Raw genomic sequence first — 60,948 nt, 5'->3', positions numbered from 1 at the left:
TTTGCATATACACATATTTTCACATTCTCTGTCAGGCGTATTATGTCTCATTCCGCAACTCGATTCATCCATTTTGACCCTTTACTTGTGAGTGACATCACACCCTTACCTTGTAAGTTGTAATCACCAATAGAGACTTGAAATTAAAATTCTTACGGAGTTACAGTTCTCAGTAATGACTTCCAGTTTAAATTTCTTGCTGAGCTGCAGTCACCAATACTGCCTTCCAATTCAAATTGTTTATTGAGTTGCAGTCGACAATAATGATTTGCTATTTACTGAGTTGTAGCCTAAAATAATGACTTCTAATTCAGTCTTCTATAGTATTAACAGAGTTTTATGGAAAAGATGGGAACGTCATAATTAAACACAGTAATAAAGTAAATCAAGAAACATTTTAATATATATATATTTGTTTACCAAAACAAGTAGGTAAGAAATAATATATATATCTTAAATATGTACACAACATGATGTAAATTTCACAACTTGTTCATTTGTTACAACAATAGATTTTTGTAAAAATATATATGTATATGTATGTTATCTATCTACAGATACTTTCTATTATAAGAAGCTAAAGCTAAACACATTACTACACGATTCCATTTTCTTTAAGTCTAACGTTAACAACGAAGATTCGTGAAGCAATTAATCAATGAATTTAAATATTTAAATCTCTGAAAATTGCGTTTTTCCATTCTTTCTTCTTATTATAATACTGGACTCTAGAGGAAGACATACTGGCAGAGGTGTAGCCAGCCAGTTTCCGTTAGGAGTCCACGATATCTCAGTAGAGGTAACATTTCTCATCTAATAATGACGTTTCTTATTTCTGGGGGGAAGAAATTGCCAATTACTATAATCAAGTGCTTTTGCAGCCTGATTCTTCTGGTAAATAAAGTTAATATTTCAGCTGATTTAAGATAACATCACTTACTTAAATGCTTATATTCTCTTAAAGCTGGTATCATTGTGTGTTCACCCCAATACATCTTTATGAAATTACCAATATATATCCACAGCTTCATATAAAGCTTTTCCATATTATAACTAACAAGGCTACAACAAAGCTTGGTTCATTTTTTTTTTCTAAAATACTGATTATACAGTATACTCCCGAGTATCCGGCCTTGTTTTCTTTTATCATAATGAAATGAGGAAGGCACAGCGTTGCATTAGCAACTTTGCCAAGGCATTGGAAGCGGGCGTTTGCTACGATCCTCCTACGTGTCCTGTACAAAATACGAGTTGTGACAGGAAAAGAGCAGCGTTCTGCTACTTGTTCATTGTTTCGTCAGTGTGTAAAGGATCTCAATACAGTACGCATGCCGCTGTTCCTGATTATAACTATACAGTGCGTACAGTACTGTATTCGTTAAAAAATGAGTTCATAGTACTCCGTTTTTTTTTTTTTTTTTTTTTTTTTTTTTTTTTTTTTTTTTTTTTTTTTTTTTAATCCAGCCTGCTCTTCCGTCACATTAGGCCAGATACTCGGGAGTCGACTGTGCTCACAATTATTACTAGATAAAACTTGTTTAAATGATTACAAGAGTTTAGTTCGCGAACATGTTTGGGGGACAGCTTTCCAAATGCCCCCATGGCTACACCCCTCCACATTAGTCAAAGAACACAAAGTATCTGAAATACAGTAGAACCTGTTAAGTTAGCCACCTAATTGTACAATTTGGCCATTTTGTCGAAGTAAGGGTGGCCACCTAAATACATATAGAGTTCACTGTAGTTTGTACATATTAATGATAGCATTTACGACATAATTATTTGCTTAGGAAGATTTTAAATTCTTTCCTTAATTTTCAAGAATATACCCACGGTAAATGGTCAAACTATATCTAAAACGTGCTATTTATTATTATTATTATTATAAATATTTATATGTATTACATTTTTCGATTAATTAAGTGTATGGCTAAGGAAAGTCGAAGGCCCAACGCCACAGAAGAAAGGTCAATTTCATTCTATGTCAATCGAATTCAATCAAGATTGTTCATATTTATATTGTTCTAGCATTTCCTAGTCTATTCAAATATTATGGTTTTGTACATTTTTCACTTTTAATTTTTTTCAATAACAATCGCGGCAGTACAACGTTTTATAAAGAGTAATAAACACGACTTTCCCGCAAGTATGCTTTTTTAAATCATTAACCTCTATTTTACGCCTAGCTATTAACATCTACTTATCTCCTCCATATTATTACCGTAATAAAATATTTGTATTGAGTAAGTAATATTAAATTTATGTATAATGCAAATTCAGTTTGAAAAAGTCTGAAACATTTAGCAAGCCTTGAAAAAGAAACCAGTAAAATATCATTCATTTCAAATGGGTCAGAAAAATAATTCCCCACAAATCAATGGGCTAAAAATCCAATATAGCGTGCGTACGTACTCAACACAGTTAAGTCAGTTTTTCTTACGAGCTTGATCTCACATGAATCAATGGGTTAAAAATCAAAGCTGGCGTACGTACTCAACTTTCTTACGAACTTGATCCCACACAAATAAATGGACTACAAATCAAAGACGGCGTACGTACTTAACACTGTTAAGTCAATTTTTTCTTATGAACATGACGCCACATGAATCAATGAGCCATCAATAAAAATCAAGGGTGGCGTAAGAACTTGACACTGTTAAGTCAGTTTTTCTTACGAAGTTGACCTCACATGAATCAATAGGCTAAAAATCAAAGATGGCGCACGTATTCAACTGTTAAGTCAGTTTTTCTTATGAACTTGACCCCACATGAATCAATGAGCTAAAAATCAAAGATGGCGTACGTACTCAACACTATTAAGTCATTTTTTCTTACGAACTTGTCCTCACATAAATAAATAGGCTAAAAATCAAAGATGGCGCTCGTATTCAACACTGTTAGTTGAGTTTTCTTTTACGAACGAGTTTTTTCTTACGAACTTGACACCATAAATTAACAACTTTTTTGTCGCTATATTTTGTAGTTTATTCTAAGTTCTACGCTCCCCCCCATGATCCGTTATATCCAAATTAAATTCGGATTTTTATTATAGTGTGCGTAATGTATTGCTAAAACCTTCTTAATTGTGAATAGTTACGTTTGACCACTTACTACTGGTATTATATATATACACAAAATAGTTAAGATCTTAAAAACACAAAATCATAGTAGTCCAAAACAATCTAGCTAATATGAATCAGTTTGACCCAATTAATTTTTTTAAGGGAAGGAGAAATGGTTCTATACACCTTTTCAATATTAAAAAAAAAGAAAAAAAAGGGGGTAATCTTATCGGTTATAGGATACAATTGTAACAATGAAAGGCATTTATAAGTACGTTTGTCTTTTCTTTTTCATGTCTTTCTTGGAAGCTAAAATATCTAAACTGCCCAGGAAAAGAGTATAGAGAGCTGTTTTTTTTTTTTAAAAAAAAAAATCAAGATATAAAGATGATTCCTTTCAATGTTTTTGTACATTTTCAAGATTTAGAATAAGAAGAAGTTTACCTCGCACTTTATAATAACCATGAAAATTTGACAATATTATGGAATACTTATTTTCTATACAATTTACGTTCTCATGCCAAAGTTTCTTCTTCTAAAAGCATTGTTAAGTCAATACAAAAGGTATTAACGATAGAACACAAATAAATAGGGATATCTTCTTCATTTCAATGTCCATATTTCTCCCTGTTACTATATAGTTTGAGCCCGTAAACACACGTCGTACAACTTACGTACTTTTCTCCAAAAGTGATGAAGGTAGTCAATTATGCTCATATATAAAATTAATTTTGCTTTCTTCGTTACAATAATAAAGGTAGGTTTGTAAAATACATTTTTAATTTTCGATTGACTGTGAGTATACTGTCGTTATAGAGCAAAATTAGGTAGACTGCGCACGCAAAATCAGTAACACACTGAGAGTAAAATTGGGGAAGACCAATGTTGAAAATAGTTAAAAGAAATGAAAACTGATTAGGATATTATTTCAGACGAGATTGTCTTATTACAGATGTGATAAAGTATTTTAGAAAAGAATAATTGTAATTGATACATGATAACTGAGACCAGGGAAGCACCCACGGGGGAGGGTCCACTGGCTCCAACCCCCTGCCCCCAAAACTTACGTTTGAAAACATTCTCAATAAAATTATACTTGCTTAACAGAAAAATGATTGATGTAGCATGAAAATTATCTTACACTTCATCTGTACTCTTTCTCTTATAAAAACAATCTAGTTTTATCATTTTTTCCCTGAAAATATAGGTGGAAGTATTTTATAATTAACTCATCGTCTTTTTGACAGCAGAATAATGCTCGTTCAATACTGCATAGTTGTAATGGCTTGTATTGGACATCCTCCCAACAAAAATTTCTGGGTGCGCGCCTGACTGAGGCAAAGAGGCAAGGGCGCCCATATTGTGGTTTCCAAGGGGGTGGGGGGCAAGTATAAGCAACGTTTCAAATAGTTTCAAATTTTGCTGTAACTAATGTAAAAATTCTATTGGGTTTTCGATATTTCCAAGTACAATTTCCTCTTAGGGGGGCGAGCGCCCCACCTTGCCCCCCTGATGGACACCCTTGCAAAGAGGGTAAGTTTTATGCCGAAATTAGCAGAAGACCGTACCGCATGCAAGTTTCTAAATCTAGCAAGTGACTTCAAATGACGATGAAATGCCGTATTTGCCAGCACATAACATGAAATACGAAGAAAGCTTCAGAAAACTGTACAAAGATTTAGTGCATTAAGTAAACTTTCTTCCCTCAGCTTGTTCTTACCGATGTAACTACCCTCCACGAACCGCCACTACATTTTTTTATGCATTTGAGATTAAGAAAAAACTTCAGCAAGTAGAATGAGACTGGGCTGGAAACTAAATTTAAAACTTCAATTAGAGTAATGCTTCCATCAAAGTTACTATAGTGATAATCAAAATCTCCAACAATTAACACTAGGATAGGAAGTTTTTTACACTGACTTATCTCTATTAGGATACTTTTACTTCTACATCCAACATTACATAGTCAACTTTTGTAATTAACTCTCAATGGATGGTGAAAAAATTTTCAATTTCTGTCAGATGTCTCATAGCAATTACATTCACCAGTTAATGTGATACCAAATTTGTAGCCATGCATTTGCCGTATACTCTATTAGTTTATGGGCAATTCAACATCATGCATATAATTCCCCACTATACACTACTTTTTTTTTTTATTATTCCCTACTTTCCCATATTTGCTTCACTCACTGGAAATAATGAGCCTATACTTTTACTGTTACCGATTCTGTTCTATTTTCCTGCATATTGAAAATTAAGTAACTTCTCACATGATGGTACCAAGTGATGCCACATGATTGGCTGGAAATATTTACTGGATCTTGAATAAAAAAATGTCTAACCTCCTTACGCATGATGACATTAAGTTGAGCCAGGTAACAAACTAGAAATATTTATTTCCCCTTAAATGAAAAAGATTCTGTTCTAGTATAAACACAAGGTTAACTCTTAATACTACTGGAAGGTCACAGTGCTTTCGTTTCTGTACTGCACGCCGAATATGACCTCTTTAGGTACGTCGACATCAAGTAATGCTAGATTAATTGGCTGGAAATATTTACAGCTATTTCAATTAAAAAGGGCCCGTTCTAACATGAAAACAGTATTAGGTGCCAAGGTTAACCCTTAGCACTCCCAGTCACAGTGCTTTGTTTCTTTTCTACTTTCTTGGAGGCTGCATGCTTTATATTAGATTATGCAGTCCACTCAGAAATTCAGGTAAGAAGATACTCACATACACAAACAGAAATACCATTAAAACACCCCTAATTTCTTTCGGTATCAAACACTAGGAATTACACACCTTCGTGTCTATTTTCTCCAGTTATTGAACAATTTATTATGCGCTTATTAACAAAACTGTCCTGATTGAAATCAATATGTGTTCTTAGGGAGAAAGTTTCACTGATTTTCAAAGCAGGACTCATGCAAGTGACGCATGTAAGCTAGTTAAGAATGCAATAAAGATATATAACATTTTAAGCTAGTTATACTAGCAATATAGATAACAGGTACTTTACAAAGGATATATCATTACAAGGCATAAAGTATAATTTTTAAGTCTTTAACAATTTTTAGATAGTAAATCTACACGTAATATTTATAGTTTTATATTACAATCTTTTACGAGATAAATATGTTAAATACATGATGCTAGTTTTTGTTCGTTCCCTCATTAATCGGAATATTCATTGATACAAAATACACACCTACACTTCCCATTAATAATATGTGCACTTTTTTTTCTTTTTTTTTTAACTTTACCACAAAGTGGATATTTTTAAAAGTTTCAATGTAGACATTCATTTATATAAGCTCGACACAAAGGCCGTAAAGATTTTTCTATGCATTCAACAGAGAGCAAATTGAAAATTTCAATTTTACACAATTCAATGATTCGTATAGTTTTGTACGAACGGCATTCACATTGAAAACTGTAATTCTTATCTATTTTTCGAAACAGTTCAGTGTAGCTTGTACGTAAAATAATAAAGATACATGTTGATTAGGGGAAAGTAATTATCTGAACTACAAAAATTGAAATCACAAAAGCACAAAAGCAACTTTAAGATATGATTTTACAGAGCTACTACAAATGAAATGAAATCTAAGTTTTACGTCTTACGGTTATGCCGGCTAGGCTAAAGGAAATGGTGATGATGAGAAATGACTGAAATGATGGAAGAAAGTGGGCGGAAACGGAAGAACACCGAGAAAACCCACGCACACGGTGTTTGTTCACCACAAAGTTCAATTGGTGCGAGCTGCGATCGAACCAAGGCTCTCATGCACCAGAGATGAATGAGCTACCGCGGCTACTACAAATGACAGTAACTGTTTTTTTTAATGATGTAAAAGTGAAACTTGAAGGAATGTACAGGAACCGAGCTCTCGTAAACGACTATTACAAAAAAGGATTTAAAATTTTAGTGCTAAATGCGCGAAGTAAGTAAATCTAATATAGATATCACCAAAAACAACTAAACATTTCGATATCAGTCTGGTTTATATACTACATTGGAAGTGTTTATTTCATTTGTGGAGAACTAACTGATTTTGCTAAGCCAAACCATTACCTTTTTTTTTCTCTCTCTCTCTCCTTTTTCTTTGCATGTTCAGCAACTCTTGCAAATACATTTTTATTTCTGAAGTACAAAAATATTGTTTTAGAAAAACAAAACGTACACGAAGTAACTACTGTCATATTAACCGGGCAGATTGTTTTATCCTCATTCTCGCAAAACAGCTTAATTTACATACATAATATAATCAGTTCATTTGTATTTCACTTATTTGCCATTAAAAAAATTCTATTTTGCAATACTCAAGTAGTCAATATATACACAAGAATTAACCATAGTTCTTTGATTAGTTATATTTCTTTCTTTTACTTGATTTAATCAGAATAGTAGAAACTATCATCTACCAGAAATTTTACAATTTCTCTTTGAAAAACTTTATACAATTATATATGCAGCTGAAAATCAGCAAGAATTTTAATAACAATATAAAATTTCACTATATTTATTTATTGTAGGCATTGAAAAATGTGTATTATAATTTGATAATACCATGAGAGAGTAATGATTTCTAATGTACAAAGGAATTTAAGAAATATTGGCATTAATTTATTTTTATCAGTTTAATATATGACTAGAACCCGGATTTCTAAGCAAAATGCTTATTTCTTTCCACACTTTTAAAAGTATGCAGAAATGTTGTACTTCATCGTACATAAGAAATTTTAACCACGGTTGATAATGTTTAAAATGTTTACAATAATAATAAAAAATGCTTCTGCTTAGTCATTTTACGATTTTCAATTAAAATTGCACATTTTACTCCAAAAAATCACATTAAAAGTACATATTGCACTTCTAAGTAGTGCCATTATTACCACTAATGCCATATTTTCTACAGTACATCCATAACCATTTCTCCAAATTACCCAATTTTATAAAAAAGTTGGAAGTTCGAAATAATTTCCTACAACAGTCACTTTCTCTGATAGAATTTTCAGTAACACTGTTTCCTGACACTCATGGTGTTGCTAAAATTGCATTCGACAAGTTTAGTCAGGTTGGCTAAAAAACACTATAACGTTTTTGAAAAGTTTTCTGATGAAGAAACAGATACTGAAGAGGAATACACCAAAGAAAAACTGTTTTACTTTTCACATGTCCCAGTGACACCATGCAACGTGGAAAGATTTTCACTGTACAAACCATTTTTCAGTAACAGACGCAGGAACTCTAATTAAAATCTCAGGATGACCATCATTGTATACTAAAACACCCTCGAATAAGGTAGAATTTCTGAAAAACATACATTTCATTTGTTTTCCGTGTTTTTGTTTGATTGTGCTTATAGATCCGGGCTCTATATGTGTCTAAGTAGAAAGATTAATTTCTATTTATAGAGTTACAAATGTGGACTCTTACCAGAATATTTTTGCAGTATCATACTACTGTACTTCTTCTCTACGTATTAATAATATTGCTTATATTTTCATATATTAAGAAAAAAAAAGAAACAGTGCAAAATACAACTAATATAACGTTAAACAGATAACAACAAATCTGACATATATTTTCCCTTACACATAATAATACTATTTAAAAATACAAGAAAGCATGTTAGCTGCCACCTTAATTGGATCACATACTGACAGAACAACGTAGATATAACAAGTTTATGGTAGTTATTATTTGAAACAATAACTAAATTAAGCTGACATATAATTACAACTATGAAATTAAATTCTGAAATGCGGGTAAATAATTATTAATGCCAAAATTTTCAATGGGAACCCCTTTCACCTTCGAAAGCCGCTTTTATTTACAAAAGAAACACAGTTTTAATCATATTTCACAGCGTCTACTATATAATGAATCAACTTTGCCGATACAGTTTAGCTTAACAGTAACATTACAAAAAAACAGAATACACAAATCATATCACATGTATAGTTTGTAAACAAATATTATAGCTTCAAATACAATAACGTTCCTTTTTTCAATCACCTACCATTGGCGCCAATTTTATTGTAAAACAATCTTTACCGATATAGTTATGCTTGCCGGTAACAATCTAAAGAAAAGTTAATACTACAGAACACAACCTCAGCGGATAGCTTATAATAACTATAGAAACTTTAAATATGCCAAATTTGATACACTTTCACTGGTAGTTAGAAGTAACAGATGTATTCTACTTAAAACTTCCAGATCAGATATGATTCTTTTAGTAGTGGATTTCTTGATATGGTTAGGCATTTATACTTCTAATCATAAATGAAAATTTTCTCGGGAAGGCGCATCGGCTTCCACCAAAGAAACTTACTGATAGGCTAGTTGTTATGCCTACACACCAGTACCATCCCTTAAATCTTGCATAAATAACTCAAAACTGGGGGATCATTTCCACAAATCCTAGATTTATTTCTCTGATATCTGAGCTCAGCGCCCACATATGAACTAGGGCCCAACACTTCTTAACAAACATTAAAACCACAAAACAGAAATGAAATGAAATGAAATCTTTGAGTTTTACGTCCCACGATTATGCCGGTTAGGCTAAAGGAGACGGTGATGATGAGTAATGAATGAAATGGTGGAATGAAGAAAGTGGGAGGAAACGGGGGAACCCCCAGAAAACCTACGTACACGGTGTTTGTCTACCACAAAGTTCACTTGGCGGGGGCTGGAATCGAACCCGGGACCTCTAGCACCAGAGGTGATCGCTCTACCACTGAGCCAACGCGGCCCCAAAACCACAAAACAGTAGTTCTGTCTGATCTAGTACTTTTCATAAACTATATTTAACTTCATTTCACTTCAATCTAATGAACAACCGAATAACAAATTCCTCTTATAACACTAAAACCAAAGCACTTGACGTGCCAGCTCATTTTGTGAGCCTAAGCCTACTCCAGCGCCATCCGTTAGCGATCGGCCGAACTACGTCGAGCGTAGCGGGGAGCACATGGTCAGCACGCTGCAACGCCCTGTCCCTAACAGGCGTATCAGGAAAATTTCTAGACCTTTTCACATGACTGCCCAGTTTGCCTCACGACGCTGGGTGGACGCCGAAAATTGGGGAGCACCAGTCGGAAATTGAACCCGGGACCATGCAAACATGAGTCTAACGCTCTAACAACTACACTACATGTCCCTTCTTTCAGAACCTATATCTAATTACTTCCCCAACATCCTCTCGGGGCGACCACAATTAATATCCACTACTACTCTCCTTTCTTTCTTTTACTTTGCAGTCACCAGATTGAACACTATTCCTTTAATTCAATAATTTCCTCCAGTAACATTTCTGTTTTTTTCGCCTCTAGACCTGAACTCTTCTCTAATTACTCCTATTAATTGACTGCTCTCCAAATTACTTTTCTCCTTCTGTTCTTTTTTATCTTGAACTCCATACAATTCTTTCTTTCGTTCTTCTTGGCATCTCTTTTACCTTATTCCTCATCTCCATCTCTTCCTACCAAATCCTATGTCAGGATCTAGATTTCCTCTCATCTGATCCTCTGATTCACTACCATCGGGAAATGCTAGCTCCTGATAATCTTTCGAAGCTTCAACTATCTTCTTGGTTTTTACTTTTTTCACTTATGTCATCCTCTCGCTTCTCTGAATCTTTGGATATTCCTAACAGCTTCATCTCAGACGCATTGCCGAATTCTTTCTCTTCTTCGGAAGACCCATCTAACACATCCAATTAAAATGTCTGCGAACTCTCGCGAGTCTGTTTGTTCTACTTTGTCGACTGGCCCTCCTTGCTGTTTTATTTTAGCAACATTGACTTCCTTCCTTTCGTTCACCTCCTTCGGTCTCTTATCAGTTTGACACATATTTGCAAAATGATGCCAGTTCATACACTTAAAGCATTGCTTCCTCCAAGCAGGACACTGATCTTTGGAATGCACTCTATTGACGACTCGGAACTTACTGATCTAGAAAACAATTTTTATTGCACTTCCGTTGCTTTTCCCATTTCATTTAACTCACTTCCTTCGTTGCCTATTGTTTATAACAAAAAAAAAAAGTGCCGTTTTTCTTCCGTTTGTTCTACGAGCTGGCCATATCCACGGTTCGCTGGAATGTTAACTTCTTTGCTGGTAACAGCTGTCTAATGGCTAATTCATTTTTAATCTCTGATCTCTAAAAGCATGGTACAAATAAGCTTCTCATTCACAATATGAAACTTTTTTTTGCAACAACGAAAGTACAAACTGTGCAACCCTCTGATATTCTTGTTTAATGTTATGAAATTTGAACCTTTCTGGTATTCCATTCGTTGTAACCTCATAATGTGCGAATATCGTATCTTTCAACTGCTCAAAAAATTTCTCAAATGGCATATCCGGCGAACATAGATGACTTAGTTCTTCATACATATTAGGACCTATCACGCTCCCAAAAAGCTGTTTTTTTTTTTTTTCCTCCTCTGGCAATGCATTAGATATACAGATTAGCTGAAATTCCACCTACTGGAGTGACAGTCCTTCGCGGGCTTGAGAAGGTCTTAGCATCAGCACATCGCATCGTCCTGTCTTAACAGGCGTATTACAAGCTTTCTGGATCTAGTGGCTGTCAAGTTATTCACACGACTCCCCAGTTTGCCTCACGACGTTCGATGGATGTCAAAAATTGGGGTGAGAATCAAATTTGGAACCACACGGATGTGTGTCCAACACTTACTAGTAGACTACGGAGTCAACTTTTACTGAAATCTCTGTATGTAATTTTATATTCTGTTGTAATTTACCTCAAAATGTTCCAAAGTTGCAAATGATGCCACGTTTATAATCAGCTGCAGCGTATTTTCGTCTGAACTGCACCAAAAATCTATTAGACGATCTAAATCTCTCAGTTATACTTCTATCAACAAACGAAAATATTCTTGGGAAGTTACATAGGCGTTCACCAAACAAATTTATTGATAGGCTAATTGCTATGCCTATATTCATATAACATGTACCTCTTAAATCTTGCTTAAATACGATTACTTCCACAATATGCTACATTTATTTTTCTGACATCTGAATTAGAGTCCTTTTGGCACAATACTCCTTAACAAATATTAAAGCCACAAAAAAAGTATCCTTTAGCTTAAAGGGTATAACCATGGGATGTTAAACTAAAATTTTATTTCATTCATTTCACATCAAAAAATAATAGTTCTATCTGCCTAAAAACAATAGTAAACAACTGAATAACTAAATTCTCCCTTTATGACACTATGTGCGAGTATTCGTCCCCCCTCAAAAAAAAAAAATAAAATAAAATAAAATAAAATAAAAATAAAATAAAAATACATAAAAAAAATAAACCACTTCACATGTTAAACTCAATTGTACCCATTTATAGCTTAATCAGAATGATACAGCTATATGGAATCCTTTGTAGTAGAGCAGTAACTAACCATCATGGTATGCTTTCTATATTTTATTGCTGAATTTTACGGGTAAGCTTAACCATATCGGCAAAAGTTTTTTAATATGAAGTTGGCCGTTTGTTAGGGCGGTCGCACATCGATCACAGGAAGGTCAGTCAAACTGATGAAGTGTTTAGCAAAGAGCTCATAGGCTAAATTAAAAGTAAGTGTTAATCCTGTATCCTAAATAATGTGTTATATTGAAATTATTTTAACCTTCTCTGGGATTTTTTAAAGAAACCTTCATCACGCTGTTGTGCTTACTGTTGGATGTCCCCTTGCGGAAAAACCTTCAACAATAAACACAGCAGTGTGAGAAAGGTTACTAAAGAAATCTCAGAGAAGGTTGAAATAATTTAAATATAATACATTATTTGGGATACTGCGTTGGTACTTAATTTTAAAAAGAAATGAAATGAAAGCTTTGAATTTTACGTCCCACGATTATGCCGTGTGGGCTGAAAGAGTCGGTGATGATGAAAAATGAATGAAATGGTGGAATGAATGAAGTGGGAGGAAACGGGAGAACCTCGAGAAAACCCACGCACATGGTGTTTGTCCACCATAAGGCCCATTTGGTACGAACTGCGATCAAACCAGCGGCTTCATGCACCAGATGTCAACCTCTACCACTGAGCCACCGCGTCCCACAGTACAATTTATAATATGTATCCTATAGCATGCATTAGCACGAATGCTTATAGATTACTTTCTAATCTGTACTGGGAATTTTTCTATTTTCTAGTAAGCAATGTATTGAAAACCTATAGTATTATCAATTCGATATTTAGCTGCCTTAATAAAAATATAGGATACTGCATCTGTCAGTTGATACATGTCTTGTATAACTAAAATAAAATTTCATCATTCGTCTGATAAAATATGGAAAGAGAAAAAGGAAGTTAAAAATGCCAAATGGAGACCTCACATTCCAAATTTTCCCGTATGTAATAATGTCTACTGAATTTTTAAAGAGTAAAACAACGAAAATTTACAAAGTTAAAGTTTTACACAAATATAAACAGAAAAACATTTTTTTTTCTTAATCTGTCTTAGTGACGTTTCTGAGTCACTGTTAGTAACATTCATTTTGAACGATTGAATGCTAAGGATCTTATCTCGAAATATAACTGATTTCTTGTTTTATTTTGTCATGTAATTTAACTAACTTATTATTTATTTCATTGTTAATTTCATAAAACAAATATTAAAACGTAATATGTAACACTATTATATAGCTCAGCACTATTATAAATAACTTGAACTTTTTTTCAAATTAACACAATTAAGTGGGACGTTGCTAAGGGTTAATTCAGTAAAAATTTAATTGTTCGGTTTAATCCAGTATTTGTATTAGATGTAAATACTATTCTTCCAATTACGTTACCCTAAATCAAAACAGTGTTCATAATTTTGTTTCGATACTATATACTTCGGGCCACCCGGAAAGTACTGCATGCTTTAGAGTTTGAACAACCCGATATTGACTTTAATTTAAAATTTTGATACGTACTTCAGCCTGTTTTTCTTGTAGTCACTTGGACATTTTGCTATTTATCGTACCTAGTGGTACAATGTATACATTCCCTAATCGTTCATGTCTGTCGCCAAATCATTCAGAAATATATTCCATACTCACTTCAATTCTGTTTCTCGACCTGCTTTCCTCAATAAAATACTTAAACTTCGTGGCATGTTAAAATTCACCAAAACCCCTGTTATTCAAATCATTTTACATTTGACAACGAAACCTTGGAAGGAAGTCGATTAGGACTCTTTGAAAAGGTACCATCTCAGGATTTGTATAATGCTGAGCAGCTTATTTAAATCCGTTCGGTAAAATATTTGTATATTCGCCTTTGGTGTGGAAGACCTGCGTTCGACTCCAGAAAGGATCTCAGGAAGGTCAGATTTCACGTTAAGCTATTGATCCACATCTTTATACAGCCTCGATACCAAAAAAAGTAAAAGCAGAGGTATTTAAGTCTCCTAACCCCCTCCCTTCCAACTCAAAAAATATGGCGGTTGTATTGGCCGAGACTTGTTCTCCAATCTCATACTTGCCCGCATCCTACTGAACTTACTGGTACTTACTACATATAAAATTTACTTCTGAATCCTTCTACAACTTGAAAATAACCATTTGTGTTCTGAATACAAGTGATACGCGTAGCAAAACCTGCATCATTTAAGTTTATTTGAAAAGAACATTTGAAGAACTAACTTCACCATTTTTTTTTTTTTTTTCGATATTTTGTTTATATCAAAATACAACTATTGCATATTGGATACCAAGAGGTTAAAATCGAAATTCTGTTGGTAGATGAATACAAAGCTTAATGCAGTAAATTCCATTGATTGCAATTTCGTTGTTGGCAATTTAGGGAATGAGAAATCAGATCTGCTTAGAGAGCTTAAACTTCCCCTAAAAGCACATGTCGATTTCACTTTATGCACCCAAGTCAAAAGTGGGGTTCAGTAGCATTTCTTTTTTTTTTTTTTTTTTTTTAATTACCACTTAAGATATCGAAAAGATCGAAACATATTGCCAGTAAGCAAGTAAACCGTATTTCTGAATGAAACGACTGCAAAACTGTTACTATGAAATACAAAAGCTTTCTTCTAAAATACAAGCTCGCTGGAATATTCGGAGTGACTATGTGGAAAAATAACCTCATATAGGGTTCTCAAACAGTGCGCCGCGGCAGCAAAACTCAAATGGTATTAGAATTTTAACAGAATTTAAGCCTATGCTCTGTCATCGGGGTCAAAAAAAAATCCTGATATATTAAAAGCGCAGAAAACAGAAAACGTTTGAGAACCACTGCTCTAAGGTACGTAGACACTGAATATGAGATATTACTGTTTGTTCATTTTCAAGTTTAAAACATATACTACCTTTCTTGCACTAACATTTGTGCACTGATATTGGTTTTGTGATACTGGTATAGTATTACTCGCGCAGTAATGGAAATATATGCATAGCTGCCAACTGTAAAAGTAGTACTACCGCGTACTAAAAGTATTTAATATTTTAACAATAAATAATCTTTCAAAAATCGTCACAGTTACAACAATGTTCTCTTATTATAAATATATCGGTAACTTTTTTTTTTTTTCAAAATCTGTTACTTATTTCTGGAAACTGATTCTATTCCAGGAAAGAGCTCAAGAAAATGTACGTAAAGAGAATTTGAGACCTGCTTCTTTGTGAGTTGGTTCTCGCAGTATTTGCGAAACAAACACTTAAAGCCAGAGTAAATAACTCAAAATCTTTAAAACATCGCGACAAAATGCCTTCTCAATCAAGCAGAGAATCTTAACAATGTCCTCAATAAAAATACATCAACACTCCTTGTGCAACATTCGTAGCGATCTGAATTACACTATTCAATAGATCAAGTATGATTTCGTTTGAAATTTTTAAACTGCTTTTATCTAGAAAGGAAATCGATTTTTGGTTTCTGTGACTTTCTGACTTATTTCCGTGAATACAATCTGCGCCCAAATGTTTTTAAACATTAGCATAGTTACTAACTAAATAACATTTGTAAATAAAATTTACTGTGACATAGTACTCATACCATAAAGTTCTAATAATAAAAGCCCTTCTTCAAAATTAAAAAATAAAATGTCAAATACAATAAGAAAAAGTTTAAAATTTTGTGGACATTCTTACGACTTACACTGGTTTCACCGTAACATTATATCATTAAAATACACACTAGCAAATTTCTATGTTTATATGAACTTGCTACAACATTTTTCTAGTATATAAAAACAAAATATAATGGACATGAGACATTAATATTTTACTAAAGACGAACACAAACAACAAACTTGGTTACGGAGATGGTGTTTGCTGTGATGCGAGATTCATAAGGGATGTCTGAATCTCGTGTGTAACCTCGTCAGTGCCTGGAGCTTCCGAAATTACCCACGTGTCATCCGTGCTCTCCAATGTCTCTCGACAAATTGGGCACGTTTTATGACTCACATTCCTACAAGAAAAATGGTATTTTTAACTATGAGATGAACAACACAATTACAAGTTGAGTGAAATTTCCCTTGACAATTGGGAGTGATTTTTCAATAATCTGAGGATCATCGCAAAATTAAAACAAAATATATGGTTTGGCACCGTTCACGCCATATTTTATTTGCAAATTATGAAGAAACTTGTAAAAGTATTGCGTCTGTCCTTATCTGGTACTTGTTTTGCCACTGTCGGTATACAAGACTTAAAAATGTCTTAAATTTCTCCTGGCAGATCTCTCTTTGGAGAGTGATTTTATCTCTATAGACGCTGTACTCCCAGGACTTGTTCCACTCAGGTGTCTTACCAAAGGAAGTGAATAATTGATACACATCTAGAACACATCCTGTGCATGAAATGAAAGAAAGGAAGTTCCAATATTTGTTCTGCTCAAATGTCTTACCAAAGACTGATTAATTTGGATACACTTAGGAAACCACTAAATGCACAGAGAGAAAAAAATCCAGGATTTGTTCTACTACTCAAATATTTTACCAAAGAACGTGACTAATGGGAACATACCTAGAACTAGAATACACCTTGTGGATGCAAAGAGAGAAATAACGTTACAGGATTGTTTCTAATTAAAAATCTTACCAAAGAAAGTAAATAATGACACACCTAAAACACATTCTATGGGTGTAAAGAGACAAAGAAAGTTTCCGGACTTGTTCTACTCAAATGTCTTAGCAAAGAACGTGAATAATTGAGACACGCCTAGAATACACCCTGTAAAAGCAAAAGGGAGAAAGTTCCGCATTGGTTCTACTAAAAATGTATTACCAAAGAGCGTAAATAGTTAGGACACACCTAAAGTATACGCCAACGGTGCAAAAAGAGAAAGGGAGTGCCAGGATTTGTTCTATTCAAATCTTTTCCCAAAAAAATGAATAATTGGGACAAGCCTAGAGAGAAAAAAAAAAAAAAGTTCCAGCATTGATTCTACTAAAGTGTCTTACCAAAAACTGATTAATTGGGACACACTTATGATATACCTTGTTGATGCATGGAAAGAAAGAAAGTTCCAGAATTTGTTCTGGGTCATTCCACGTCAATTCAACCAAAATTTTGGCGAAATTTAACCCACTATCGCAGATTTGGATGAAATTTAGTAGTTATAAAACTTTTTATGCTGATTGCTAGTATGTAAATTTTATTGTAATAGCATTAGTGGTTCAGAAGTTATTGCATTTCAAAAATGAGAAGAAAATCCATTTTTAACAGGCGCAACATGGTATTTCCCCTTTTTGTAAGAACACTTTAAAAAAATCATATTTCGGTTCCTATTAAAGCCAGAAATATGATTTTTTTAAAAAAATCAGATTGTCTTGAAGTTATTTACTAAGAAAAAAATAGAAACTTTCCGTAGAGCTCGTAGAAAATTTATAAATTCATTTGAAAGGTAACATTTTGATTAAAAAACTTGAACGCCATTTTGTGAACTTCAAACCTTTATTTCTCAAAATCCCCATCGTGGATTTCGATGAATTTGCTTTTGTTTGAAAGTTTATTACATCTAGTTTCACATATAAAAAATTGTGATGGGCCATCCAAGCACTGAGGAGATATCCCAGTCAGTGTTGCCAACTGATTGTGAAATAAGCTTTTTTCAATGACTTCCACACGATTTAAGATATTTCTCAAAATTTTTACTCAAGTACTCTTCGGTATCTTGGAAATAAGCCTATGAGCATTACTACTCCTCCCAAGCAACCCAGTTATCAGGGTTGCCTGTCACAGTGGGGTTGTCTATGTCCACACTTTGCATTATTACGTGCGACATTACAAATATACCAAACTGTGTGAACCAAATACTCCTAATTACTGAACTACCAATTTCGTAAAAACATAATATATATTTATATTCAATTATACAGAACACTGTGTGTTCGACACCACCCTACTAACCTCTACATATTGTTCAAAACCCGTATTCACTCTGCTCTCATTTCCAAGCAATAGCGAAATTCGTATTTTTTATTTATTCCTTTGAAAATGTCCAACACACTAGAAAAAAATACTACATGGTTCAACGCTCCCAATCTTTCCGAAAGTCAGAGATAGTGAATGTATTTGAACATCTTCCAAATATTACTTACCCCACACAATGGAGGGCGTATTAGCTAGTATATAATGTTAATGTTAGAATTAAGGAAACTATTGTATCCCAATGTGATTTCCCCAACTAATTATGACTATTCAGCACAAAAGTTATTCCATTCTTTCAGATGAAATGATACATGACGTACCAACGGTCTTTCAAACACAAAATCTGGTAATGTCGGATTTAAAACAAAAAAATTTCCTCAGGTAACAAAAGTGGAATATTTCACTGATGGGTATGGAGCCCAATATAAAAACTGCCAAGCCTTCTTAAATCTTTATTTCCACGCAAGTGATTTCTACGGTATGGTGGCATTTTTTCTTTCTTCCTATCAGCCATGGAAAGTTCCCATGCGTTAGAATTGGTGGGACTGCTTAAGTACCATGTTTTTCTTTGTACGCAAAGAAGAAATGCCTGTTGTTCGTGCCACACTTCATCAAAGATTTGTGAGAGCAAAAACTATTCCGAGGACACATGCAATGCATTGTTTTGAAAAAAACTGATCCATTCAAGATTGGAGCAAAACGTACAAGTCTGGATGAAGATTTTAGTCAGTGAACAGTGATGAAACCGATGCATTAGTAAAATTCCTTCATCCCCATGGTTCATCTCTCTCATTCTACTGGGCTGAAAATAATTCCTGTTGTATTTCGTTTACTCACATCAAGTAGATATAACAACTGCTACTGGCAGAACATACCAGTTATCTCCAAAATCTCTAAAAGTATTTACTTCAATTTGAGAAACGTTTACAAGAAGTACTTGATATTAATATCTAATTACAGCAAAACCGAAGATATATTTTGTGTCATAATATGTAGGCCTATAATACTGTCAGGATTAATATATTTGCTTCTTTGGTAGTTATTCTGATTAACATTCAAAATTCTAATGAGCATTTATTGTTCAGATTATTGTATTTTTTCCCCTAATTATAAATTTTCGAAACTCCCTATTTCTCCTCCGTGCATGGATGGCCCATCACAATTTTTGTATAGTGAAAATGGATGTAATAAGCTTACTGCAAATTGTGGCACAGGCTATGACAGGCAATCCTGACTACTGGGTTGCTTGGGAGGAGTGGTAATGCACAGGCTTATTTCCAGGATACCGAGGAGTACTTATAAAAATTTTGGGAAATATCTTAAATCGTATGGGTCATTGAAAAAAGCTTATTTCACAATCAGTTGGCAACACTGACTGGGATATCTCCTCAGTGCTTGGATGGCTCATCACAATTTTTGTATATGTGAAACTAGATGTAATAAGCTTTCAAACAAAAACAAATTCATTGAAATCCATGTTGGGGATTTTGAGAAATAAAGGTTTGAAATTTACAAAATGGGGTTCAAGTTTTTTAATCAAAATGTTACCTTTCAAATGAATTTATAAATTTTCTACGAGCTCTACGGAAAGTTTTTATTTTTTTCTTGGTAAACAACTTCGACAATCTGAATTTAAAAAAAAAGAAAAAAAGAATCATGTTTCTGGCATTAATAGGAACCGAAATATGATTTTTTAAGTGTTCTTACGAAACGGGGAAACACCATGTCGCGCCTGTTAAAAATCGATTTTCTTCTCATTTTTGAAATGCAATAACTTCTGAACCGCTGATGCTCTCGCAAAACAATTTACATACTTGCAATCAGCATAAAAAGTTTTATAACTCTACTAAATTTCATCCAAATCTGAGATAGTGGGTTAAAAGCCTTGGTTGAACTGACGTGGAATGACCCTTCTACTCAATTATCTTACCAAAAAACTGAATAATTAAGAGAGTTGAAATACACCCTGTGGATCCAAAATGAGAAAGAAAGTTCCACGAATTGTTCTACACAATTGTTTTAACAAAGACAGTGAATAATTAGAATGCATTCCGTGCATGGAAAGCAAAGCAAAGCAAAGCAAAGCAAAAAAAAAAAAAAAAAAAAAAAATCCAGGATTTGATATACTTAAATATTTTATCAAAAACTAGTTAATTGGGATACACTTAGGATACGTCCTGTAGATTCACAGAAGTAACAGGATTTGTTCTACTCAAATGTCTTACTAAAGACTGGTTTCCTGAAATACACTTAAGATACACCCTGTAAATGCACAGAAAATAATGACAAAGATTTGTTCTACTTAAATATTATATCAAAGAAAGCGAATAACTGATACATATTAAGAATGCATTCTGCGATGCAAAGATAATAAGACGGTTTCCGCATTTGTTCTACTTAAATGCCTTGAGAAGGAATATGAATAACTGAGACATATCTAGAATACATCCTGTGGATGCAAAAGAGAAAGGAAGTTCCGGAATGTGTTCTACTCAAATGTATTACTAAAGACTGGTTAATTCGAATATACCTAGGCTACACCCTCTGAATGCACAGAAAGAAAGTTATAGGATTTGTTCTACTCAAATGTCTTACCAAAGGAAGTGAATAATTACCTATACTAAACCCTATGGATACAAAAAGAAAAAGAAAAAAAGTTTCGGGATAGGTTTTACTCAAATTTGTTGTCAAAGAAAGTGAATAATTGGGATACATCCAGAACACACTCTGTGAGTGCAAACAGAGGAAGAAAATTCCAAGATTTTGTTCTTTTCAAGTATCTTATCAAGAAAGTGAATAATTGGAATACATCTATAATACACCCTGTAGATGCAAAGAGAAAAAGTACGTAAAGTAGATAGGTAAATTAAGTTGGTAAGTAAAGTAGGTAAATAAGATAAGTAGACTAGTGAGATAGGTATGTAACTAAATAAAATAAACTACAATTCTGTGTAAATTAATTGGGACAAACTAGTTTTCTTAGAATTTTAATGTGATTACCAGTTGTCTGCATCCGCTTAAACCGGTGTTAATCTGCCTTGAGATGGTCACTATTTGATCTTGAGAATAAGTTTCCATACATTTGAATGTGGTTTGACTGGTTTTAACTGAAAACAGCCATTTCACTTTCAGCTGTGAGCTGGTAGCTGGTGTACGTGAGTTTTGCTGTGTGCTAGATATGGGTTCCTTTCCTCTATTTAAAAATAAATATTACTGCAAGGAATCGTGCAAATATAATTGCTCTTACAGATCAAACTTTAAATGATAGTACGATATTGTATGTGCAGTTGGTGGAAGCAAATCAAAGTGTACCAAGAATTATTACGACGTTCAAAGCATCTGTATCATCGCCTCCACAACAGATAAATGTGGAAGAAAAAGAAAAAAAGAAAACTTACGAATCGATAAAATTCTAGCAAAGACTTTCAAAGGAGATTTATTGGATAGTGGTTTTAATGGCACTGATTCAATTGTGCGTTGTAGGCTTTTGAAAGCTGGCCAAAATGCAAGATGACCAACGAAGACACAATATTTGACTGCTGCCATAAAGAAAAAAAAAAAACTTCTCAGATGGACCACAAAATATAAATAATGGGCTGCTGATAAGTACAAGAAGGCGATTTTCAGTAATGGAACTAATTTATTTCATGGTAAGTAGTAAGTAAATAAGGCAGACAGGTAAAGAAATAAGGTAGGTAGGTAATTAAATAAGGTAAGTAGGTAACTAATAAAATAGGCAAGTAATAAGATATCTAACTAAATAAGGTACATAAGAAGTACAGTTGGTAAGTAAATAAATAAGTTATATATTTGTTAAGTTGATAAGTCGGTCAGTAGCGAGATGTCAGTATCATGTCGAAAAATTTGTTATATATCACTCAAGAACAGCAAAACAAGAAAAGAACTGAGACACACCTAAGAATGTGATTTAAAAAATCTCTTTTCTTTTTAAATAACAATACTTACCATTGTTCGATGCACGGCAAGCAATAGCTATGGGCACATGGTAGAATAACATCTGGTTTCCTTTCTAAACATATACAACATTCATCTAAATTTTCTCCGCACGTAGCCTCGACTTCTTGTAAAAACATCGAAGCCGTGAAAGGAGTTTGTACTTTTCTTGATACATTGCTCTGAGCACTTGATTCACCAGTTTCTTGACCAATATTCACTTTCCTTGGGCTTTCACTTGTTGTCTCCCTTACCTCACTAGCAACTAGTACACTGCTCTGGTGTTGGGCACTGTGTTGTGCTTCTATTTGGCATTTGAGTGTTCTAAACACCTGGAAATAAAAGATATAATATATTGAAACAATAGCATATTAATGTACAGGGTGTTTCAAAAGGAAATTTGAAGTTTTAAGGCTTTTGTAGTATTAATTACAATTAACTTACAATTATACATAATATATCAAATGAAAGAGCAACTCAGTTTTAAAAGCAGCAATGCGCATACACTGTTTCCTCTGTCTGTCGTTAGAAAGCGCTAGTAGCAGAAATGGCAGCTAGTAAGCAGAAAACTTTTTAGGATTTAGGATTTAGATTTCTGGGCTTTCGACATCTATGGCCATTTAGCCCGTCACGATTTGAGGGATGACGTCCCTCGGCACACTATCCGGGGAAAGGGAAGGAAGAAAGGATTGGGGAAGGAAGGAAGCGGCCTGGGACCTATAAGTTAGGTACCACCCCGGCATTTGCCTGGTGTGAATGAGGAAAACCCAGGAAAACCTCATTCAAGGTGGCTGGCCTGAAAAAGCGTGTTACACTTTTTCGACCGAGTGACCCCACCGGGAATCGAACCCGGGACCGCTCGCACCGAAGGCGACAGCGTTAGCGACTACGCTACGCGGGGCCACCAGAAAACTTTTTGTGTTTTACATTTTGCAAAGAATGAATCTGTAGTTACAGTGCAACCGTCTGTGTAGAAAATTTTAAGAAGACGCTTACAACTACGTCCTTATCGTTTGCAGCTGCCACAAGCTCTAAAGCTTACAGACTACGGTTTATGTGCCAACTTTGCAAATGAAATGTTGCTGCATGACAATGAAGATTTTCTGGATCGTGTTTTCTTCAGTGATGAATCGACATTTCACCTAAGTGATAATGTGAACACTCATAATGTTCGCATCTGAAGGGTCAGCAAATCCTCACGAGATGGTACAGTTGCAATGAGACTCCCCTAAATTGAATGTGTTTTGTGCAATATCCCGGAAGGAAATTTATGGACTTTTCTCGCCTGTCGACTCGATGTGTGCTGTGTGACGAATGGCGCTCACACTGAACACTTGTAGGAAAAACTGTTTGAGTTCCTCTTTCATTTGATGTATAACTTATAATTGTACGTTAAATGTAATACCAGTAAAATACCACGAAGCTTTAAAATCCCATATTCACTTTGAAAAACCCTGTATTTATGTGTCTACAAAGATATTGGCGCCGTCTATCCAGGGGCAACAGGGTGTGTGCTCTCAAGTACTTTGTCTATAGATACTGCCTCACCCGAAAAACTGATCGCTGAGGGAAGTACAAGGTAAATACTTAAAAAAAGACATATCGACACATTGACGTGGTTCGGCTGTATTTATTGTCACCATAAAGAAATATTAAGAATAAACGTCAAAATGGCAAGCGAAATTCTCACTCAGATCTGTATATTTCTGTGTCCACTCAGAATCTTTTAATTTGGTACGTTTAGGTCACCATACAATTATTATTACCCTTGTTATTATTATAGTGCTTAATAGGTTTTTTGAAAACCAATGTGAAGTTTTGTATTCACTCATTTTCAGAACGATGGTTAGTTTATTTCCAGTAACAGTTGAAAAAATAATATAACCTGACAACCAGTTTAGTGATTTTTCTGCTCCCCCAAAGTTTCATTCAAAGAATCATTCACAGTTTAGTTTCAAACTGGAGTATTGCTGACAAATATTGTCTACTTGTAAATCAAACTTTATCACAAAATGCACAATAATTGAAATGGCCCATAAACTGGAACGATAAAAAAAAAATAAATAAATAAATAAATAAATAAAAATAAAATAAAATAAACTTGGCGTAACGGTCCAATTTGTGGATCTGACCCGCTCCACGCCATCTGTTAGCGACTGGTGGAACTACCTCTAGCCTAGCGACGAACATGTGGCCTAATCGCTAACCGCCATATTGGGACCTTTCTAAACCTAGTGGCCGTCACGTCCTTTATTCACGTGACTCCCCAGTTCAGCCTCATGACACTGGGTGGACGCCAAACCTCGGGGAAGCACCGGTCGGGAATCGAACACGGGACCACGGGGACATTAACTCAACGCTCCAACCACCAGACTACAGTATCCCTAACTGGAACGATCGCAAACATGAATATACCTTTCTTCGATCAATGTTTATTATAACTTATTTCTTTCATTTGATATATATATTGTATATACAGGCCAGTCCGAGGGAAAATTCTGACACATGCGACTCTGACTTGGTGTCCTCTTTCGTCTTTCGTTTCGTAGGGTGTACAGGGTGTCTACTAAAATTCCAAAAGGAAATTTTCGTGTCTTTTTCATTTCCAAACCACAAAATTTAGTTAACATTCTCAAGAGCGATTTGGGTGCGAATTGGGCCAAATTTTCATGCATGCGATAGAAGCGTGCTTCGCTTGTGATTTGGTACCGTCTAAAGCAGACCATAGACATTTTTGGTGGTAAATTTTGACGTTTCATAGAACAAAATTTTGCAATCTACACTTATATTTGTACAGATAAAAAAAAAAGAAAAAAAATCGTGACCCAAAAGCTAAATTTCGTGACTTTTTCATGACTTTCGTTACCGATAGACAGCCTGGTGTAGAGCTAAACATTCCCTGCAAGTATATGTACCACTACTTATACTAGCCGCTCTTTTTTTTTCCCACAGGTACTTTATTGCAGTGTATTTCAAACTTTCTTTTTTTAAATATTTGCAAAAAATAAATAAAAGCAGTTACACCTATTTAAATACAAATATTAAGTTTAAACAAATGAAAAACATAAAAAAAACGACTAAAATATCTAACTTAATGTCGAGAACTTGTATTTAACGCAGTAAAAAGGGATACTGTATTGTGTGTTGTCATATTACTGAAGTTATTACAGGAATAGTGGTTAGGTAGTACGTAATATATATTGCCGAACTAAATTATTTACAATAAAAAAATAACAAAATTAATATAAACAAATTAATACGTTAGCCACAATTACTTACTCGTAGAAACTGTCTGAGGTTCAGCAACCTGTAACTTTCAATCTTCCTCGTCGTAGCATCAATTTTCACGCAAGCAATCCGCACTGTTCCTTTCCACAATAACGTTGAATCAGTTCCTTTCTTCACTGCAAATACTAATTGTTTTCCATCGAGGTCAACACAGGTTCTGGATCTATTCGAAACGAAAAAGATCATTCACTTCTATTCTACTTTGCTTTTACGTTAATCATATACATACAGGGTGTCTCAAAAGTCCCTTGACATAGGGTAATTCTGCTATTATCAATGTTACAACAGAATGTAAGAGGGTAAACAGGCTCCAAATATAATGTCTTCAATCTAAAGTGAAGGATTTTTTTTTTTTTTTTTAATTGGTCGTGCCGTTTGGGCTGTACACTCTTTATGTTCCAAATGTTAAATGAAAATGCAAGGTTGTATTCACATGAACCCACAACATAGGTGAATCAAGTTACTGTCATTTACGCTAATATGTCGATGGCCCGCCCCCATTTCAAACTTGTCCCCATTTACTTTATGTTGTAGGTAAAGGTAAATGGCAACGCTGCATTTTTATTTAACAAAGGCGCATAATTTACAGCCCAAGCTGCTGGTCTGATTTAAAAATATTCTGACACTTTAGATTGGAAACATTATATTTGGAGACAGTTTCCCATCTTACATTTTGTTGCAACTTTGATAATAACAGTTACCCAATATCAGTGGACTTTTGACATCCTGTAGGTCTTACCATCAATAATCACGAAATAATTAGCCAAGAAGAACATGAATTAAAATTTTCTTTTACAACTTTAAACAATGTATCAAATAATTTTTTAAAAAATCCGGATTGAAAATCAAAGAAAAGACAAGATTCTGACAAACACTATTAGGACATCCTAACTACACGAACTAACATAAAATAAAGAGATATTTTCGGTTGACGTGGAAAGTTGAAATTTGGCATGATTGTAATTTTTCGGGTCTAACCCACAGGAAAAATTGTCAAAAGTAAATATTTTTAATTTTAGGGAATCTAAAAGGGGATGAAGAAATTTCCCATGTTACTTTTTTTTTTTTTTTATCTATAATCTCATGTTTTAGGTACTTGGAATTGGAATAGAACCTTTAAATTCGATATACTTGTACATTTTTGTTAGCATTACCTAAGTAAATCACTAAAACTAAAAATTTACAACTTTAAAGTGCTTTTATGGAGAACTGAAAAATCTTGCGACACCTTTTACACCTCAAAATTACTGAGTACTTCCTATAGGGCTATAGAATGATTAAATTTGACATGATTGTAGCTTTTCAAGACTAGCCGGCAGAAAAATTGACAAAAGTGAATATTTTTAATTTTTAGGATGTCTAAAGGGGCGATGAAGAAATTCCCAATGTTATTTAAATGGGTGGTTTCTTCGGATACAAAATCTTACTTTTTAAGTAGTTGAAATACGAGAAGAATCTTGAAACTTGGCAGAATTGTGGATTTAAGAAGTGCGAGGGAGTAGGCCGAGTAAACGCGAGGGCCAGGGAGCGAAGCCCTTAGCTGGGCCAAATTCAGGAAATATTAAGAGCAAATGCACGAAATTCACTCTCGATACAAAGGTTCATACATAAGAGACGCGAGGCCGTAGGCCGAGCAAAACCGGAGTCTGGGGGCGGAGCTCTCAACTAGCCAGAGGCTAGTTATGAATATATACAGAGATAAACACTGGATAGAAATCAATAATTGGCCGAGATGTAAAATAATTCTTTTTTATAGTTTATTATTAAACACTATTATAACAAGTTATTTTTCTCAGATTAAGAAAATAGAAACTCATCACTGTTGATGTGATAAAGACTTAGGGACTGAAAATGTGATTGTCAATAATTTTGTTTAAAACTTCATCAACACTAGAATACGGTCTATCTATATATTAAAATGCTAGGTTTATATGTTTGTGGTCAAGAAAAGTTTACATGTTTGTCTCCAATCTTTTCGACAATGAGATCTCGAAGCCATTAGTGCTAGAAACGTGCCGTTTTCGCTAGTCGATTTCAAATCCTCTATAGAATGTCCAGTTCTAACTGAATATTTAAAAAACATGGCCATTATTCCTTCATTACATTTTCAGGGGTACACTAGAAGTGTTGAAATTAAAAAAAAAAAAAAAAAGTAAAGCAGCATATCCTCCGAGTTATATATTCAAACACCACACAATTGTACACAGGGGTTGTATATTTCTCAGGCGCTTGTTTCGTGGCCAAATGATAATGAAATACGAAGGAATACCATTTCTCCAGTCTAAGGTGAATCTTTATTGTTTGGAGTGTTTTGCCCAATGAACACCATAATCAATGACATTATAATTAATTGTGTATGTAATGTATTTACTTATTACATGCTGCATGCAAGAAGAAAGAAAACGCCGATCATACATGAATTAGAAACTCCATCCGGAAGTAGGCTTAAATCTTGCAAACGATGCGAGATAATGAAAAAATCTCCCCTTTATGGTATTCCTTGCCGATTTTTATCAAGACGTCTTTAACTTACGTTTGTAAAGGGACATGTACAGATGATGTGACAAATGACAACGAAATTCATGCTCATATGTGAATGATGCGCTGTGTATAGAGCGCAGGTTCAGTCAGTCACTTCAAAAAATCTTTGAATACGGTATTACAACAAACATCTGAAGGAAAGTAACTTCCTCTATAAGAACGCACTTACACCATAAATTTAACAATAAAAGAAACTACAGAACAAGAGCTAGAAAAAAATTCAGCTTAAGGGATTAGTTTTAAAAAACAAAACAAAAAAAAAAAAAACATCAGACAATACTAAAAATGTAGGTGACATAGACTTAGCCTACACCTTAAGATAACGCCTACGTAAGAGGTGAAAAAGAGAAAAGAACTGAAATATGCTCCTGCCCTTCACTAATTCAGTGATTATCAAAATTTTATTTTTCACATACTCTCATAAACTTAACTTTCAAGCGCCGAAGGCTCGTCGATGAAGTGTAAAATGAAAAGAAGAACTAATACGAGGGGAGTCCGAAAATAAGTTTCCCCTCTACAAGACAGTGATTGCACGCGCAACACATCCAGACACAAGTGGGTATCGTTCGCCCACGATCCTCAAGATGGCGCCGTCACAATGCGGAGATGAGTCTCTCAGTCCGAGCTTGGTAGGCGCGTTTAGACGTTGTGGTCAAAGGAAGTGCGAGCAGTTGTTCGCTATGAATGAGCACGTGACGTATCGGAAGCAGAAATCCATAACAACCTCGTGGAGGTCTATGGCCCTAATGTGATGTCGAAACAAATGGTGCGAAGATGGTGAGGGGCGGCAGCAAGTGCTGGACACACCGAGATCTGGAAGGATGTGCACAGCCAATGCAGACGAAAATGTCAGGATGGTGGAAGACATGATTAAAGCGAACCGGCTTATCACCAGAAGCTGTTCGACGTTTCTTCCGTGTGCAGAGCGCTTAATTTTTTTTGGGGGGGAGGGTTTTTGAATTTTATAGACCGGTATGACAAATGTCTCAATGTACATGGTACTTATGTGGAAAAAATAAAGGTATGTCTGATCTTCAATGTCTCATGTTATTTTTGCTCTAGCATCACCTCTGTCCACAGTCGCCTGAGGAAACTCAGTTTCGGACTTCCCCTCGTCATATTAGAGGGAGAAGTTTGATTTTTCTCAAAGTCCAAAGTAATATTCCATTAGCTATCTCTACTCTTTATCCATTTTCAAATAAGGACCTTCAGCCAGAGACGTAGCAGGGCGACGATAGTTAACTATTAGGAATTAGCGTTACTCACAAAATTAAAACTTATTGTATTCAAAATAGATTTATAAAATTACAAACAAATTTAGTTACTTATTAAAAGTATAACCACCATACTCACAGTGCATTTAGCTGTGCTAAATAATTCTGAAAATCATCATACGTAAGAACGGCTATTTCCTTGATTACATGCGCTTGTCTAAAAATTTCATCATGAAGACTCTCCACTGTGTCCGGAATAAGATTCTCTGAGCTGCTAGACTGTCCCATACCTAAACAATAATAAACCAAAAAATACTTACTATGTACTTATCAAAAAATAATTAAGAATATTATTACAAAATTACATATGAACTGTTGCAACTACATTTTACCAGTCGGGAGAAAAGAAACAAATATCTATATATGCATAAGATACACAGTGGCTCAGTGGTAAGGCGTTCACTTTTGGGGCTATCGGTTCATGGTTCGATTTAGGCCAAATGAGTTGTAGTGGACAGCATGGTGTTCGTGAGTTTTCTCGAAGTTCTCTCGTTTTCTCCGACATTCTCATTCCTCCAATTCGTTCATAATCATCGATCTTCTTTGGCTTAAAGGACACAAACGCGGGACGTTAAATTAAAAATGTTATTTCTTTTTTCTTTCTAAGCAAACGTTTACGTAGCTACACCTTTTGTAAGCAAATGTAGAAGCAGCTAAACGTTTTGTGAGCAAACGTAGACGTATCCAAACGTTTTGTGATCAAACGTAGACGTATCCAAACGTAGAAGTACGCAAACGTTTTGTGACTAAACGTAGTAGTCAAACGTTTGTAACCAAACGTAGAAATACCCAAACGTCTTGTAAGCAAACGTAGAAGTATCCAAACGTTTTGTAACAAAATGTAGAAATACCCAAACGTCTTGTAAGCAAACGTAGAAGTATCCAAACGTTTTGTAAGCAAACGTAGAAGTATCCAAACGTTTAATTAGCTAAACTTTTCTGAGCATACCATTAATTAGCTCGTTTTGTAACCAAACGTAGAAATACCCAAACGTCTTGTAAGCAAACGTAGAAGTATCCAAACGTTTTGTAAGCAAACGTAGAAGTATCCAAACGTTTAATTGGCTAAACTTTTCTGAGCATACCATTAATTAGCTCGTTTTGTAACCAAACGTAGAAATACCCAAACGTCTTGTAAGCAAACGTAGAAGTATCCAAACGTTTTGTAAGCAAACGTAGAAGTATCCAAACGTTTTGTAAGCAAACGTTTAATTAGCTAAACTTTTCTGAGCATACCATTAATTAGCTAAGTGCTTTCTGATCAAATATTTAATTAACGCTTTGTTAGTAAAATATTGTGCGTAAATCCTTACTAAAAATGCTGAACTATTTACTACTAAACGTTCGAATCTTTAAAGATGCATTCGGTTTACTAGACATTCATGAATGTCCACTGAAATAGTTTCGAGTCTCGAGCCCTACTAACTACAGTATAACTCTCATTTAACAAATTATTGGGAATTATGTTTTTGTTCATAATCTTCTTCTTAAATTGGAGTTTTCACTAAACAGAGTCATATAGAAAAAGTTTCAGTAAAATGTATAAGAAATTTTAATAGTTTAACATATATTGTGTTTTAAAAACAGATCTGAATGTAATCGATTTGCACTTTTAGAAGTTGTTCACTCAAAGAGATTACTAAATTAATATATTTATATAAACATAGAAAACATCTTGCTTCAAACAATTTGTTAAGTAACAAACCTCTTAATGTAACCTACTGGTTTTAAAAGTGTGTACACTATCCGTGTTTTTACCTTCTCAAGCCTGAAAGTATCGTACTGAAATTCAGACAAAACTAACCAGACAGACAAAAATAAAACTTACAAACGGCTTCTGCAACCTTAAACCCATCTAGAATAATAATACAATGTCTTTATTACACTCAGGATTCAAGAGCCAACCGTCTTGACAGATTTCTTTAAATTTCTCTCAAAACATACCAGGCAAATACCTCAAGTCAGAAGCCAGAGTGAAAGAAAGAGGCTCTACTAACCCTCCAGACAAATGGTGTGATACGCATACATATCATTACCAACCCCTAGAACCTGTATGCTTGCTTCAAAGTGATTTTTTCTCTTATGTCCTTATGTATAATGTTATAACAAAATGCATTTTCCGCTCTTTACGATTGACGATATTGGAAGATGACGTCCCTTCAAGTATGGGCTTGAAGCCAGTGTTTTGGGGTGGTGTAAACGTGGAAGGAAAAGGAAGTTCACTTACTTCACTTATTTTAAAGACGCACAGTTCATGCGCATATATTAAGAAATGGACATTATAGCATTTCCACTTCCTCTATCCCCATTTCCCCCCTTACATCTAGAAAATTTTATATAATTTAGTGAGTGCTCTTTTAGTGGGTTTGTTGCACTTTTGTTAGCGAATGGTAATTGGGTGGTGTAATTTGAGTGTAATTCGTGGTATATTAGAAGTATAAATGTTGTTAAGTAACAGTATTGGGTTCGATTCTCCGATATTATCTCATTTTTTTTCCCTCGTAACTATTCTAGATATTGTCACGAAAATTGGAGTACGCATTAGTATAAGCCATAATATTTTTCAACGTGGATTTTATTCGAGTACCTATGGCTGGGAGTACTCCCGGAAAGGCCAAATTGAAGAAAAAGAAAAAAAAAAAACTTGAGAGAGAAATTTCCCTTCTTTCGTACATCATGCACACGTGCATATGATGTCATTTGAAGCTTGTTTCATTCTGAAGAGGAAGATGTAGCAACCACGACACTGATGAACAGTGCTAAAACAGTACTTTTACTTAAAATCGCATTATCTCCCAAAACCTCACCAAGTTTTTTACGCAGTTTTTAACCATCTCTGAGGTCTGAATATTCTGGACGTGTTATGAGAACGTATTGTCCTGAATACAGTGGGACAATACATTCTCACAACACGACCGGTCAGTGGCACGCACTAGATATGGATTTGTATTGGGACTGTCTGATATGCATACCAGCCAGGACCATTTCATCTTGGCGATTAGTACGCGACGACGTTTGCAATCTGCGCAAAATACAAGGAAGAATCAAAAAGTACGGTGAATATTGAATTTGTTCATCAATATGAAGGAGTACAAATATCAGCACGTTATGCGTATGTGATCACACTAAAATTCTACGTAGTGGACACTGGGGTCCGAACTTTTATCCCATCGGGAGTTCAAATCGCTAATGCCGTTTGTAAAAAACTATTGATGCAAACTCCAGTCAGGTAATGACAGAATCTTGACCTGCTTCAAGGTTTCAAAATATTATCCACGCAGATGTTTCTTCACGAGACGAGAAATAATGTAGTAGTCAGAATGGGCTACAACAGGGATATATAGAGGGTAATCTAAGGTGGTCTTCGACTTCTTGGCTCATCCGTCACATCAATGCTCCTGTTGAAAAACACCCCTCGTACACCTGTCTATATGTCATCACATTTTCTCCATAAAGTTCTTTCCCTTAATAGATAATAATCGAATAACTATGCACCTCCAGTTTTGTGTGATATGCTAATTGCTGTGCAACGTTCGTTTCGACTAGCTTAGTCAGTGGAAGAAGCAATACGTCAAGCTCTTGGTCGTTGTCAGAGTGATGTATTTTGATCAGGGTGCAAAATTTCCGGTGGCGACTAGAAATTTAGAGCTGGCGACCAGTGTTCAATAGGAATGGTTTCTAACTCACAGGAGTGCACACTTTTTGTTTCGCACGAAAATAATTATAACTGATTGAGAGAAAACACGGGATATGATGTCTTCACAAAGGACATGGAAAGTGAAGTTTTTAGTGTTGTAATTCACCCATTCTTACTGGATGATATGCTGACAATTTCCATCAATGGCCGTTCACTTAAGGACTTTGATCCGAAAACTACAATCGACAACTGGTACTTAAGTGCAGAGAGAGAGCGTTACACAAAGGTGAAGTCTTAAGATAAGATATTTATTTTTTAACATGTATATGAATCGCCCAATTCAAAATTGATTATGGGCTTCTTCGTGGCTAAATGGTTAGCGTACGCGCCTTAGGCGTGGGAGACCCGGGTTCGATTCCCGGCGGGAGCTCATGTGGTTCGGATTATACGTTAATCAGTAGGTCCACGTCTCATATAGCCTCCCTGTGAACGGGACATCAAACTCAAAATCAACTCAACTCAAAATTGATTATCCTGAATCTAATTGTCTGATTTTCAAATTCTATACCCTGATGTAATATCTTTCTTTGTCAAACCAAAGGCCGTGAGGGGAGGGAGGGCTGCGACCTCTAATAATTTGTACATGAGAGATACCAGCGACCATCATTTTTGGATCGGCGAGTGCATCTGACTTTGAAATTTTGCGCCCTGATTTTGATACATACATACAAAGCAGTGAATTCTAAAGCTAAATTTACCCTACTTTTTTTGATTCTACTTTATATATTTCAGAGTGGAGTTTATTTATATTGGCTTGGTTCCAATACGCTTACTAGAAAGAGAGCGCGCGCATTCGTTCAACCAAATAGCTTTACAATTATGAAAATTATACTTCTAAAGAACAAAACATGTAGAGCAAGTCTTCAGAGTTGATTGTTAAGAATAATCATCAACATCTGCAGCAACAATGTACTACAATGAAACAATATACCATATATCATTAGAGCATGATTACATGCAAGACAATATTACGAAGCTCAGAATAGGGTTGGCAAGATGGCGTAGAATGTTCTACACAATAGAGCGTCATGCTCTTCAATTATTTCAATTTAATTTTTAACAACAATTTCAATTTTGGACATAATTTAGTGTATTACAATTTTTATAGTGTTTTACTTAATTTTTTGTATGTTCTACGCTTCTGCCTTCCTCTTTAATTCACAAACTATTGTGGAAACAGAACTATTTGAAACAGGCCAATTCGTCCATTTTGGAACGGGCCATCTTCTACAATTATAATAACAACAAAAAGATTTAAAACAATTCTAGTGAAGCAGTCAACTTGGCCTTAGTGCTGTGACCTTTTAATTACAAAATCTCCCGCGAGGAAGATGAATAAAATAGAATAGCTCAGAATATGAGGTGTGTTCGGAGACTAAGTACCGGTAAAAAAAAAAAAAAAGTTTGTTATACTATTTATATAAGATACAGCGAAACAATTCCTGAATGCTTATGGTAGTCAATCAGTAGGCCTATTCAGCAATTGTTTCGCTGTCTCTTATATATATAATCTGTCATTACCTGTGTATTTATAGTCTGATAAAACCAAGTTGATAGTTGACAAAACTGTTACACGTTAATAGTTTTTAAAGTAAACTTATTGTTTTGCTCAGCAAGTAGTTTAATTTGGATTTAAATCTACTAAATCAAAGCTTGTACAATGCAAAATAGTACAGATGGCTACAAAACACACATTACATTAGCAATGGGATTCCTGTTTAATTTGCATCCACGTACATAGTGACTATAAATGTTATAACTGTGCTCATTTTTGTTGAAAACAGAACACGTTTACACCTGTTATTTATTTTTTAGTAGTATATTTTACCTGGAAATTGTCCACTATGATATGAGTCTAAAGTAAACTTACATCCCTTGGCATAACTGTGGGACGTAAAACTCAAAGATATCATTTCATTTTTAAACTTACATCCCATGAATCTCCCCGCCCTCCTTCAACACGAATATTGCGGAGTTATTTTTCTTATTATTAACAATATTTTAATCAAAATTAACCCCTCAGACCTCTCGACTGCTCCAGGGTTTGCCCAAGTGGGCCCAGCCCGAAGTTTTTTCGGGTTGGACCCACCTGAAAAAACCCATCTTAAAACCCACCTGGGTTTTTGAGCTTTTTGTTAGTGTTTTATTGGTACAACTAAGGTGATCACATTGAAAGTTATTTTTATCAGATTTTAAACTTTCTTTAAGCGAATTATATGCTTTCATGTTAAGATGTTAAGATAGACAACAATATTCAACATAAGGCCTTTATAAAGCTCACTGAATAAATAAATAAATAAATAAATAAATAAACCTCACCTTAGCTTGAGATAATTATAGAGCAAATTAATGTGTGAATTATGCGTATAGCCTATTTGAAGTAAAATCAGCAATTTTATATTTTACTAAATACTTTCCGTGAACAGTGTGCTTCCTGACCCGGCGCCGCCGAGGGATGTTATCCCTCATACGTTGACAGTTTTAAAGTCATAGGTGCCGGTACTAACAGTAAATATGTAAATACATTAGTAAAACTATTAGTATTATTTCTTACCTTTGACGCTAACAAAAGTATTCAATAAAATTTGGTTTTCCAACAACAGTTTAATTCAGTCATTTGTTGCTACCCTTCAAATAAGCATTCTGTAGAATCAACACCAGCAATAGTGTAAAAATTCTTGTCAAAATTAAGAAGCTTAATGCTCGGAGCTCCGAAGACTACGTAACACTTACTATTTCAAGTGCTGCATTCAAACTTCAGTATTAATGGAAGTTTCGATGTACAGTAAAGCAAGCTGCATTTTCAGGGAAAACCTGTCGTGAAACGAGTGTTCGGGAAATTCCCGCAATTGAACCCACAAAGCGTCGAAAGTGAATACTTCAACAATAAATCTATTTATTTTACGCTGAAGGATATTTCATTTCATTTTAGACATTTTGAAACATTTACTTTATAAAATATGAATTATAGGCCTTTCTTTGTTAATTGTTTTAAATTAATTTTCGGAAAAGAACGGTCTTGCAACAAGTGCTCGGGTAATTCCTGTAATTGAATGCACAAAGCATCGAAAGTGAACTTCAACAATAAGACCATTTATTTTACGTTGAAAAATATTTAAGACATTTTGATGAATTATGTCTTTGTTTTAAATTAATATAGCTATTTGGTATTCATATTTGGCGAACGTCACTGAGGCTCCTAGGATGACTCGATCTACATTTGTTAGTTTGTCTGCCTTTACCACACAGTGTTCAAATTTCGGTCTTTTAAATTTTCAGGATACAAACCATATACTAAATTTTCTGTTTAGATTTTGGCAGCATACCAACGTAAAATTACAAAATGGTGCGCTTTTTTTTAAAAAAAAAAAAAAAAAATAGCTGATATCCACTGGCGAAAATCCCGGGGGGATGATGGGGACATATCCCCTACAATCTTGGAACTGTCCCCCTCAGTAATCCGATTGGAAATGTGTGTTTTAGGTAGAAATGTGATGATTTGTGTCCAACTGTCACAAAGGAAAGTGAGATGAAATTGATACCTCCCAGAATAAGCCTCAAATTTGACCGCATCCCAATGTTGAAGACAACTCTGCTCCCCTACCCATGTTGTCCCGGAGTCCCACACAGGAGACATAAAATATGACGACATTATTATTGCTTTACAACTTTAAAATCAGACTGGCAACATTAAAAACTGTTTACAGGGAATCATCATATTTGGACGCCGGGACCGACATGGGTAATCCTCCTCAGCATTGTTTTTCGCCTTCATAAATATTTTGTACATCGCATATATATACCGTCTTACCCGTCCCCCCCATGTTGAAGACAAATTTGCGCTGCTGATGATATCCACGCTACAAGCGCAATTTTAGATCTTTCAAGTTGAAATTTTTAAAAGTAGAAGCACGAGAGACTAAATTAGCTGTATATATTTTGGCGGCATAAAATTTCAAAATGGCGTCCATTTTTCAAAATAGTGGGTATCCATGCTACAAGGTGCAATTTTCGGACTTTTTAAGTTGATATTTTGAGGGTAGAAGCACAAGACATTCTAAATTTGCTGTATAGGTTTTTTCGGCGATCCAATATAAAATTTCAAAAAGGCGGCATTACTTTTCAAAACAGCAGTGGATAGAAAGTTGTTGCAAATTGTGACAACGACACTCATGAAATGTAGATCATATTTTAACATTTTTACCCCGAAGAGATTGAAATATTTCGAAAAAACCCAATAAAACCCGAAAAAACCCAATAAAACCCGAAAAACCCACATGGGCCCGGGTGGGTTGGGTTTTTTCAAAAATACCCGGGTTTTTTCAAACCCTGGGCTGCTCCCACCGGCGTGCCACTGAGCCACTATGACTCCGAGTTTTTGTTTGAATTTGAAAACATATTTTTAAACAGTGTTATAATAATTTGCCTTCACTATCTAGCCTACGTTAAAACAGAGTCACTCTAATAATAATAATAATAATAATAATAATAATAATAATAATAATAATGTTGAAATGTTTATTGGGAACAAACAGCATTACAGCCACAAGTGCCAAAAAAAGAGAAAAAAATTATAAAGGCACAAGGCGCATGCACATAGCTAAAACAACATACAACTGATCATACAAAAATAGGTGAAATGAATAAAATATTGGATAAAAAAATAACAAAAACATACGATGCCTATTACAAAGTGGAAAATACAAAGAAAGTAGTAAAAAAAATATATAAGCATAATTATCATTCTTTTAGAATAAGTATACCGTATAAAATACAAAAAAAAAAAAAAAAATTATTCAGCGTATAGTTGAAACAGATTACAAATTATTTAAAAAAAAAAAAACTGTTTCAGAAAGACACTATGTAGTTGCTTTAGAGATTGAAAATAAATATTTCTAAGTTAAACACATCAAGTAAAATACATTCATTCATAAGACTAATAATAATAACAAAAATAAAATGAGAATAAAAAAGTAAAAGAATTACATATGACATATTAATAGAAACTCATGACAAAGATAAAAAAGTGTAGTATCCGATGAAAAAATGAACAAGGATAGAAGAGAGGAAAAGATTATAGGAAAATAAAAGATGAGAGAGAAAAAAGCAAGCTATAAACCTTTTAAAAATCTTTCAAATGGCACCTTACAAGTTAATTAGGAAAACATTATAGGGCCTAGGTCTTTTAGAATTTTAATTAATTGTGAACGGATTTTAGCAAAGTTACTTTGGAAGATATCTAGAACATAGTAGTACTTGTTGGCTGTATCTATAGTTTTATAGATTAAACATTTCAAGGTAGAAACATTCGAAACCAAGGACGTAGCCAGAGTACTGAGTTTGCGGAGGCCATATTTGCAAATGAAATTATATATATATATATATATATTATTTCATTTGCAAATATGTATAATATATATAATGTGTGTGTATTATATTGTGTACTCACGATAATTCGCTGAATCGGGTGGCGCGGCAACCGCGGATAATCTACACGAAAACATCGTATGGAGAACTCACCAATAAATTGTTTTAAATTAAACTTTAACTATTCTTTCGAGGGTTAGAAGAGAAAAGTGAACCTCTCCTACGAAATGCGATAATGAAACAATAATTTAAAAATGTATGTATTAATAGTGTTGTTTACTTATGCAAGGACATCCAACTAGAACATTAAGAAACGCAATACTTCATATAAATACTTTTTGATACATTTATACAGGGTGTTCAAAACAGCACCGACAACGTTTGGGAGGTGATTCCTGATACCAAGATAAGACAAAAAGTATAGACCAACCTGAGTGCACAAATGCTTTCTTTCGGAGTTATAGGCTGTCAAAAATAAATTTTGAAGGTCCATAGCTCAAAAACTATGCGGTGTTACACTACAAACTAAAACTAAATCTAGACCGGTTTACAAACAGGGTCACCAGGGAAGCAACTTGCGGATGCGTTTGCAGAAGCAGAAACGTAAGGGAGGATGAAGTGTTTCATCAATTTCTCTTATGGAGGTCAGTTATCGTCTGCGTAGGGATAAAAATTGGTGGTAGGCCTACCAAAACTAAAACCACCACATTTTAGGATCAAATTGTTTTGATATTATTGAACCTGACCCAAAAAATGAACAGATAATCTACATACGCCTTACTCTATACCGGGCTTACAATACTAAATCGACAATACATATCAATATACACATATAGGTCTAGTTCTAATTAAAAATGTGCAGATTGCTTATGTTAAAGAGCTATTTCATATTTACTAATTTAAAAGCAGTAACACAATCTATATATTTTACAGAACATAGTATTAGGCCTGCAACTGCACTGTTCAAACGGTTTGTTCTACCACTAAGTAAACAATTTACACCGGTAAAATAAAATACAAGCATACCCTCACGTTACTTCTTCCACATCGAGATCGGTACTTGATAGATAAACTCTACTTTGTACGCGTAGTAAACAGTTTAAAACTTTAAATTGTTTCTCCTCTATAGCTAAAATTAATGTATTTTATGTATATGAATTTTTTCTTTTAGGAGAAGTAGAAAACGAATATTATTTGATATAAGGCCGAACAGCTGTAAATACGAAGCTGCCACAGCTAGTGTTGCCAGATCTACTGATTTTGCTGGAGGTCTGCTCAGTGTTGTCAACAACATCTGAAGAAAGCAGGCTAGATGGCCTTCAGATTTTTTTTTTTTTTTTTAACGCAAAAATGGCTATATTTTGTACTGCTAACCTATAACCCACATTGTAGATTTTAAACCCCCTTTTTGTGTGTAGGATTGTGAGTGAGTTATAGTGAAATTTGAAATGTTGAATTTCATTCGCTGAAGACTAACAAGCAATATACAGACTTAAATTACAATAAAATTCATCAACAAATCATTTAATTTGTGAAAATCAACAGCCATATTATAAGTTGAATTGAAATAAACCATAATCGATGACGTCGCAACTAGCCGAGCAGCTAGAACTCAATGCACCATCATTGGATCGTGAATTGTTTGTGTTTATGTAGATTGCCATTGTCCCAATTTTCAGTAGTACTTCTTTCGCCTGAGAGTTTCCAAGCTAATTACATATCTATTTGTTTCCTTTGTTTGAAGAACCGAACAGTTTATTAAATTTGTATTAGAAAACTTCCATTCTTGCAATGAAATACTAAATATAAAGGGCCATATTCAGAGTAATTTTGAAGCGTGATTAGTATCATACTAAAGAGTTCGACTAACATAAGGTTCCTGTAGTAGTCAGGCCTTTAGTATGACGCTAATCATTTCTCAAAACGACTCTGCATACGGCGGAAAATAATTAAAAAGTATTAAACAGGACCGTTACGGGAGCGACATTAAAATTCTTTCCGAGTCGATAACTATTGTTAAGTTGTTGTAAATCTGCGGGTGGGGAGTGAGAAGAAGGATGAAAAATAAGTGGTTGTAGCGTAATAAAACACACTCTGTGTAGAGAACTCAGCCAATAAGATGATATATAATGACAAATAGGCTAATTTTGAAAATTACATTTTATTTTCAAAGAAAAAGTACTTTTGGAATTAATTTAACTGCTAATTAAAAAGCGAAAAATGGCGAAAGAGTTCCATAAAATAAGCTATATTTAAGGCTATAAGCATTTCATAGATTTGTATGGCTAAATGCCTCTCCAAATAGGCTAAAATTAGCCAAAAAATAGGCTAAATTTAGCCAAAAAATAGGCTAAGTTGGCATCACTGCTCTTGCTTTTTCTACGTTCTACTGATCTACTGTGAAAGAAAATGAAAGGCGAGCAATCTTCTGCTTTCTCCTTACCTCGAGAAGTTAAAGAAATATATTATTATTAATATTGAATTTTCATTTTCCTTCCTTACATAAGAAGAGGAAATTTTTCTGTATGCATACACAAAGCTCTGTAGAACATACAGTTACATAGAGCTTTGTTGTATATAATATGAACACAAGGATACAACTGTACATCATCTTCTATGTTCATGATCGTTGGCGATCTTTATAACTTACTGTAAGATTTACGAGTATGTGTTGTTTAGATCGGGACTTGGATTGGAAGCAGGGGGGATGTCGTTACCCACTTCCGAAAAATATCTATGCTGTTCCCCACTTCCTAAAAAATTACAATAGGCAAAGATAGGCACGGGGGATGGTGTGACGTGATGCGTCACCCTGACTTTTCAGAACCACTTTTACCCCTGGTTGGAAGAGTAGCTTAGATCACCTCTCAACGATCGTCAGCGAAAAACCATCTTATGTTAGGATTATGTGTGACTTTATCATATAGCTATACTATCGCTAGGAGTATGATAAAATATTTTCCCACGTCACTTTGCTCTTTCACTACGTCTTACTTCACACACGTGTGTATTGAACATTATTAATGGGTCATTCTATTTGAAATGGGACTTTTGATGTAACTGATATGCTGAGGGGCAGGTAGAAATCAAAACACGTTGAAATTGTGTAAGTACATACATAGGCAAAGATAGGCACGGGGGATGGTGTGACGTGATGCGTCACCCTGACTTTTCAGAACCACTTTTACCCCTGGTTGGAAGAGTAGCTTAGATCACCTCTCAACGATCGTCAGCGAAAAACCATCTTATGTTAGGATTATGTGTGACTTTATCATATAGCTATACTATCGCTAGGAGTATGATAAAATATTTTCCCACGTCACTTTGCTCTTTCACTACGTATGATAAAATATTAGTGAGCTTAATAATGAACTCACTAATATTTTTATAATTTTATTTAAAAATATTGATGTCAAAATAAGTGATATATGTCACCTCCGTGCGCTGTAACCACTTACAGTTTTACTTCAATGATTCGAAATTATTAAAGTACTATCTTTTATTCGCCAAGTATTAGACGACTAATTTAACCTATTAATATCAATGAATAGATGGAAATAAATTTATAAGCTAAAGCTTTTTTTATGCTATTAAAAGTAGCATTCTTTTCTGCATCCAGGTTTTTTTTTTTTTTTTTTTTTGTCAGCTCCGAGCTAATGCATTTTAAAAAACATATATGTCCGCCATATTTCTCAACTTCATTTTTGTCGTAGTCTCAGGACTTGTTAGTTTATGGAACTTTCCAAGGAAGGCGCCAGTTAAGCGAGGTAAGTTTGTTGGTGGTGATTGTTCCTTTTTATTAGTCTGAAATCGCACTTGTTATAATTTGGTTCAACACAAGCTGTCAACTCCGTTCGAAATTATAAGAAGGTATGTATAGATGATAATTTAATTTAGTTGAATCATAATGTTACTCTTTAAGAATTAATGCTGAAAATAAGAATAAACAGAATCTAACCTTAGGAGTATATCTTAATCGTGCCATAATAGCGGAATTTGTCACCTCCGTGCGTATAAAGTAATGTCACCTCCGTTCATTACTGCGTGCACGGAGGGGATGTGATCTGTAATATCTTCAAAATAGATAAAATTAATCGAAAAGTGGAGCAGCAATATATTAGATAAGAGTGCATGAGATACCGTTATCACGACTCGCCGTCTTTTGCATGAGATACCGTTATCACGACTCGCCTATCTGCTTTCGCTTTGCAAGCATTTTATAGATACGACATTTATTTTCACGTTAAATAATGGCTACAAAACGAAAGTACATAGGTGAGTCGTGATAACGGTATTTCATGCAAAATAATATTGTCTAGTACAATGAGCTTCCACTTTTTGATTAATTTTATCCATTTTGAAGATATTACACAAAATCTGTAAAATTAGCAGAAGTTTAATTTCGTCACAATGAAGCCTCTTAAGTAGCTATATTTTTAATGCGCAATCGTATTTCTTCTTTTTATAATAAACAATTACGAGGGGGGAAGAAATATAAACGGGATTTTTGTTCCTGAACATCAACAGTTGGTAGGACTGGCCGCTCGCTTCTGTTATGTTTAGGCGGGACCGCTGGCATAGTGGAGAGAGCGTGCTGTTAGATATTTCCTGCCATTTCGTCAGTACCGCTCATGATGTCGGAGCAACAAGTGCACCCCTCCACTGCGCAACGCATAATTATAAAATGTCTTGCTCGTGAAGGAGTTACAGCGGCAGAAATTTGCCAGAGATTGACTGCACAGTTCGGGGATCAAACATTGTCAAGGACGCGTGTGTATGCCTGGCATAAAAAGTTCAAGGAAGGACGAGAACGTGTGGAAAATCGCCACGATCGCCATCCTCGGACCAGCATTACGGATGAAAACATCCAACAATTTTTATCGATCGGCGAGGCCTGTTGCTGATTGACTTTTTACATGACCGACGCACAATATATTCTGAATACTACTGCGAGCTGTTGAACAAGGCAAGAGTTACATATCCCTGCAAAAGACGAGACCAATCGTTCCGAAAGATCCTGCTTCTGCACGACAATGCGCGACCCATACTGCAGCTCGAAATTACAGGAAATGCACTAGACTACATTTGAACATCCTCCTTACAGCCCGGACTTATCGCCCTGCGATTTCCATATGTTCGGACCGCTTAAAGAAGCTCTAGAAGGGCAACGATTTGAAGATGACGAGTGTGTGGAAGAGTTCGTGCGCAACTGGCTGGTGACACAACGCTGTTCTTTTTATAATGAAGGAATCAAAAAGCTGCTCAAGGAGGAAACTCCGTGGAAAAATAAATTGTAAGTGCCTTGTGGTATTCAAAAAATGAATTTAAATAAGAAATAAAATCCCGCTTAATTTGATCCAGCCTCGTATTAAGGATAGCATATGTTAAAGAAAATACTGTACTTCATTTGAATGCTAATGTCAACAATTGAGTTCTGGACATTCGCAATCCTTTAAGCACATGTGTAACACTAATGTTATATTATGTAATACTATTTTTTTCGAAATTCGTTACAAATTTTTACTTTTCAATTGGAAAGAGATGGTATTGTCACATTCGTTCTGATGTCACATCCATGCTGGTATAAAGTCTGCTCCATTCAATTAGCTGTCACCTCCGTTCAGAGCATTTTTTTAAAGGAGGTGGGCTGATAAGGGCCATTTTTCGCCCATCAGGCCCGAGATGTGAAATGCATGGTTTCCAATAGTATACCTCATAAAAATAAGAAAACAAATATATTTTGATGGAAAGCGCTATAACTGAGAGGTAAAAAAAATAATAATAAACACAGACGTAAGTCGTGTGTTAATGAGGAACGTAAACACTAATGTCATGAGTTGGCATCCGAGAAAGCAACAGTAAATAAACACTAACGGCAAGAATAAGAAGAATGAAGTCTACTACGACTATGAGATCAATATATTACATCGGAAATAATCAAGCATAGATAATAATCAGATAGCTGGAGACACTTGTAGCTAGTTTGCAGATTAGGCATCGTGCTTGCTGTCGTCATCCGAATCTCCACTGGACCATCCTGCAGCGGCATCTTGTAGTGTATGAGTATATTCTAGACTCGGTTTCTTAACTGCGGTGGAATTGTGGCGCCAGTAATCCAGAAACCATAGTACGGAAGCAACATGCCCACAACATCCGACGACCCGTGCGCCTACTTTACATTGACAGTACCACTGAACTCGGAGAACAGAAGCATCGTCATGATGTATGTACAGAGAGTACATACCTTTGTCACTTAAGTGCTCGTGAGTGTAAGGATCGGAGACATCAGGTAACGATTGTTGGTCGTTGTTTTTCATCTTTCCCTCAGTATTGCAATATAACGTATTAATGACTTCCCATCGGTACTTCATTGACGAGTGGTATGTATGATTCTTCGATATATATATCTATTGCAGAATTTCATGCCATTCTGCGATTGGTTTTCCTGCTCGCACTTTTACTCATACCACTTTCAGAAATGACACGCCTTCTCAATACTCCATAACGTGCTATCTCTATTTTTGCTGCCCTACACCCATATCCGCGCAAACAATACATTTTCTTTATATATCTTATTGACATGCTGAGCATGTATTTTCAGTCACAATCGGTAACTTACATCAGAGCTGGAGTATCCAGTTGAACTCGTACATTACAGCGTATAAACGGTATTCATCGCTCTATACTCTCGCGCAATACATTTTGTTCTCTAATAGGTAGAAGGACACACTGAACCAAAATCAGTTAGTACTCATATCAAAGGTTACACAGTGTTATATTATGACGAGTCAGATTTATTTTGGTTCATCGACTCCTTCTTCCTATAAGCCTCCATCAAAGACAGCAAACATTACCAAAATGTCGCAAAACGCTAAAACGGACTCTTTTTGGGCACTCATTTCTATGACTTACTATTTTCTTTATCACGTATCTATTATTTTTACATATGCAACATATCTTCTAGTATACAAATACATTGCAAACTTGTCGGAATCGGACACTTCATTTTTCCGTTGTCGGATGGGCGAAAAATGGCCCTTATCCGCCCACCTCCTTTACCAATATTTCTCAAAATATTGGATCTCGTGTTGAACCACTGTATTGATGTTAATGTAAATCATTATAGCGAATAGAAAAATAAAGAAAATAATGATTTTTAACACTGTGAAAATTTCTTTTTTCAAACCCTCAAAAACCCCTTTTCAAATAGAATGACCCTAATATAAAGAGGGCATGAGGGTCTTTCTATACCTCCAAAAGATTATCTAATCATCGGTAAAGATTTTCTTTATGAAACTTATTGTGAAGTGGGCCTAATTAAAATTCAAATTTATGTTTTGTTTTATTTTGAAATTAAAATAATAATTAATTCTGGACCGCTTGTTTGGACCACTGTCCCCTTAATAATGGTATTTTTTTACTCCCCCTGGATTTGCACTCAAACGTCGCCAGTTTATCTGTCTAATGCTTTCTCCTGTCTTTTATCTTCGAGTCTTCTGCTTTTCCAACTGATCGGCCTGACGACAACACTGACAGGGACACGAAAACAAAAATATCGAGGACAGTTAAAATTTCACTCTTGCTACTACAGAGAGAGTTGAGTTGGTTTTGAGGTTAACGTCCCTTTCAGCAGCGAGGCTGAGTCGAACCCCCAACCCCAATGGGCTTCACTTCACGATCGTTAGCCTAACCCCTCAGACCTCTCGGCTGCTCCCACCGGCGTGCCACTGAGCCACTATGGCTCCGAGTTTTTGTTTGAATTTGAAAACATATTTTTAAACAGTGTTATAATAATTTGCCTTCACTATCTAGCCTACGTTAAAACAGAGTCACTCTAATAATAATAATAATAATAATAATAATAATAATAATAATAATAATAATAATAATAATAATAATAATAATAATAATAATAATAATAATAATAATAATAATGTTGAAATGTTTATTGGGAACAAACAGCATTACAGCCACAAGTGCCAAAAAAAGAGAAAAAAATTATAAAGGCACAAGGCGCATGCACATAGCTAAAACAACATACAACTGATCATACAAAAATAGGTGAAATGAATAAAATATTGGATAAAAAAATAACAAAAACATACGATGCCTATTACAAAGTGGAAAATACAAAGAAAGTAGTAAAAAAAATATATAAGCATAATTATCATTCTTTTAGAATAAGTATACCGTATAAAATACAAAAAAAAAATTATTCAGCGTATAGTTGAAACAGATTACAAATTATTTTTAAAAAAAAACTGTTTCAGAAAGACACTATGTAGTTGCTTTAGAGATTGAAAATAAATATTTCTGAGTTAAACACATCAAGTAAAATACATTCATTCATAAGACTAATAATAATAACAAAAATAAAATGAGAATAAAAAAGTAAAAGAATTACATATGACATATTAATAGAAACTCATGACAAAGATAAAAAAGTGTAGTATCCGATGAAAAAATGAACAAGGATAGAAGAGAGGAAAAGATTATAGGAAAATAAAAGATGAGAGAGAAAAAAGCAAGCTAAAAACCTTTTAAAAATCTTTCAAATGGCACCTTACAAGTTAATTAGGAAAACATTATAGGGCCTAGGTCTTTTAGAATTTTAATTAATTGTGAACGGATTTTAGCAAAGTTACTTTGGAAGATATCTAGAACATAGTAGTACTTGTTGGCTGTATCTATAGTTTTATAGATTAAACATTTCAAGGTAGAAACATTCGAAACCAAGGACGTAGCCAGAGTTCTGAGTTTGCGAAGGCCATATTTGCAAATGAAATTATATATATATATATATATATATATATATATATATATATATATATATATTATTTCATTTGCAAATATGTATAATATATATAATGTGTGTGTATTATATTGTGTACTCACGATAATTCGCTGAATCGGGTGGCGCGGCAACCGCGGATAATCTACACGAAAACATCGTATGGAGAACTCACCAATAAATTGTTTTAAATTAAACTTTAACTATTCTTTCGAGGGTTAGAAGAGAAAAGTGAACCTCTCCTACGAAATGCGATAATGAAACAATAATTTTAAAAAGTATGTATTAATAGTGTTGTTTACTTATGCAAGGACATCCAACTAGAACATTAAGAAACGCAATACTTCATATAAATACTTTTTGATACATTTATACAGGGTGTTTCAAAACAGAACCGACAACGTTTGGGAGGTGATTCCTGATACCAAGATAAGACAAAAAGTATAGACCAACCTGAGTGCACAAATGCTTTCTTTCGGAGTTATAGGCTGCCAAAAACATGAAAGAAATGAACTTTGAAGGTCCATAGCTCCAATACTATGGGAGGTAACGTAGCCGGGTCAAGACTTCACTTAGGAAGTACTATATGCCCAAGTTTCAGAATCCTGTGGTACTTCGACAACAATTTTTGTAGATGTAGTTCGTGAGTACTTCAGATTATATGCACGTAGCCAAACTCTCTCTATAAAAATTGTTGTGGAAGTATGGCAGGATTCTGAAACTTGGATATTTGGTTAGGGCACATACTAGTTCCTAAGTGAAGTCTTGAAGTTTCAGAATCCACAAACAGAACTACCACAAACAAAAAAGTTATCTTTTTTAACACAAGCATTACAATTAAATTCACTTAATTGGATATGTTCCTTCTTACTTATTTGTTCAAAACAAACTGAGTTACATTTTCTTTGACATGCATTACATTTAACAGTCTTTTGCTTTCCATATATACATTGATTACATTGTGGACAATCATATGCTAAAGGTGTCATTTAATATAAACATAGTAACACTAGTTAAAGAAAGAAAAGACAATGAACACACACAAAAAATACTCTAAATGCTCAAAAAGAAACCTGATCACAAATTAAAGAAAATAAATCAGCTTCTGGACCTGCCAGAGGGTCTAAAATTACTGAAGACCTCACGACCCAACCTATTATGTTGTGAAGCTTAGGAACAGAGAAGATGGAAAGGTCCCTGCTTAGCCACCATTGAGCCCTACTGCGAGATACTAACGCACCTCGACTTACTGCTCACGGTACTTCCGTGCAGGAAGGGACATTACTCATTGATGGTAATTGGCCAGAAAAATGAAAAATACCATAAAAGAAATGAGCAACCACGGGGCTAAAGGCCGAGAAGCGATGATAATAATAATAATAATAATAATAATAATAATAATAATAATAATAATAATAATAATAATAATAATAATAATAATAATAATAATAATAATAATAATATTCATGACTGAATTGAGTGACTTTGGTAAGACTACTCTATGTTCTAATTTTACGATTACACAGACAGGCTTAATGTTAGTATACTGGTTATTGAACCTCCGCATCAGGGCCGGCCTTAAGTCGATTGCTCCCAATCGGGTTCCGCGCCTAAGGGGCCCCCGTGCTAGTGCCATCCAATCTACTCTTCAGTGTCGTTTTAACAGCATATTAGTCTCCACAGCAAACAAATGTGTTTTGGTCTCTATGACTAAAGTTTGTTAATAATACATGTAATTAATATATGCCATTCTGCTCGCGGAGCCACTGGTCAAATAGCTATGGTACCGTTAAGGTGGCTCTGCTACTGTCGGTTGTCAAGTACAACACAACATATTGTAATACAGGTACATCCATAGACTTCACAAGAGATGGGTATGGCCTCTCCCTAACAAGTAAATGAATAGTTTGTATTAAGTTTTCGGATATAAGCAAATATTTTCTGAATTTAATGCAACAGTAGTTTCTTTTCTTTTTACGTTCACAACTTCTGTTTTAAAAATATATACATTATGTCCAGGTAGTATTCTGCATACCCGCAATACCACTAACACTCACCCAAATTTCCTTAAACACATCTTTGAGCTTTTTAAGAAAAAAGTTTGTGTAAAAATGCATATCATTATTCTGGATGCACACCCTCTTTTATTTTGAACACCGCACTAAGTTAAAGTTTCTGGCGTTCTTACTGATAATGTCATGTGATACTACCGTAAATACTGAGATGGTATCAAATAAATCACACTCAGTGCGACTTCTTTGCATATCCTTTCTCTTATTATAGCTATACTAAAAATACAAAACCAGAGGAGAAACTTTATCCTCCTGCGAAAAATCCCATGGATGTTTTTCTGTTTGGTTGAAAAAAATCAAGTCAGGAAAACCGAATGTAGACCTATATTTGTGCGTACTGAATAGGTGGCTGCTTATGAAAATTTGTTTTCTAACTCGAATAATAATTCAGTGGAAAGTATGTCATCCATCTTCCGTCAGTTTCTTTCTCATCACTATTTCATTTTGTCTACAGTTGATAACAATTTCAAGCTGGTTATACCTTTCATAAGTAGCTACCTACGATGCTCTCACTAGCGTATATTAGGTTTACCTGACTTGAATTCTTTTCAAAGACATACATCTTCTAAGAAATCTTTGAACCAACGAATTCATCTCAATGTGCATTTCATTATGTCTTACAAATATAAACTTTTCATAAGAAATTATACGCAAGTGTTATGATTTATTCGGTCATATTAACACACAGTGCAAGTAGGGCGTATTATTTTAACATTAAATTGCAAAATAACTTTCGAAAGTTAATTCGTGTAAGGCCAAATTGACAGAGAAACTATTGTATTTATAGTTATTATGACGCATTTAAGACGACATTCTCTTATATTTTCCACAGTATAAAAATTATTGGTAGCTTCTGCTAAGCTTTTAAAACACGTCTTAAAGTATAATTATTGTTGTAGTATACATGACCGCCCGCAAGGTGGGGCAAGGAGGCCAGTTAAATCACCTACATTTTCGAAAAGTGTTCAATTCTTCGAAATGCATGTCAAAACTTGTTAGATTGGCTTGCTGATACACTGTTGTATTCAACAGATAGTATGAAATTTTTTAGTGTTATAGATATTCATTATATTCAATATTATGCACGGTGGCGTAGCCAAGATTTCATTTCGAGATGGGTCCGGGATCCTTCCTCGGAAAGTTTTCAGGAATGAGGAAACTAAAACGCAATTTTTTTTTGTTTCTTTTAACAACTTTAACATTTTCGGGGGTTCCGGGGACCCTCAGTGTTTGGTAATGTGGGGACTGAAAACGTAATTTTAGGTTTTATTTTAAAAACTTTTCAAAATTTCGAGGCTCACTAAAACAAGTAGTATTATAACTATGTCCTTTTCAGATATGACATACTAACATTGCTAGTTCTATATTTACATATATATAATTCTATATTGAAATCTACCTTATATATATTTAGCCTATTCACTTAAACGCACTATTTAGGGCACATTTTGATTGAATCCATTCTGGCTGCAAAATCTCTTTTAAACTTTTGAAATGAAATGAAAATACTTTTTATGACGCCCCAGGGTTTTTTCTTAGCAGATGAATGAATAATTAAAGGGAATGGTTACGAAATTAAATTTTATGTGGTCTCCCTTTGGAATCAGACTCGAGATTATGTACACCACAGGCGCACGCGCTGACCATTAGACCAATAGGGAGAGCGCAATATATATATATATATATATATATATATATATATATATATATAAGTAACCAAGAAAGTTGTGTCGCTTTTTGTGGAGGTTTGTGTTCAATTGGCCGTGACATCGTGAGTTGAATGCGAATCGAGATCACGCGAACGTCAATTGATGATGTGGGTATATCCAACATACTACCTGGTGTGGCAGTTCAGTTACATCATGAACTTGCTTAAGGACAGAGTAAACATGGGACCTCCACAGAGCGTCATAAGGACGTCTATGCTGTATGAGTTCAAACATGTCAAAATCCGCTGCAGCGGGGCGGAAGATATCCCAGGCAATTGGTGAGGGTGTCGTGACTACGCGAACAGTGCAGCGGTGGTTTAATAAGTTTAAGGACGGTGACGAAACACTCGAAGACGCACCACGTTCCGGAAGACCAACACATATATATACAAAATGAACATCTTCAGCAGCAATTGAGACCAACAGTGACCAGACATGTGAGAAACTAGAACTAGATTCAGTGTGAGTGGAGAACCATGCGACAGGACCTCCGTCAACTTGAGAACCACTACAAGTTGGGTCGATGAGTCCCATATGATTTGACTCCCGGCCAGAAGGTAACGGGAGCAGACACCTGTCTTTCTTTACTGTCTCGTCTGAGGAAGGAGACATTTCTTGACAGGGTGTTACATGTAATCTTGACAGGGTGTGTTGTCTGTGCCATTTATATTCCACCGGATTCAAATTTAAAAATTTACGAAGAGTTTTATCAATTTATCGAGAGTAACTGTCTACCAGGAAGCACAATTCTCTGCATCGGAGATTTTAATATTGCAGAAATTACAAATTCTTGTTTTGATCTTATGTCCTCAACAACCAAGTGTAAAGATGTGTATAACTTTATGTCCTTATACAATTTATCATCATTCAACGACATACAAAACACAAATGGCCGTACATTAGACCTAGTACTTTCTAATATCAAAGATGTAGTTGTTTCTAAAGAGTATCCACTTGTTCGAGAGGATAGACATCACCCAGCAATCCTACTCTCTGTCCCACCCTAGGAAGATTATAAAACGGAAATGACGTTCAACTAGCGCGATGTTGCCACTTATTATGAGTAGGAGGAAGCCGATTTGAGAAAATAAAAAAGAACACAAACCAAACTGCGCAGCGGTAAGCGACTCAATAATAATAATAATAATAATAATAATAATAATAATAATAATAATAATAATAATAATAATAATAATAATAATAATAATAATAATAATAATAATAATAATAATATAAGAGGAATTGTAATTACTTACCTCACGTAATCTATTCCTGGAGGCAAGAAGCACCCAAATCTTTACTCCACACAAGTTCAGTGGGAGGGAGTTCGCAATGATAAGGGGGAGACGAAGAACTTAATGCCTTCTATTCTGTAGGAGACTTCTGTGTTAGAAGCAACTTTATTTAACATTTGTATTACTTCAAATTTGTTGCAGCTTGAATCACATTCAACACTTTTCTTTTTAACCACTCTATAATTTCTTTTTTGGAACATGATTTCGTAAGGATTTTTTCGTCTTTTATTGAGTATGTGCGGTCATTATCTATAACAATCACGGAATTTGGTGGTACATTCGGAAAGAGTATTTCTTGGAAATATTCATATTCTGCTGCTCAAATTCTTTGTGATAATCAGCTGTTTTTGTGCCGCGAAAAACGAGGTCAGCTCCAGGAATTTACCCACTCTCAGTCATGGTATGAATCACACTATTACTCCCCCCTTTTTTTTTCAGAGATGCCTTGACGCCTAAGGACAAACCCTCTCTCCAGCTTCACTGCCTGGTTTCGAAAATATGAATAAACGTTTAATAACATGATTTTTTCACCAGTAGAAAGAGGTTTCCCTTCTTTCTTTGCTTCTTATAACAATGTGGGAATTTTTAGCCACTGTCTCCAAAAATACCACTATAGCAGTTAAACACAAAATTAACTACTAACAGCACTAATAATAACACAGATAACACGGAATAACTATAACAAGAAAATACCAAAATAAAACAAAACAGAAGAAATTTGCACAACAAAATTCACTGAACTATCACAGAACACAATGAATCAAAACTGTCATCCCGCTTCCGCCGACGTGGCAACAACTGAGCTCATGTTGCCAAACTTACCTTATCGTAAGAAGTTTAACTGATAAAGAATGAGTTTGCATACCTCTATTATTATTCTAACAGTCAGTCTTACTTTCTTCGTGTATCTACTGCAAAAGTAGCTCCATTTTAAAAAAGTTTTTCGATACACTAATATTTGAGTGAGAGTAAATCTGACAACCTTACTTGTGTCATGCTTCTGCTGTTGTTGTCGGCTACCGTTAGGGTTGCAAGCACTTATATTAATATGCTAGATGAACTTACCAGCTACGCTGGACACACGAACAATTATAAACTGCCGCGCAAGTCAATTCTGAATTTTAATTTGTTTTTACCACAATCTTCAAAAACATTTTAAATTCTGTCACTAATCGAATTCACCAAAACTGTTTTTGGTCTTAAACCGGCTCGTTTTTCTACTAAAAAACGGTTCGGTTTTCTATTAAAATCGGCATCAGTTACAAACGCAACAGTTTTTAAATTCGAAAGAATTTTCTCTGAAAATCGGAATTTTCATAATCTTCCCAGTTTTTGAAAAAATCTGTCGGTTCTTTTAAAAACCGTTATTTCTTTACGCACCAGTAGTATGGAATACCACACAGGATAGTGGGTGGTCCGGAACCCTCCCCCGCAAAAGTTGTTTTAGGCTTCATTTTTTACAAATTTATATTCCCCCACCGCTTCAATGACTTGTTCAAGCGAATTTAGTTTTGCTTAAATACTTTCAATAGAGAAAGGGCAAGCGCATTTAAACAGGTTCTACATCGTAAATAACAATAAAATACATAAAAAATACAGTGCACTGAAAATAAGAATAGCATAGGCTATTAACTTTGACAGTTTTAAAATTGGCTACCTATAACTTTGACAAAAATAATAATGCAGGAATAAAAAAAAAAAAACCTTTTAGGGGTGTATAGCCCCGGATCGTCCTCCCTGGCCACACTACTGCTACAAAAGTTAACATAGTTTAAATTTTTGTTACCTTTCGTAAACCTTTCGTGATGAGGAGGGAATCTCATAATTTGTGGATGAAATTAAGAAAACTCAGGGCATAAATAAATTTACAAAACAATCCGAATAAATTTTGAGATAAGACGAGAACTAATCCTTCGATAATTGACACGAGAAGTAAGTCTTCCATGATCGAGACGAGACGAGAAAACCTAATTTCTCGTCTCGTGACCAACACTATTTGCACAAATTGGAGATTGTCATTATTCATCTAGCGACCACGAAAACTATGAGTTCTGCACTAATCTTAATGAGTTTGGACATTTTAATTTTCATCCTCACCATGTGGATGGGGCTAAGCTTAGACTTGAACAGCTTCGAGAGAGTTACTATTTATCTCAGTGACCCCTAAACTATGAATTCGACACTAATATCAATCGTTTCCGATTATTTTTACATATCAACCCACTACCAACTCGTAATATACTAAAAGCGCGACCTCCCACTAAAAAGGGAGTCAATACGTACGCCAGGAACTTTTTCTTACAGGGATGTTGAAAACAAAAGGGGGTGTATTTACAAAGCAATATATTCTGTAACTCAACTATTAGTGATAACTGGTTTAATGGTCTCTTCCCTTTCAACCTTCATTTTTCCTTTTTTTTTTTTTTAAAAAAAAAAGCTTAATTATTTCTCGGAAGGAACTGCGGCGCCCAAAAGAGAAGGATTAAGCATGTCTATTTTGTTGATTGTCTTGATCGAAACTCCGAAACAATGAAATCATGTGCTTTACAAAACCAGACATGAGCATGTGTTTACTTCATATTTTGAAAGGAAAGAAATTAGCAAACTTTTTTTTTTAATTGATGCAATAAACATACAACACTGATTGATGGAATTGGATTTGAAGAAAGAATTGGATTCCTTTTCTATCCAGGGGGGTGTGTAAAAAAATTGAATGTTAGAAGGGTTTAGAATCTGAAGGGAATTCTCAAAAACGTTAAAATTCCTGGGCTGTCTGCTTATTTTTAAAAAATGTCAAATTTCAGCTTTCTAAGTTGAGCGGCTAGTGAGATACTTAATTTTTTTTGCAAAAATTCGGACTCCTGCCCACTCCTCCTTGGTATGCTATTATAATTAATGTGATATGATAACATCTTAATTGGGATTGGGGTCTAATATAAACCGAAAATCTTTTCATTCTGCTTTGCCGTTTGGCCATACATAAAATTGGATTACACACGCTATTAAGTTATTTTAAGTAAAGATATAAATAACTACATAAAGTGACTTGTGTTGTTCACTTCCCACTTGTTCTACGAATAGAGGGAACCGTAAGGTCTGTAACCTTGTTGTATGAGACTACATGCACATGTATAAAGGGACAATAGTCTTTCATCCTTTCTGACAGAAAAGTGCACTTTTTGCTACTGGCTACACTGGTTTGACGCGTTTGACGTATTTCCGTTTTATATTCTTCCTAGGGTGAAACAAAGAGTGTCTAGTGTCTTTAACTCTTAATCATATTACTAAATTAAAGCAAGTTCCTAAAGTAACTGGTTTCAACTTTAAAAGGGCTGATTTCACAAAATTATATATAGAATTGTCAAACTTATCTTGGGATTGCCTTTCTCAAAATGATGATGTTAATTGTACTGTTTCAAAATTCTACGAAATGATTTATAACGTATTCAGCCGATGCGTCCCTGCTAAAAAGCACGTCAATGCCAGTTATTCGTGCTGGTTTACCTATGATATAATCAAGAAAATCAAACGGAAATCTTACCATCGTAAAAAGTGGAAAGAGGGGCTAAATAATATTTCATACCATCGTGAACAGTTCCTGAAACTACGAAAAGAAATTAAATCAGAAATTTCGAGAGCGTACAAGGCATTTATTTCACATTCTGAATTTACTGTAGAAAAAGACCCACGGCAGTTCTGGTATTTTATTAAAAGTAAAACCAAGCATCTTTCGTCAGATTCTCTAACATATAATGGTAACGAATTAAAACATAACAAAGAGATTTCTGAGGCATTCGCGCATTATTTTCAGTCGGTATATAGTAGTGTACCCGCTAAATACGACACAGATTATCTAATAACAAATAATTCGGAATGTAGTATATTAGACACCTTTCATATAAAGGAAATAGAATTAGAAGAAATTGAGCAGGCTATTAAAGCGCTGAAACCCAAAACATCTTGTAGTATAGATGACATTCCACCGTATGTGGTGAAGGGCTGTTTAGATATATTCAAGCATCCACTCCACATTATCTTTAATATGTCCATTAAAACCAATATATTTCCGAATAAATGGAAAGAAGGTCTCATTTTCCCTATTCCTAAATCTGGAAACAGGAATGAGATAGAGAACTTCAGACCCGTAGCCATCCTATCTCCCTTTGCAAAAGTTCTTGAAACCATATTATACAACAGAATTTTAAACCATGTTAAGCCTGTCATATCTGAACATCAACACGGATTTTTAAGGAATAAATCCACAACAACCAATCTAGCAATAATAACGGATTACATAGCAAGAGAGTTAGACAAAGGCGGTCAAGTGGACGTCATTTATACGGATTTCAGTAAGGCTTTCGACAGAGTTGACCATGACGTGCTACTACAGAAATTGGTATCTTTCAATTTTTCTAAACGAGCAATAGAGTACTTCGCTTCCTACTTGTGCGATCGAGAGCAAGCTGTCTCTTACAAGGGATATATTACCATGAAATTTACCACATTATCAGGTGTTCCTCAAGGATCCAATTTAGGTCCGCTATTATTTCTTCTTGTAATTAATGATATCTCAACCTATGTTAAAAACTCTCACTTTCTGTTGTTTGCCGATGATCTCAAATTATATTCTAAAATAAGCACAATAGATGACTGCACACAACTCGAGCAGGATTTACAGGGTGTTGGGCAATGGTGTGCCAAAAACAAACTTTCATTGAATATCTCTAAATGCAAGTCTTTATCGTTCTCAAGGAAAGAAAATCCCATCAATCATCTGTATATAATTAATGGCATATCTCTGTGTAAACCAAATTCAGTAAAGATTTAGGAGTAATTTTTGATTCAAAATTGACCTTCTCTCATCACATTGATGCAATCTCTAGCGCTGCATTCAGAAACCTCGGTTTTATCTATAGAATGGGTAACGAGTTTAGAAACGAGTCAACATTCATTAAACTTTATAATTTGTACGTAAGGTCCCGATTAGAATATGCGTGCGTTATTTGGACACCGAATGTAAATAAATACTTACAAGCGATAGAAAACATACAATTTAAATTTCTAAAAATGCTTACGTACAAGAAAACAGCTTTCTATCCCAAACAGATTCCCTACGTGGACTTAGTAAGGAGTTTGAATTTCCTAACGTTGACGAATCGACGAAAGATGTTTGATTTACTATTTTTATATAAAGTATTAAATAATAAAATTGACTGTCCAGAGCTACTCACGAAAATATATCTGAGCGTTCCAACAGGCAGAACAAGACCAGGGAATACTGGTATATTTTTCTGTGAAAGGGCACGAACAAATATTCTCAATAAATCTCCGCTGTGGAGAATGTGTGACTCCTACAATGAATTAAGTCATAAAACTGATCTATTAGATACATTCAGTATGTCAGAATATGTATTTAGAAACAGGATTATTACCGAGTACCTGACACTCGAAGTGCATTGATTAATTATACGGGTAAAAGTATATATGTATATGTATGTATTATACGACACTATAATTAGGCATTAAGCCTGTTGTGTTGTTTTCTAAATAAATAAATAAATAAATAAATAATGGGAAGTGGGTCCTGTACGAAGCTCCACGGCGCCATCATTATTGGTTAGCGTCACATGAACCGGCCGAAACCAGCACTACACCAAAAGATGATCCTCCTGTGTGTTTGGTGGAATGCTCATGGCATCGTGCTTCAGGAACTGCTACCAGCTGGCCAGAGCATCAATGCAACTGTGTACTGTCAGCAGTTGAGCGTGTTCAAGAAAAACTCAAAACTCTGGAGCCAGCACTTCTGAATCACAAAGGGATCACAGGACAACACTAATCCCCACGTTGCTACTACGACCCGGGACAACATTCTACGGGACAACATTCTTGGATGAGAAACACTATTTCATTCGCCATACTCCCCGGACAGTGTACCGTCGCCGATTATCACTTGTTCCATTCCTTGGACAATCACCTTAGAGAACTCCAGTTCAAATCCCTGGTAGAAGTGCAAAATGCACTTGGTACCTTCTGTGCTTCACGGCCCACCAAGTTCTACCGCGATGGAATCAATGGACTTCCAGAACGTTGGCAGAAGATCGTCAATGCTGATGCGAACTATTTTCGATCTTCCAGGCACGTCTTAGGTGACATATCAATGTTCAAAAGCGGTGAGTGAAAAAGGGACGCAACTTTCTTGGTTAATATATATACCTAAGGCCGGCCCTGCTCCGCATTGTATATAATATTCAACTATTCTAGATATAAACTGTGAAGATGCCGAATCAAATTTATTACGATCTATTTGTTAACAAATTAACTTTGCACTACCAAAACTAAAAAATTGTTTTCAGTTAGTCGGCTTGAGATCGAATCAGTTGAACTGACGTCACTTCAGTCGAGTGTGCAAAGATGAGTTAAATGTTTGTTATGAGGGGTCCTATGCAGAGTCGTTTTGACTTATGATTAGCGTTATACTAAAGGCCTGACTACTACAGGAAACATGTTAGTCGAAACATATTTAGTATGACACTAATCACGTGTCAGAAGATTATGCGTAAGGCCCAAGTATTTTAAATGCTAGAATAGTAAAGTAGTCATATATAGTAACATCCATGGAGCTATTAACGCTCTTAAGGTCGTGAATCCACTTTTATTCATGGTGATACGTTATGCGATAGGTTTTATTGTTAAATCATACACTTTACAATGTTCCATAATCGTTAAAACAGCATTTTTAAGTTTTTGGAAAGATATATTTGGGAACAGTGTAGAGTTGAAGCACTTCGGAAGGTTTTATTTGTACGTAATATATTTTCTATGGAATAATATCACACGGATACCACGCAAACATCTAGAATATGATGGTTGTTTGATGTATTGACAGTAAATACTGTATTTCATCTCTGAGAACTAATTGTAGCTGGAGAGAATAACAATATTATCCTCACTTGGAACAGAAAGGAATTACCACAAGATTGAAAAGAATCAATCATTGTTTTCTCAAGAAAGACGACAAAATATTCATATCATAATTTATTGCATCCGTTCATCGTCATACAACGAAATTATACATGTCAGTTATATATATATCTCGCATCGTTTCCCACACTAGAAACTCTCCTAACTGTGCGCATGTATACAATAATTTTCTTCTGATTGTGAGTGGGCCAGTGCTTACGTCACTGCAAGCTTAGATTGGCCACGACTTTTTTAGTTTTCAGATACAAACCTAATAATAATAATAATAATAATAATAATAATAATAATAATAATAATAATAATAATAATAATAATAATAATAATAATAATAATAATAATATGATGATGATGATTATGATGATGATGAAGTTGTAGTAATTGTAGTGATATCATTGATAATAATTGTGTTGTTTATGTAGGATACTTGAAGAAAGTACTTGGAACTACACACAGAATTTGGCTCGTTTTGGCTCGACTCGACTTGAAACTCGAGTCAAATTCGAAAATGAGATGAAATGAAATGTCCACCACAAAGTCCACACGGCGCAAGCTGGGATCGAACTAGGGACTCCAAGCACCGAAGGTGAACGCTCTACCACTGAGCCACCGCGCACCCTCGAGTCAAATTCGAGTCGAGTTGGAGGAAATTTTTCGAGCCGAGTTTCCGAATTGAGCTCAAAGACGTCTGTTTCGAGTCGAGTCGAGTTTCAATGAAAACTCGCTCGAACTCGCTCGTGCCCATCCCTAGCTTATAGCCCAGATCTTGCCCCATCGGACTTCCACCTGCTCCCTGCATTAAAGCCACACTCTCGGGACGTCAGTTCCAAAACACTGTTGAGGTGGAGCAAGCTGTGCGACAATTCCTTGTATCGCAGGGCACCAAGTTTTACCAGAGTAGTTTCTTCAAACTGATTGCACACTACGATGAATGCCGCAATGTCGGTGGCGACTATGTCGGAAAGTAGTACAGGGTGTTCAGTTCATGATACTGTGTGTTTGTGTTTGGTAATAAATTTTCCATGTGACAAAAATTTGACGAAACGTACTTTCAGAATGTTCTTCGTATATAAAACGAAAATCATACCTGTTATGCTGCATGGTTGGGAAAGATGATCGCTTACTCTCAGGCGAGTATATGGACCGAAGAGGAATGGGAATGGTGGAAAGTTCATATAATGAAGGATTCCATAATTTGTATCGCTTACTAAACACTGTTAGGCTAATAAAATCTAGGAGGTTCAGGTGGGCAGGTCATGTAGCCAGAATGAAAATAAAAATACGAAAGCTTTCAGAATTTTAATTGAAAATCCAACTGAAGATGACCATTCGGAAGACCAGGTGCAGATGGAAGGACAATGTCAAGATCATTCTCGCAGAAATAGGAATACAAAGTAGAAACTGGATCCAGTTGGCTAAGAACAGAAATAAATGGAGAGCTTTTGTGAATGCGGCATTTGACTTTCGGGTTTTATAGTGCATAGAGATTATGCAGAGTCTTT

At 34.9% G+C, this 60,948-nt stretch overlaps 1 protein-coding gene across 1 annotated transcript; it reads right to left on the bottom strand.

The window, feature by feature from the left end:
• Positions 1-376: 376 nt before the first annotated feature.
• On the bottom strand, positions 377-39,869 carry LOC145669585 (RING finger protein 141-like). The gene is made up of 5 exons (XM_081737800.1): positions 39,628-39,869; positions 29,617-29,767; positions 25,714-25,885; positions 22,447-22,766; positions 377-16,516 (listed from the first exon to the last, which is right to left on the bottom strand). The coding sequence occupies exons 2-5, from the start codon at positions 29,763-29,765 to the stop codon at positions 16,360-16,362; spliced, it is 798 nt and encodes a 265-aa protein (XP_081593926.1). The 5' UTR covers positions 29,766-29,767; positions 39,628-39,869; the 3' UTR covers positions 377-16,359.
• Between the last annotated feature and the right edge of the window lie 21,079 nt (positions 39,870-60,948).

The sequence above is a fragment of the Thermobia domestica genome, chromosome 14 (genome assembly GCF_964235325.1).
Source record: "Thermobia domestica chromosome 14, izTheDome1.hap1.1, whole genome shotgun sequence".
In the NCBI taxonomy this organism is placed as follows: Eukaryota; Metazoa; Arthropoda; class Insecta; order Zygentoma; family Lepismatidae; genus Thermobia; species Thermobia domestica.
Note: the sequence above shows the minus strand (reverse complement) of the source record. Positions and strands in the feature narration are given on the sequence as shown.

Bases quoted from the DNA above. Each gene is read 5' to 3' on its own strand.
- LOC145669585 (XM_081737800.1), bottom strand. From the start codon at position 29,765: ATGGGACAGTCTAGCAGCTCAGAGAATCTTATTCCGGACACAGTGGAG. The intron at 25,886-29,616 runs GTGAGTATGGTG...CGTTTCGAATAG, and splicing joins TTAGCACAGCTAAATGCACT to ATCCAGAACCTGTGTTGACC. The intron at 16,517-22,446 runs GTAAGTATTGTT...TTTTTCTTGTAG, and splicing joins TTGCCGTGCATCGAACAATG to GAATGTGAGTCATAAAACGT.